The 72,089-nt window shown below is 39.9% G+C and overlaps 1 pseudogene; it reads right to left on the reverse strand.

Moving 5' to 3' along the window:
• Positions 1-29,752: 29,752 nt before the first annotated feature.
• LOC149145564 (phosphatidylinositol-3-phosphatase myotubularin-1 pseudogene) lies at positions 29,753-32,086 on the reverse strand (annotated as a pseudogene).
• Positions 32,087-72,089: the final 40,003 nt, after the last annotated feature.

A 72,089-nucleotide genomic window follows, 5' to 3' on the forward strand; every position in this document is an offset into this window, starting at 1 on the left:
AGGTGGAGGTGGTTTGACCTCTAGATTCCCTTGGTTGTTCTTGGATTGGTTATTCTGTGAGATACCACATTCATGCTTAGAATATGGCACGGTGGTGATTGGGTGAAAGAGAGATTTGGTTTAGCCATGTCTATGGTCGGGTGGTATGTGGAAGTCCTGAACCTGGTCGTATTTCCCTATGATTAATAAAAGCTAAGTTCTTTTACTTTTTCACTTATTTATATGTGGATTTAATGTCTATTGTATCTCTTCTATTATTTAATGCTGATTATAAGCATGGTTATGTGACTAGTTTATGTCATGGTTATTTCATGTATTTACTTGTAACTATTAAATGGATGGATGTAAGACTTAATTGATGATCTAGTAGCTCAATGGATAAGGAGTGATCCTTATAATGATGTTTCATCAGTTGTTTCAGTCATTTATACTTTGTCTTGTATCCTAGACCTATAGGTTGCATTGATGCCAAGTGTTTGATATAATTTCAGTCTCGGTGAGGATGCTCAGGCCTAGTCCTGAGGGTGATTTTGATTTATCAACATTTTTATTTTGTTTTTAATGATTTTTTAAAGTTACAACAAGTTTTGGGTAGAGGTCCGAATTCTGGGCTAGAAAAGTGGCTCAAATCCCAGAGTTGCTGGAATAGAACTAGCAATTCTGGACCACAGTCGCTGGCAGGTAGGCCTGTGAAAGAGACTTTGAGTTACTGGTTGCTCCCTTGTCCATAGCATGAGAGCGATTGACAGCTAAGAGCTGCAGAATAGCAGTGGGACCCAGGGACAGGTTGTCTAAGTGGCTGACTTGTCTCCTGAGGGGTCTGTTGATGATGTAGGATGATTGTATGTGATGTTCCATCGATTCCACTTCCTTAAGGTGACATAGGAGGACGAATATGAATGTAGCGGAATATCTCCTCATGTTCACCTCATTTGGCATGATACATTTGGGTAGACCTAGGAGGGGGTGTTATAGATTCGTATCAGAGCATGATTATGCTCTCTTTGGGTCATATCTGGTACTAGAGATATGGTGAGTGTGTTGTTCATGCATGCATGACAATTGCATGTGTGGCTCTTACTTTATTGCACTACATCATATTGATCATGGTAGTAGTAAGGTTATCACGAGGAACTTGATGTCGATTTTATGGAATGCATCGTCATGAGTATAAGATTGGTTATACAATTATATGTAGCTTGATTACATCCTTGTACGTTGGATTTCATTCTTGATCATTTCATTGTAGGCATTAGTCTTGTAGGTTTATTACAAGAATTGATCGCTTATGCTCGACTAAATGCGGTTATGCATATGTGTAGTTGATTAGGCATTGCTTATGCAGGTTGATAGTTGCATGAGGTAATTTGTATATTGAAGTAATGGTTGTTGTCATGCATGAGGTCATAACATGCATTATTGATATGGCCTTGCATTGATGATTGCACCCTAGTTAGTATGATGGTCATGCATTGATGCACTTATTGATATATGTCTATATGTTATTATGGTTATGTTGTACATGCATCATACTGATTTGATGATCTTGCAGACAAGGTATCCTCCCCGAGTATGCTAAGGTATGTTGATTTATGGTGATTTGGTTTAGCTGAGATAGTATGCCTTACAGGAAAGAGATCAGATGGCCAATAAGGTGGTAGACTACATACAATATCCCTATGAATTAGATGGGAAACATGGTGTGGAGCACTCTTTTGACTTAGTAGACACCTTGAGAAACCTGAAGGAATAAATAAGGAGTTGCAACATAGACAATGAAAAAATCATGCAAGCACAAGAGAAACAAGCAGAGGTTAATGCAATATTACTTCAGAGTTTGTCAGATTTGCAGCAACAAGGACCTCATCGGATCAACGATGGACATGGGGACATAGCTAATGGGGAATATGGCAACAAGTCTCATAGTAGACATAGGTTAGATATACCTAACACTATCAAATATGGAAGGTTGTTGCACACTCTAGATAGGAGAGGTAATGGACACAGGTATTACTCTAATTCTGGTTCTGACCATTAGGGGAATTTTGAGGTCTAAAATGGACCTCCTAAGAAAAATGTAAGAAATAAATAATTTTTTTAAGAACCAATAGGATTCAAGATGATGATGTCAAGTGCAGGTTCTTTCAGACTGAGGTACACTACCTAGGACATGTTGTGTCCAAGGAATGCATAGTAGTATATCCAGAAAAGATAAGGGCCTTCATGGAATGGGAAGCTCCTAATAATGTAGATGAGGTGAGATCGTTTATGGGATTGGAAGGTTACTACAGGAGGTTCATTAGGAACTTCTCATGCATTGCATATCATATCACATCATTGTAGCAGAAAGGTAAGAAGTTTGAATGGAAGGCGGAATGTGAAGATTGTTTTGAGCAACTTAAGCAGTTGTTGACACATTCACCAATGCTACAGATTGCAGATACAGACCAGGAGTTTGTTGTGTGTACAAATGCTTGAAAAAGGGGACTTGGTGAAGTTCTCATGCAAGAAGGACAGGTAGTGTGCTATGAGTCATAGGAACTGCATGAGCATGAGAAGAACTATCCGATGCAAGATCTTGAGCTAGAAGCAATTATACATGCATTGAAGATGTGGAGACATTATATTCTTGGTAGGAGGTTTAAATTTATGAGCAAGCATAGTGCGGTAAGGTATTTGATGGACCAGCCAAATCTAAATGCCAGGCAAGCTAGATGGTTGGCCACCCTTAGTGAGTTTGACTTCGAGATCAGATACATCAAAGGGAAGGAGAACCGAGTTGTAGATTCTCTTAGTAGGAAGGTACAAGTAAATCATATAACAGTGATAAGCTCTTATGGGAAAGAGTTATGGGTTAGGATTTTGCAGCCAAGTCAGCGGGATGACAAATACACAGAGATCATGCATAGGTTACAACAGAGTACAGGTACATGTGATCCGGATGCAGACTATGGTATTACGACAGATGGCTTGGTGAGGTTTTGAGACATGATCTATGTGCCGAATTGTAGTGAGCTCAAAAAGCTTATCTTGAGGGAGTTTCATGTGAAACTATATTCGGGTCATCCAGGATATTAGAAGAAATTGACGGTGGTAAATAAGTTCTATTATTGACCGAATCTGAAGGAAGAAGTGGTCGAGTTCCCGCTAGATGCTTAGATTGTTAGTAGGTAAATGTAGAGTGCAAGCATCCAGGCAATCTACTACAACCTATAGAAATTCTGGAATGGAAATGGGAGGTCGTTTCCATGGATTTCATTATAGTTCTTCTGAGGACACAAAAGAAAAATGATTCTATTATGGTCGTGGTTGACAGGTTGAGCACTTCATTCCAGTGAATACTACATATTCATCTAGTGAGGTAGCACAGGTGTTCATCAGAGAGATAGTGAGACTACATGGTTTCCAAAGAAGATTGTGTCAGACAGGGATGCAAAGTTCGCTTCCAAGTTTTGGAAGGAACTATTTGCAAGCTTGGGTATGGAGTTAGACTTCACCACAAATTATCATCCACAGACAGATGGTTAGACAGAGAGCGTTAATAAGATCTTAGAGGATATGCTGAGGATGTACGTGATGCACCAATAGAGCAAATGGGAGGAGTATCTTCCATTGGTAGATTTTTCATACAACATTGGTTATCTGGAATCATTGAGGATGAGTCCTTTCGAGGCATTGTATGGGAGGAGTTATAACACTCCCATCAGCTGGAGTGATCCAATGAAGAAGGTACTTATTGGACCAGACATATTAACAGACATGAAGCAAGAAATGTAGGTTATAAAGAAGAATCTAAATGCAAGACATGATAGAAAGAAGAGTTATGCAGATCAACACAGGGTGTTCAAAGAGTTTCATGATGGGGAGCATGTGTATTTGTGTATCAAGCCCAAGAAAATCTCTTTGAGGATTGGTTCATGTGAAAGTTGGCACCACGTTATTGTGGGTCTTTTGAGATCCCTGAGAGGATTGGAACAGTGGCATATTGACTTTCACTGTCTCCAACAATGAAATTCCAGGATGTTTTCCATTAAGAAGTATATACAAGATGTTGATCATGTTATTGATTCGTCTTTATTGCAAGTGGAGCAAGAAGGAGTGTTCACGTTGAAGCCTTAGTGCATATTGCAACGGAAACATCTCATGCTCATTAACAGAGCCATTAAGTGTTAAAGTGTAGTGGAAGCACTTTGGGCTTGAAGAAGCTATAGGGGAGATGTTGATCAGATGCGGGCCCTATATCCTTCATTATTTTCCAATTGAGGCAAAGCAATTTTGGTTTGATGTTGGTTTATGTTTGGCATAGGATTTGCTGATGTTTTGATATTTATATATGTATATGTATATGGATGAAATACCATGATGAGATAAGTTATAAAGCTCCAATAAGCGGTATGGTTGTTATATTTTCATGTTGTCATGATGTTTTTCTTTTGAGCAGTTCTTCATTGTAAATATTGTAATGAGCTAAGTTATAAAGCTCCATAGGTAGTATGTTTTCTTTTCAATGGTTTTATTGAGGTCTTGGTGTGGTTTAATATTGAGGATGATGTTCCCGAAGTAGGAGGGTTCTATAACAACCCTGGTGGAAAGTTCATGTAATACAAGTTAATAAAGGCAAAATACGACTGTGGTTACGGGACACTTATTCCAAGCTAAATGTTGGGCAAATATATGCTAGTGGGCATCACTGGATGTGTGTTTTTTGCTAAGGAAATTCGCAAAGGCTAAGGCAAAGGCATTAAAAGGAAAAAAGGCATTTTGGCACATTTATTTATGAAAATAAAGGAAATTAGGATAAAAGGAAGGAAAAAGGTCACAGGTTGCATGTGACGAGGCAATTGAATCAAAATAATGGAAAATGAAGAAATTATAGGCCTTATGCATAAAAAGGCTTTTGAGCATCAGTTCATGGCTTTTTGTTAAGTTCAAGTTTGGAGCTCTCTCAATATTCTCTCTCTTTCTCTCACTCTCTTGGTCACTTAGAGTTTTCTTGGAGCACTCTAGTTTGGATCAAAAGAAATGGAAGGCAAGGAAAGGAAAACATGATCAAGAAACTTCAGCAGGAATACTTGCAGGTAACCTTTTGCATGTGTGATTTCCTGGCTGGTTTGGACATGCATGGCTTTTCATGTTGGTGTATGGTTTCCTTTCTATTGGTGGCATGTTTTTTTCGGGTTATGATAGTGGTTTTCAGCCTAACCTAGCCTTTTTCCGGATGCCATGGTATGTTGAGATGTTTATTTCGGTTTTGGAACTTTGGAATTACTGGCGGGATTTCAAAATATGGGGCGGAAGTGGTCTCAAGGTTCATTCCAAAAGGCTTAGGAATCCCTTGAATGGTTTCGGCGAGATACACGATAAATCCTGAGGGAGAAGTCTCATTTTAGGGCCTAATGATCTAGGTTTGGATTGTGGTAAATCCTGAGAGACAAGGAGACAAAGAATTTCTCAAGAATAGTTATCGATTCCAGATGGCATTCCAAATTCTGTTTGGTTGTGATCAGAGCACCGGTTTTTGTATGATCACGGTTTGGTGAGGGTGGAGATGGTTTAACCTATGGATTCTATTGGTTGTTCTTGGATTGGTTGTTATATGAGATCCCATATTCATGCTTAGAAGATGGCATGGGCATGACTGACTGAAAGAGAGATTTGGTTCAGCCATGTATACGGTTGGATGGTACGTGGAAGTCCCGAACCTGGTCAGATTTTCTTATGATTAATAAAAGATAAGTTCTCTTACTTTTTCACTAATTTATATTTGGATTTAATGGTTGTCCTATTTGTGCTATATACATGGTTTAATGTTGGTTATAAGCATGGTTATGTCACTGGTTTATGTCATGGTTATTTCATGTATTTACTTATAACTATTAAATGGATGGATGCAAGACCTAATTGATGATCTATTAGCTCAATGGAGAAGAAGGTGATCCTTCTGATGATGTTTCATAAGCTGTTTCAGTCATTTATACTCTGTATTGTATCCTAGACCTGTAGGTTGCATTGATGCCAAGTATTTGACAGAATGTCAGTCTCGGTTGGGATGCTCATGCCTAGTCCTAAGGGTGATTTTGATTTATCAACATTTTTATTGTTTTTTTAATGATTTCTAAAAGTTACAACAAGTTTTGGATAGAGGCCAGAATTCAAGGCTAGAAAAGTGGCTCAAATCCCGGAGTCACTGGAACAAAACTAGCAATTCTAGGCCACAGTCATTGGTAGGTAGGTTTGTGAGAGTGATTTTGAGTTGTTGGTCACTCCCTTTCCCATAGCATGAGAGAGGCCGAGGGCTAAGTGCTGTAAAATAAGATTGGACCTAGGGACATGCTGTTTAAGTGGATGACTTGTCTCCTGAGGGGTCTATTGATGATGATGAATGATTGTATGTGATGTTCCATCGATTCCACTTCCTTAAGGTGACATAGGAGGTCGAATATGATTGTAGTGGCATCTCTCCTCATGTTTACCTTGGTTGGCATGCTACCTTTGGGTAGACTTGGGAGGGGTTGTTACAATGGAAGAATACATGGACATCTTCTCCTCACCCATAGGGGTACCCTTTCTTTGTCAAGTAAAGAATTCAATTGATCTGACTCCTGGAGCACCGCTACCCAACCGGCGATATATCGCTACTCCATTATGGAAAATGAAGAGATCAAATGGTAAATCCAAGAGTTTCTACAAAATTGGCACATCCAACCAAGTTCTTCACCTTATGGGAGCCCAATTGTACTTGTACAGAAGAAGGATGGGACCTGGAGCCTCTGCATTGATTATCGAGCATTTAACAAAATCACTGTCAAGAAAAAGTATCCAATCCCATGGATTGATGACCTTTTGGACCAAATCAAGGGGGCCAAGTATTTTACCAAGATCAATTTGAAGTATGGTTATCACCAGGTTTCAATAGAGCCCACGGATGTATGGAAGACCGCCTTTAAATCCAAGGAAGGAATTTTTGAATGGTTGGTTATGCCCTTCAGGTTAATGAATACCCCTACTACTTTTATGAGGCTAATGGATGACATCTTGCAGTCCTTCAACAACTCGTTCATGGTGGTTTATCTGGACGACATCCACATCTTTAGTAAGAGTTTGCAATAACACTTTCAACACATTCGACAGGTCCTTCAAACCCTTCGGCAACACAAATTGTGTGCCAACTTGGAGAAATGCACCTTTGGCATGAGCCAGGTCCAATACTTGGGTTACATCATAGATGAGTGTGGCATGCATGTGGACCCGACTAAGATCCAAGTCATTCAAGATTGGCCAACCCTGACCACTCTAATGGAGCTTTGCAACTTTTTGGGCCTTGCAAATTTTTATCGAAGGTTCATGTTGGGATTCTCCCATATTACTTGGCCTTTGAGTCATATTACTAAGGGTAGGGCCAAAGAAATTTCTTCCTGGTCTGAGTCCCAACAGAAGGTGTTCGTTGATTTAAAGCATCTCCACTGCTCTACACCGGTACTCACCCTGACATAGCTACAACAACCATTTGAAATCTAGATAGATGCCACATACTATGCTATTGGTGCAATCCTCACCCTACACAAGCATCCAGTGGCCTATCACAGTGAGACACTTTTTGATACAATTCGAAAGTACCCCACCTATGATAAAGAGATTTATTCCATTATATATGATTGTTGATAGTGTAAGCACTACATTCTAGGGAAGGAGACGTTATCCACACCGATCAATGACCTATTCATTTTATACAGACATAGGGGAAGTTGTAGAACGATTGCCATCATAAGTGGTATCCATATCTGCAACAATTCCACTTGAACATTAAATACAAAAATGGAAGCACTAATCATGTTGCAGACTGCCTCAGTCGGCCCGCAGTTGCAACACTGACTAGTGTTCTCAACTCTTCTGGTCATGAGACCTTTGGATGGATGAAACTATACAAAAATGATCCATAGTTCGCCTCCACATACCAAATGCTAGTAGATGGAAATCAAGTTCCCAATTTCCATCTCCAAGATGCATTATTATGCTACCTGGGCTACCTTTGTGTTCGTTCAAGCAAGTGTGCCACATTGATTTTGGAGGCACACTACAATCGGATCACATGACACTTTGGCATGGAGAAAACTATGGCTATACTACAAAAGTACTTTTATTGGTCCAAACTCCAACTGGATGTTGGGAAATGTATTAGATCCCGCACCACCTGTGCCATCGCCAAGCCAACCATCAAGAAGCAAGGCCTGTACACTCCTTTGCCTACTCCTAACTAGTCGTGGGAATCCATCTCCATGGACTATATGTCTGGCCTCCCTTCTACCAAGCATGGTAATGACTGTGTATTCATGGTCATGGATAGATTTTCTAAGATGGCTATATTGGCGGCATGCAAGAAGAGTATCACCATAGAGGACACTGCCAAACTCTTCTTTGAATGAGTATGGGTACATTTTTGGATCCTGCAGACCCTTATATCGGGATAGTAGGTTCCTAAGCACATTCTGGTCAAGCCTCTGGACACTATTGGACACCAAGCTCACCAAGTCAACTTCCTTCCATCCCCAGACTGATGGCCAGATAGAGGTCATCATTAGGATGAGAGTGCACATACTCCACATGTACAACTCCAAGAATTCTCAAACCTGGGATGAGAGTCTTCCATATGTGCAGCACAGTTATAATAGATCTCTCCATAACTCGACTGGTGTTAGTCCCTTTCAAGTGGGTCTAGGATTTCAACCATTGTGTCTGATTGATGTCGTCATGCCTCATGCGACTACACAGAAAAATCCACACATGTATTGTCTGAGGCTAATAAAGCGACCATATTTATTGAACGCGTCCAACACATCCACCAACAAGTTCACAACTTCCTAGATAATTTCAATGCCAATTACAAGCAGCGACATGATTAACATCAAGTGACACACAAGTTTCAGGTAGGCAACAAAGTTTGGTTGCATTTGTAGAAAGAATGCCTTATTAGAGCCCATCAGAAGCTCATGCCACTTCGATATGGTCCTTACACCATTAGCAAGGCTATGGGAGACAATTATTTTGAGCTCAACATTCCTCCGCCTGCACCCAGTGTTCAATGTGGACCGACTTCGGCCGTACTTCCCACCATTACTAGACACATCAGACATTGCAAAACAACTCACACCAACAAAGTTAAACCAAGACTACATGGAACAAGCCACAACTGATCGGATTATGGACACATAGGTCAAGAACACTTGCCAACAGAATATCCAACTATATCAGGTTGTCAAAGCTGGCCAACTCCTGCACCAAGGCATGTGACTCACCAGGGACCAGGTTCAGCAGAAATTTCCTCACCTCATGGGAGCTCTGCGCACAATGGGGACCATTTCTTCCTAAGGGGGGAGGAATGATCTAGGTGGATATTGGTGTCGACCCACCTATTTCACCTATACCTCTAGTTGGTTTCATTTGTTTCCTTGTTTATTTCAGCATTGATTATTTTAGCATTTTTTTGGGTCCTGAACTTCAGGATCATTTTTGACCCCTTAAACGATGTTTTTTTGAGCTATGTTGCATGCCCATAGCCATAGGAATGGGCTTGTGGAAAAACCTATATTACTCAGAGAGACCTTTCTAACAAGGTATCGTATGGGTCAAACAGAGATAATATGACCAAGTTATGACCCCGTGAAGTTGGCTGCCCAACTAACCCCAACGGGGCCCACAAACTCTTGGCATTACATATCTTGGGGTTAGGGTTTTGGTTGTTTATGGTTTTCTCATGTCTTTCAATAATAAATAATCCCTTGAGCCTCATTGTAACACAGTTCAGAGGCATGTAGCCGCCACATCTCTTCTTAGAGATAAGCTACCATCGTCTGGGCTAGTCTTATTTCCATTTTGTTTGTAAGCATATTTTAGCATTTGATATTAATGAAATGAAGTTTTATTTCTGATGCATCTTTGTATTTATGGTTATATCTATAATTTTTTGTGTTCCTATTTAAATTTGGATCAAGGCATAGGGATAAACAAGGAGAGGGAAAAAACCCTTCCTGACACACATACAAAACTCCTAGAAAAAATGATGAAAAATGCAGGAATCTATAAAAAATTGGGTAGTGCAAAAAATGACCTATTTCCTGCACTACAATGCATGTTTTGGCCCAAAAGTTGCATTTTCTATCACACATAATCCCCCAAAAAGTGTGTTACCTCTCCTAGATTCTCACTTCACAGATATGAATCAAAAGTTGTAGTCTCCTACACAACCAGTACCTGTAACCTACAAAAAAAAGTGGATAACTCAGAAGTACAAAGATTTTGCTAGCAAAGAGTAAAAACATAAAAATAAAAATAGAAACTCAGAGAAAGAAGAATATTGGAAAATGTTAAAACAACAGCCACCAAGGTTCTAAATTTTTAGACCAGTGGAGTCACCATTTGTTAGTATGAAGTTTTGTAGCAAGTGTACCGAAATCCTTCACTTTAGTTACTGGCGACACATAACCCTAACAACTATGATATGTGGTTGTCATTACTCTTAGGATATAAAAAAGAAATGTTAGAAAACCTCCAACAAATAACATGCAAATAGAACAACAAACAACAACATATGAAACAAAATAGACCTTGTGGAAAAGGAATAATTTCTATTATTATTGAAGTGAAACAAACACCTAGTGAGGACAATATGCAGGCTTGCATCTACAAATCCCCCTTTGTGAGATGGTTCCTTGAATGCCCTATGTTTCAGCTCCAACTCTCTATCTCCTAATTGTTGCAATGGGAAAATGGTGCTAATGGTGGCTTGAACTCAAAATGGGAGCTCAAATGTCATAGGATGATAATGAGGATAATGAGAATGATCATGGTGTAGATTGAAAACAAAACCTCTTTATTTATAACAAAATATTAGAATAGATCTAGATTTAGGATAATAATAAAATAATGTTAGACTAAATCAAGATCTAGCTGTTAGGAATATTTTATTATATTTTAGAGAGGGAAATATTATTTGAAATGATCAAATATATTTATTTAGAAAATGGTTAAAGTAATTAACAAATAAAAAATGATTTATTAATTACTTTATGGGGATAAATTCAAAGATGAATTAGAAATAATTATTAAATAATGATTTAATAATTATCTCATGAGAGAAATAAGGGATAATTATGGAATAATAAATAAATAATGATTTATTTAGTTATTCGTAGGGTTTTTTGGATTTTAATGAGAAATAATTCAGAAAAATTGTTTACTAAATTATTTTCTAAGGTGAGTGGGTTTTAATATGTAAAAACCATCCTACATGGCGTATTTCGATCAACCTAGTAGGAAATGGCTAGGTGACCATTTTTTGGGTGACAACACATAAAATAATCCATGCCTAATAGATCAATCCTTTTGAACAATAACACTGACATATAAATTATAAACCCTATAATTAATAATTTATTGAATTAATGTTGTCACATTGACCTTGTAATCAAGTCTACTATAAATAGGATTTTCATGAATTCTTAGCACACAAAATAATGTTGACATGGTAAATAAGGGAAGTAGAAGAACCCAAATACCTTATATAAGCTTGTGAAAAAAGTAAAATCCATTGCAAGCTTGTTGTTCTGCCCATGCTTAATAACTTGCTCCACTTGTCATCATTGTTATTATCCCTAGTGTGAATATCTTTGATTTAGTAAGGAGACATCTACCTCATTCTTTTCCACCCAATACTATATCCTAATAGAGTTATCCTCATGAATCCCATGGCACAAGTCATCAACTTGTTTTCTTTGGGTATAATGTCCCTTTTGGTTAAGAATGTATATCTTTCCATTGTGAGAAAATTATCATGGCTTGTTGTAATGTATGCATGTATAATGTCCCTTTTGGTTAAGAATGTATATCTTTCCATTGTGAGAAAATTACCATGGCTTGTTGTAATGTGTGCATATAAGCATAATTATTGTGTATCTTAATGGGAGACATACCAACAATAAAGAGGGATCCCCCCAATTCTTAGAATGTTCTAGTAAGTACACACAATGAAGAGGGATCCCCCCAAATTCTTAGAATGTTCTAGTAAGTACACAAAATGAAGCCACCATTGTTGTGAAGTTATAGGAATGATGTTACCATGAAAATAGAAATCATTTTTTCCCACATTCTTACTCCTTTCTTGATAATTTCCTAGGTTGTTATAATACCATTTACTAAAAGTATAAAATATCTTGTTAAGTTTTAGCATTGAAACAACACAAACATACAATGCAAGTTCATATATAGCATATTACAAGGATTAACAAAATATCTAGCTCATATTACTAACATATTATGCATAACATAAAAAAGAAAAGTGTTGATTGGTTTTCAAATAAAAAACAAACCTTGTTGACATGTTTCCCTTAATGTTGAGATGACCACCATGACAAAAAAAAGAGAAACATGTGTGATAATAATTATAGTAACAATATATATATATATAGCATGGGCTCACACGTAATGCTAAGACTAAAAAATAATGCATACATCTAGCTATAAAACCAATATGACATAAACTATATCCATTACATAAAAAAGGGAAAGTATAATGTCAATATCTTATATTTGTGAACCTATCTATCCAAATATCGATCTATCTATATCAATGTAAAAATAATATCTTATATTTTTAAGCCTCTCAACATATATCTCTATAACATTAGTGTAATGACAACGACTTACATACTCAACCTCTAAAAAATTAACCCATTGAATTGAATTAGATAGTATCAATAATTAACAAGGAGAAGGATTACTTGGTAGCAAAATGTTTCTCAATTGAGGGTAATATGGAGAGAGGATTGGTTTTTGTACATGACCTACTTGTAGATATGTTGAGATTACTTGAAATATTGCAATAGATACAGGGATTATGAATTCCCTAGATTCTTTGGATTTATGTTGATATCATACATAACCATTAGTTTTTTATTTAACATAATATATAGATCAATTTTTTTTTCTAAGGATGGCTCAGTTCCATCGTCCTAAAGTCATCATGATGTTCAACATAAATAACAATATATTTAACTTGAATGTGTCTATGCTAAAATAAACCTAATTTCATGTTTATTGAATCAAAGGATCCTAAGAGTCCCTTTAGCATAATGAGTGTTGTTGGAAGCAAAGCATACTACATGATATCAATCAAAGATATCATTTATAATTATATCATAGTAATAATTAGAACATTGAACATTTAACATCGATACTGAGAAAAATGTTTCCTTGTTTTACTTGACCAACCTAGAACCATCTTAACCCTGGATCTATCAAGCACCTAGAGGGATCTAATCTCTTGAGGTGAAAACCTCTTTCTTGAGTGCAAAACTTGAGGAAAGGTTTTCACCTCAAGAGATTTGATCCTTCTCAGTGCTTGATAGATCTGGGGTTAAGATGGATCTAGGCTAGTTATATAATATTATATAATATCTATATTTGTATCTATGTGTCTCTTCCTTATTTCCTATCTCTATATTAGCCCCCAAACATGCATACTCTCTCTCTCTCTCTCTCTCTCTCTCTCTCTCTCTCTCTCTCTATATATATATATATATATATATATATATATATATATATATATATATATATATATCTATATATATATATATATATATATATATATATATATATATATATATATATATATATCTATCTCTCTTTCTCTTCCCCTTCTCTCCCTCTCTCCTTCTCTCTATATTCCCTCATGCTCTCCTCTCTCTCCATCTCTCCCTTGTCACTCCCTCTTTCTCTCCACCTTTTCACCTCTTCTTTTTTCTTCCATCCCTCTCTATCCCTGTTTTGGAGAATTTGGTATCTACAGATAAATACTAATTCCCTAGATAAGTAGCTATATCTAGAACAACAGTTTAAAGTGTTTTATTCTTTTCCTATAAGCAATAGATAAAGTGAGAATATGAGAAGAGCTACTTGTAGTTCCGCTTTCCTCTCATCTCCTTTGTATCGATCTTGTCGCTCCTTCCCATACTTAATACGCTTGAGAAGTACCTGTAAACACAACAGAAAACAAAGAATCGATCAAATCAAATGATCTATTGAATATAAGTGAAAGGAATCAGATACAATTCACACATATAAGCATTATGAAACAATACAAACATATGGGAGAAAATTTCAAACACTTTATTGAATAGGAGAAGGAATTACAACCATTGGTGTCTGATTCAAATCCATTCCTCCAGCTTGGATCCCATCCACATCACATCAAAAGCATGAAAAAATTGTAGCATTACAATACTTGCTTCAACGCCAAATCTCATAGAAACATTATCTTCTTACAATTCAACATAATCCAGCCCTTGATCACTTAGATGAGTGGTCAATTTATAGGAAGATGAAGGAGGCTTTGCCATAAATGGTGGCATTGAATGGCCTTCTATACTTAGAATTAGTTCCATGGAGGAATGAATGAGAGGATAGGATGCACCTTAACTCATTCCTCATCCATTTTCGAGCTCATAAGAGTTGATAAGTGAGGGAACCTTCTAGATTACTCCAAAAGATAAGAATATTCCCCAAACCCTATGTGAATTTCGCTCAATCTCACTCAACACAGCTAAAAGGAAGCCTAAGTGCTCTGTAGAGCACCCTAGCATGGACTTAACTGCTCTACAACACACCCTTACAAGGGCTTACCTACGATGGTCTCTCTAGAGGCTATTTCTAGATGTCTTCAAGTCATGAAACTCTCTGGGAAGGAGGCATTCAAAGGGGTGACTTGTTTAGGGAATGTAGCAATTGAAATTAGGGTTTCATGAGCCTAAAACATTGATATGGATGATGGGATTGATGTGCCCAAATTGATCTGTAATAGCCCCCCTCCAACTCCATCTTGCTCTACTTCTCTCTCTTGGGTCCTCTCTCTGTTTCTTTCTCTGTCTCCCTTTCTCTCCCATCTCCCTCTATCTCCCCCCCACCAATCACTCATTCTTTCTCTCTTCCCTCCAACTATGCCACTATCTCCCTCCCTCTCTTCCCTCCATCTCTATGTCTCCCTCTCTCTCTCTTCCCCTTCCGTCCCTATCTCTCTCCATCTCTCCCTTGTCACTACCTCTCTCTCCACCTCTATATCTCTATGTCTTTGTTATTTACTCACTCTCTCTCCCCTCCAACTCCATCTCTCTCTCTCCCTCTTTCTTCCCCTCTCTCCCCTCCTCTCTCTCTTCCTTCCTCTCTCTCCCTCTCTGACCTGATTAAGAATATTAGTTTTGTTATGCTAAGGCCTCCTCATATTATAAGAAAAATGTTATTCATGTGCTTAAGGATTCATGAGTTTTGCAAGTGAAAATGAGATTTTATGTTGATTTTATAAGCAATTTAACATAAAATAGAAACTGAACAACAACATATAAATGTACAAAACATCACCAAAAACACATCAAAACAAGAACATGATGGAGTTCACCCCTCCTGGGCTACTTCTCCTTGGTCCATCTTCCAATGGTTTGGGTCTCTCTATTATGCTCAAATGTGTAAAACTATGTGTTTACAGTGCTCAAATGCTTCTAAAACCTGCTCTAAAGAGTCTAGAATGTCCAAAAATGGCTACCTATCCTCTTTCTACACCCAATTTGGTTGAAAACTAGAGAAGTTATGACCTCTCCTAGTTTCTCCACTATTCGCTCTACAATTTTCCCAAAATATGGCAACTAACCCTCATTTTTGCCTGGATTTCCGCTAATGGGCCACCTAATATGCCGGAAACCAAGCGGATATTTTGGGCAGATATATTGGTCATAGAGGCCCTAAGTCTGAACATTTAGGTCACGTTTGGGGTCCATGCACCCAAGGGCTGATCCTCGGCACTGGCCCTCCTCCTCCAATGGTTAACACAACTGTCTGTGCACGTTCACATGGAAAGTTTAATGTTGCAGTGAGGTTGGCGATTATTAGGCCAGATAATCACTATCCTAACTGCTTAACCCAAAATGTGTCGATTCATAAACTTTAAGTTTATGTGGGTAGGTATATATGTTAAGAACCACAGTTTGGTATAATAGTAAGGCACTGTGTTATGAGCCTAGAGGTCATGTGTTTGAACCCTACCAGTCCCTCCGGCCCTCACCCATAATTTTAATAGGCCCTCAGGAGGACACGTGGTGGTCTTTGACTGGGCCACGTGTCACCTCCTGATTGGCCGAGCCAATACCCTGCAACCAATCAAAAACTACCAAATTGACCTGTATGGTGATGACACTTGTCATCTCCTCATTCACTGAAGGAGATCTATTGACCAGTCAACCTGCAAACTCATCTTGCATATTCGGTGCCATGTTAGCAATACAGACTCCTGACTGGCTATCCAATTTTGCAAAATTTACCTGTTTGAGAAAACATATAGAACGCGTTTATGGGAGCATACAATGTTCGTTTCGTGTGAAATGAGGTGTGCTAGATTTAGGATGATGAGAACTACATGGTCATTCAGGTTCCACACCATTCTGACGACTTTGATTTTTGAGCATAATTTTAAGCACCTGATCATTCCTCCCGATTGGAAGTCTTTTGGACCCCAAAATATCACTTTTAGTTGTCCAGCAAGTGAGGGTACAATTCCCTCACCTTTCCAATCTCGATCCATTTATCACTAACTTTGAACTTGTGATCTACACAATGCTTTTCGTGCCTTGCTTTGTACTTGCCTTACTCTTTTCGAGTTGATCTTGCATTGTTGGCTGTATGTTAGCTTGTTGGGGCCTGATGCGGGTTCAGAAGTGATTTAGCCAAACAAATCCCGAAACTACTGGCCCTTTTGACAACAGTCCGTGGAGCGCGCACTGAGGTCTCACCCGAGGTAGTATGGGAGGGTGATGGAACTAGGTTTCTGCACCCTAGGGATGTCTTGATGAAGTCTGGAAAGTTCGCGAACCAATCCTGCGTGCTTGTGCCGCTTTGCGCAACCATATGACCTTCATGCAGCTCTGTAAAGAGTGCGAAGAGGCACTATCTAGATCCTTTATCGTTATGGTGTTATGTTTATAGATATTAATTTAATTATGTGGGCCCAATATTCTCATCAAACATTCAATATTCATAATAAGTGTGCGCAATCATAAAATGTAAAGAGATGCTAAGATATAACAGAAGCATAAATATGCGGATCTACGAGCAGATGCATAATATTTCAAAATCAACTTATCTTTTATTAATCTTTTGTTCATGTACAATCCCAACTCTGCCCTGTGCACTCAGCTGCAGGGGCCTACGCACACAGCTGCGAACTCTATCAGACCTCTGCGCACTCAGCTGCAGAGCCTCTTCCTACTACTACAATCCAAGGCTCGGACTTACAGACTCAGAGCTAATTCAGTATTCCAAACCCATATCACTTCTCAAAGCTTTCACTAAAAACTGACTTCTACACTTAGAGCCTCGCTCTATTTATACATTCCCATGGTTCGCGGACCATGGGTAGGCTGACACATTCTATATTAATTTACAATATTTTAGGGTGGACAACCCTATACTCTCATGGTCCGCACCGGGATTTTGTGGGGTATTTACATTACATTGACCAAAACACGGCTTTAAGCCCCAAAAGCCTGCTATGGGGGGATCTGCTACCCAACAGGCCCCCAACACAATCATTGTGACTCGTCCCGAGTCACTCGGCTGGTGCGGTGATCTTCGCGTGAAGTCCATCCAGCAACTTCTGCGCTTCGCTAACATCTACCACACATTCCTCCACTGTCTGTTGTATCAGTTGTGTGTGAATTTATAATGCATCATTGTTAGAGGCACCTTCTTGCCTTAGCGCATATGTATCCTGCATCTGGGCCAGCTTTCCCTCAATCGTGGCAGTGACCGTGAATGCTTCCTCAAGCCAAGGCTGGATGCGTGCTTTAAGCCCTACTTCTTTCTGTCACGCAGCATCCACCTATTCCTTTAGAGCCTAGGCTTCCCTCATTTTGGCTAGTCGCTGAGTAAGGGCGACCATCTGCATGGTCCCCCGGACATTGTCATAGGCTTGCTGCAACTCCCACGTTTCTGTCTCTAACTGTTGTAGCATTGGGTCTTCTTGTAGTGAAGTGAGCGTGAAGAGGGACTGATCCAACAATCCTGTGCAGTCCTATACAACGTGTTGTATCACTTCCAAACCCGATTGAATGGCATGGTGGCGCTGCTCTCTGACTTCCGGGGGTGTAGAGGGCCAGGCCTTCAGTTGTAGCTTCGTGATTTGCAAGTTCAGCTCCAACTGAAACTTTGTGGCCTCCTCCTATGCCTTGCGGAATCCATCTACAAGTTGGTGAATCTTTTCTGCTGTTGGGAGTGCCGCCGACACGGCCAACTTCAGTATGCTGCTACAGGCCTCCTCCACAACCTACTCCGATCCTTGAGTTTGTGAGACCAAGTTGTTGCACTGCAGAGTGAGTTGTTCTAAATTTACCTTCTGTTCGCTAAAGACTTGGAGGGTGCAGCCCTCCCTGGCATGAAGCTCAGTAGTTACCCCATCATGTAGTTTGTATAGGGTTTCCCTGGGGAGGGTGACCAAATTCAACCCCAAGCCCATCATGTCGCCCTTGGCTGCTGCTAAGACTGTGCCTTCTAGTAACACAAAGGTGTTCGTTGTGCAAGCACACAACATCTGCTCGGCTTCAAATGCACCTTCCACAAGGTGTGGTGTCATCATTCCTAGGGGTCACACCTGTAATGCCTGCAACTGCGCTCTAAGCGCCCCCAACACAGTTGTCTGCTTTGTCATCAAGTCTTCCAAAGCATCCTTGGCAGCATCGTGAACTGGTTTGTCAATGTCAACAAGGTCTCCCTCGGAGGTCTTTGTTGCCTTTGTCATTTTCCGCATGGTTGGCTTCTCATGGATGCGCGGCCTCTTGAGTTGGTTCGCTTTTGGTGCAGGGTCCATGCGTTCCCCTGTCTCAACCTCCCTCAGTATGTCCTGCTCTGTGGACATTTCCTGGACTTCCTCGATCTCATTGGTGGGAACGGTTATGGTTTATGCCATCTGTACTACCATTGCCTCAGCCGCTTTCCACTGTGTGCCCGATTCCTCTTCCTGGCACTTTCTCTCTGCCAGCTTCGCGATGTGCAGCTTGGTTTCCCTCTTCCGTTGCTGTGCTGCGATATTTTCCAGTTCTACTAGGTCCAGAGTGTGCCACTCCAGGGACCATGCCACCATCACATCAAATATTGCGTCATCCATTGCAATGAATGGAAGCTTCACTCACGTTCAGGCTGGATCCTTACGCACCTAGATATACAGGTTATGCATATCCGCCTTGAACTCTGTCACACTTTGCAAGTTGTTATATATTGTAGGGGACAAGAGCAGCCTATGATTGATCCATATTCGTATGTTAATCTTGACGAATGCCCAAAACATCTTTATCTCACGAATCTTCGTTGCGTCTTTCATTTCCCAAAGGGAGGTGTACCTCGCGGCTTCGGGTAGGGCACCCTAAACTGTAGGAAACTAGCTATCTTCTGGCAGCTCTCCTGCAACCAACAGGATGGATAACAACAACCACGTGTAGTGGAAGTTCTTACCCTACTCCTAGGCCTCTATACAGTTTGTCAAAAACTTGTCACAGAGGAACTGCACCCAGTTGAACTGGACCCCTTCTGTGCATTTCTCTGCCAACACAATTACAGACGCTGGCACTTCATCTACCCGACATTTCCTCATGATATTTCTGGCCAGCAGCTGGGTGGCTACGTGCACCCCTTGGTCTTTGATGCTTGTTATTACATACCCTCGCTTCCTCTTCTCAAGCTTATATTTGGCCTTCATAGCCTCAGTGAGGGCCAAGTCGCCACTCTTTCCTGCTATGGCTACGGGGTTGTTTCCTTTGATGGGCAGCTGAGAAATCCAGTGAATTAAATCAACCATGATGGGAACCAGCTCCTCCAGCCAGAGATACCCATCATGTACTAGGCATAATAGCTACTGGATGACAAAAATTATGATAGGTACGTGGTGGTAGTTGGGTATTGACCGCATATGGAGTAACCCAGCCTTCTCCACGCCGCGTAACCATTTATGTTGTCGTAATTTCTCTGAGGCAAACTGTGGGAACTTCTTGCTGTCTGTGAGGTCCCAATCTTCGAACTTCATATTAGGTACCCGTCCCAACGATGGACCTTCAAACCTTATTTCATCAGGAAGGAGCGGAGTCTGGAGCACACTCTTCATGGCCTCCAAGTCCTTCGGTATCTTGGATTTCCCCTTCCACGGGGGGATGTAGGGGGGTAACTTTATCGCTAAGGGCACTTGGGAGACATTCTCTGCCTCGTCTTCCTGCACCTCAATTTGGGAAATCAGAGCTTGCAAATCTTCCTCCTCCTCCTCTATTTCAAGGGTGATGGCTTTTCCCTTCTTTGCCATTGATAATTTACTAAACCGTGGGTTCCGTGGTGATACCCGGACTGGCCCCATTGTCTGCTTGTCTTTCTATGGTCATGGTGTGCGGGGTGAATTTGGAACCTCTGGTGCTACTGCCGCCTCTCCCGACTCCTCTTGGATTATACAAGGCTCTGGGGTAACTTCCATGAATCGCACTCTAGTTCTTGCAGCCGTCATTTTGTTTATACTAGATCCGTTCATTTATGTGCACAGGAGTGGCAAGAACGCTTGGTACCCAATGCTCTATACTGGCTCAAATCTTAAACAACCAAGTGTTGTCTCGAGGCTACCCTAAGGGATTTTATAGTAGCGCTTGAATTTGAATTCGATCATTCCCTCCACTTCTGAGTCATTAATATCTTCTTGGCAGCAAATTGTCCCAAATCTAGCTCTTGATTTTTGTCTTAATTTCCTGCCACTTGCTCTTTTCTGCCTTAAATTGGACCTATTGTCATGAACAATGACATCAACATCATCTTCCAGCCTACCCATGTAGCAACGCAGCCCCTTACGCGTGACTGCGACCCCTATGACATACTGACTGTGCGCGTAACCTTCGTCCCGTGCAGCTCTCCTACAGAGTTGTTTATAGTCTTGTGCTTTCTTTCAACTGCTGGGAGCATTGAGACTGTGCTTCCTACAGATAGTCAAGTGGTCGCACCCGTGGTGCAAGGCTTCAAGTCACCTTTCAACCCGGTCCATGGGCCTTCCTTAGTTACCCTTGTACTAGTCAGCACCTCGTGTTCTTCCTTATACGGTGTGCTCCGCTGGTTACTTTGTGTGATAAGGTGCAGTTGCAGCCATGGTAGCAGAGCTAGAAGTTCTTGGCGACAATCTTTTAATGCGGTGGTATGGCTACCCATATCTTGTCCTGCCCTTCCGTCGATGTGACATGGTTGCACGATTCCAGTTTCTAGTTTTCTGATTTCTGCATCTATTACCATGCTTCTTCTCTTCAGTCATACCTGAGCTTCTTCGAGTTCACAAAGTTTCAAGTTCCCTCGCCAAATGTCTTCCTGTAACTGTATAATTCCTTTACCTGGATCCTCACGTACTATCCTAACTGCGAGAGTTGTGGTATGAGGATTCTCCTTTGCTCTTATGGTCTCATCTCCTCTCCTCAATGTTGGAATTGCTTCCTGCTCCAGTTTTTTCTTATGGCCCTATAGGCCCATCGAATCGCTGGTACGCGCAGGTCCCAGTCAGTTCATCTCACCTGGTGAACTTTGTTCATGATTTCGCAGAGCTTTTTGAATTCCCCCACGTGGAATTGTGGTCACTTTTCCTGTTGCCGCATCTGGTTTTGATTTTTGTTCCTTAGTTTGGGACGTGCTTGTATAGCACACTTCTGCACCCATTGACACAGGTGGGTGTGCAAGTTGCTTCATCCTAGCTACCCGACTTTCATTTGGGGACTTCCAAACCATAAGCGCATCCATCTTCTACATTCACACCAGTTTCCAATATTCTTTTGATGTGTACTCCACCATTTTGCAGGTGTCACGTGCAACACCCATTCCAGTCCACCGTACTGCTGCTATTACGGTACTGCTCTTTCAAATTGGTCTAAGAATTCATCCACCTTTGTTACCCCATCATATGTTGGCAATTTCCTTGCTTCTGTTGTCACGCCCCACAGTGATCTAATCATCATGTTACAATTCAACGTTGTCACTTTGTGCAACCGGCTCTGCCAGCATTCTATTTCGTCATCTGAATCTGAAGTACAGGAACTATTGCGTTCCCACGAAATTCTCCCATTCGCCTTCGGGTTCACCCGATCTTGGTCTTGCACCATTATCTAGTAGATGCAATCTAGCTCATCCTTGCTATCATCGTCATGCACAGATTCAATGTAACTCACTCCTTCTGCTGGATCTAGCAGAACTACTACACATAGGGACTTGGCCCTGCCTATGCCTCCAATCTCAACGACATTGGCCCCCATCCTACTAAGTAGTTCGCGAATACTGGACAGTGGTCTTTATCATGGCCTTGGCCCTTGCATTTTATACGACGCCACACTTCTTCGTGTGCCTCTGGTCGTGGCGCCCTATGCTGCTTCAAGCTCTACATCTCCAAGCATAGATTTTGTAGTTTCACGTGGATTTGTTTGACTCCCAACCCTGGATCCTGTATCAAGTTTTTCATGCAACCTCATTGCCATTTCCAACGCTTCTGCCTGGGTTGAAAGATTTTGTTGTGACAACATCGTCCTCAGGTGTGGTGTCAAAGACACCATAAACCATGCACGGTGCTATGCATCTGTTAGCATCATATTAGCCTCGCAGATCATACTCTTCAGCCTCTGATCCAGATCCTACGGGGTCTCACCTAGAAGCATCACAATCTCTTTAAATCTGATTATTAACTGCATCTCTGATTTCGGCCAGCTAAATTCTCTATTTAGCGCATTCTGGATGTACCATGTCAACGCGCGATCCTGCAGCATGCTCACCAATGTGGCCTTGTTAATGTTGTCATCTGTGACCCCATGTGCTTCCCACACTGCTCTTACCATGAACCAGAACTTATCTGGATCCTCATTTCCTACTCCTCTGAATACGGGTAGCTTGATCTTGCTCACCATGTCGAACTACGAGTTTGGTGGAGGTGGGGTGGTTAAAGATGGAGGTGAAGAAGGTGAAGCGGGTGATGGCGTAACTAGAGGTGATAGTTGTGGAATGCGTTGCCTTATCAAACTGATTGCACTTCTCAAAGAAACCTGAGTGAGCTCTTCCTCATTCTCACACGAAGGTGAAATTAAGGGATTGTTTCCTAATGCCTCTATACCTTTGTAGATCTTTCCGCTCCATGTCGTTCCAACCATTAATGTATTTGCATAACTCGCTTCTCACATAACAACATCTTAATCCAAGTATATAGGGATTTAATGTACCTACCTCACGGTCCCTTGAGAAAACGTCATTCTTCTTCATTGTAGCTCACTATCGGGTCTACCACGAACTCAATGATAAACCCTCCTATGATCCGGTCGATCCAATGTTCCATAGCTCGCGTGATCTTATCTTCTGATGCCTCTAGTCTACGCACTAACTCTGGAGTCCACACTATCGATTGATTGAGTTTGTACCTTCCCTGGCTGTCAGCTAACCTCGCGATCCAATTGTACAACTCTGATGGAAAGGATGCAAAAAATATCTCCTGGATTTCCATATACACGTAGCAATCCAACCACCTTTTCTTAGATAGTTTTGAAGTTTTGTTTTCCTGTATCACAAACTCGTGAATATTTTGATCCAAGAACTCTTCAATTTTCTTCTTCATGGGATTCCAGTGTTCCGACATCAAACATCCCTTAGTCAGATCCCAGTCTCGGAAACAGAACCATTTGTTGGCTTGTTGGGGCTTGACCCAGGTTCAGAAGTGATTTAGCCAAACAAATCCCGAAACTACCAGCCCTTTCAGCAATAGTCCACAGAGCACGGACTGAGGTCTCACCCGAGGTAGTATGGGAGGGTGTTGGTACCAGGTTTCAGCACCCTAGGGATGTCTTGATGAAGTCTGGGAAGTTCGTGAACCAATCCTGTGCGCTTTCACCGCTCTGTGCAGCCATCTGACCTTCGTGCAACTTTGTAAAGAGCGCGAAGAGGCACTATCTAGGTCCTTTATCCTTACAGCATTATGTTTATAGATCTTAATTTAATTATGTGGTCCCAATATTCTCATCAATCATTCAATATTGATAATAAGTGCGCGCAATCATAAACTATAAAGAGATGCTAAGATATAACAAAAGTATAAATGCACGGATCTACGAGCAGATGCATAATATTTCATAATCAACTTATCTTTTATTAATCTTCTATTCCAGTACAATCCCAACTTCGCCCTGCGCACTCAGCTGTAGGGGTGTGCACACACAGCTGCGAACTCTACTAGGCCTCTACGCACTCAGTTGTAGAGCCTCTTCCTACTACTACAACCCAAGACTCAAACTTGTAGACTCAGAGCTAATTCAATATTCCAAACCCATATCACTTCTCAAAGCTTTCACTAAAAACTGACTTCTACACTTAGAGCCTCGCTCTATTTATACATTTCCATGGTCCGCGGAAAATGGGTAGGCCGACACATTCTATATTAATTTACAATATTTTAGGGCAGACAACCCTAGACTCTTGCGCTCATCGCCCACATTTTGCGGGGTCTTTACATTACAATGACCAAAACTCGGCTTTAAGCCCCAAAAACCTGCTATGGGGCTGTCCAACAATGTAACATTTGGATTCATTCAATGAACTCTTTGGCTTTGTCCATGTTACTATCAGTAGCAACATCCTTCTTACCAAGATGATACAACACATTATGATGCAAATGGTAAACAAATTCCTCTACTTGATTCCCTTGACTCAAGCTTGAATGTACATCTTGAAAGTATGTATTTTTCTGAACATAACTTTCATGTAAAACAAAATGATGCTTGAGGAAAGTAGTTATACAAACTATAGGCCTAGAAAGTACATCAACAAACTTGTCACTTATACCTTTCTTATACCTTTTGACCAAGTGGAATAGTAGAAGAAAACCCATCCAATGAAAGTGCCTTTGTCGTTGCAACTTAAACACTACACCATTGTAAATTTTTGAATGAAATGAAATGGGCTTACCACATTGCATAAAGATTGTGCCCATGGCATATTCACATACATCAACCTAAAACTCAAATGACTTTTTCAAGTATAGAAGAGAAAGAACAAAGGTTGAACTGATCTTTTGTTTCAAATCATCAAATGCCTCTTGTTGTTTGCCTCCCCACTGGAAGACCTTTTGCACAACTGTCAAAGTATATGTTGGATAAAATTTCTTTGATGGAGGAAAGATTGTGTTAAATTTTCTTCTATTGTAGCTCAAAAATGTCATCCAAGTAGGCTATCTTGTCTAGAAATATATTTAATACATCTTTCTTCATATGCATGAAAGTAGTAGGAGCATGGCAAAGACCAAAAGGCATAACATGCTTTTCAAAAAAACCTTGCCTGGTTTTGAATGTCGCCTTCCATATGTCTCCTTCAACAACTCTACTTTGATGAAAACCACTTCTTGAATCCCATTCAATGAAATGCTTACCATTCTTCTTGGGCACAAAAGCAAGAGGTGCACCACATGGCAAAGGAGATGGTCGGATTATTCTTTCATTCAACAATCCTTGGATTTTCTTTGTTATTTCTACACTATCTCTTCTTGATTCGATGCATGTCAATGTTAGAAAGAAGAAACTTTTGCTTCAATGGTATTTCATGTTGTATTCTCCTCTTGAAATGAAACACCTTTGCTTTCTAAAATACCTCATCATCATGGTTAAAACATCAATCAAATCAGTTTTCATATTTGAATTAGAACCATTGAACACTTCATAATCAACATCAACATAGGGTTTGATCATAAGAAGCACTAAATTCTTGCTTGAATTCACTAGTCTTTTCATTTGCCCTGCATTTACTAATGAAAGATTTAGTTTCTTACGATGAGCTCTCACAATATACTCCACACAATCCTTGAACAAGTGGTACTTGTTTTCATGAAGATAAAAGATTTCTTTTCTATCATAGTCGTAAGGACTATCCAAAACAATTCCTGATATATCAAGCAGTACAACTTCTAATTCAACTTCGTCAATGAAGTTTGTTGTGATTGCAAACCAAAGAATACACTTTCTTGTAACCTGTAAGTTTGTGTCCTTGCATATCCAACCTAATGGATATGGCTTGGGAAGTAAAAATGTTTCAAGATTAAGTTTCTTGACTAAATCATCAGATATCTAGTTGGCTCAAGACCCACTATTAAAAAGTGTGTCGATTTTTGTATGTTTTGAGATTACCCTCACATGAAATAATTCAATCCTAGCTTCTTCATTTGGAGTGCTAGTGTGACAATTTGATATACTAGTGCTAGCAATGGATTCTAGTAGCACTAGTGGAGAAACTAGCACTAGTATATCAAAGACAACTGCCATCATTGGGCCTAGAAATGTCCAAAAATGGCTACCTGGCCTCTTTCTACACCCAATTTGGTCGAAAACTGGAGAAGTGATCACCTCTCCTAGTTTCTCCACTATTTGCTCTACAATTTTCCCAAAATCTGGCAACTAACCCTCATTTTCACATGAATTTCTGCTAACGAGCCACCAAATCCACCAGAAACCGGATAGATTTGTCGGGCAGAAATATTAGTCATCGAGGCCCTAAGTCTAAACATTTAGGTCACATGGCGGGGCACACGCCCAAGGGCTGATCCCCAGTGCTGGTCCTCCCCATTTGGCGTTAACATAATTGTCTGCGCATGTTCACATGGAAAGTTTAATGTTGCGTTAGTCTGGCAGTTAGCTGGCCTAATCGCTTAACCCAAAATGTGCCAATTCATAAACTTTAAGTTTATGTGGGTAGGTATGTATGTTAAGAACCATGGTTTGGTATAATGATAAGACACTGTGTTATGACCCCGGAGGTTGCGTGTTCAAACCTTGTCGGTCCCTTTAGCCCTCACCCATAATTTTAATAGGCCCTTAGAAGGACACATGGCGGTGTCTGACTAGGCCACATGTCACCTCCTGATTAGTTGAGTCAATAAATTGCAACTAATCAAAAACTACCAAATCGGCTTGTACAGTGATGACACTTGTCTTCTCCTCATTCGTCGAAGGAGATCCGTTGACTAGTCAACCTACCAACTTAGGCTACACACTCAGCATTACATCAGCGGTACGGACTGCTCACTAGGCTGCCCAATTTTGCAAAATTTACCTATTTAAGAAACAAACAGAACACGTTTTTAGGAGCATACGGTGTCTGTTTCACGCGAAACGAGTTACAATGAATGCAAAACGATGAGCACTATGCGGTTGTTCAGGTCCCACCTCCTTCTCTCTCTCCCCCCATCGCTCTCTCTCTTCCCTCTAGATTTCTCACTATCTCGCGCCCCCATCTTAAATTGATCCCATTGTATTGTGTTTGAGAAAGTATCTAAATTAAAAAAACTCAATTGGTTGTAAAATATTAAACCTATATTTTGGATCAATCATGTCAAAGAAGATAAAATCATGCACTATCTTTCCTATATTATTGTTAGTCACTTTGCTTACTTTCATCACTTCGATCCTTAGTTAAGATAGATCTATGTTGGTTCTTAATAATATTATTTATATTATAGAAATTTCACATCTTTATCTATAAAAATATTCTCTTTTTTAATTTTATTAAAACCTTGATTTTATTTCTAGGGAATATTTTTAGTAGGGATAAAGGGTTTAAATATATCTCAAAAGTAATAATGTTTTTCTTTTAGATTCAATTAAAAAACTGTTGTAAAATTAAATTAAAATAAAATATGTTATAAAATATTTTGATTGTGAAATAAGTTATGTTTTTTGGGCATGTGGTATTGATAAGCCATGGTATTGGCCCATGGTATTGTAGCCAACTCTATTTACAATTTAATAATATCCATGCTAAAGTAAGGGTGAATATCAATGGATAAGAATCTTGTAATATTGTTATAAAATAATTGGATTGTGAAATAAGTTATGATTTTTGGCTATGTGGTATTGATAAACCATGGTGTTGGCATATGGTATTGCAACAAAGCCTATTCACAAGTTCATAATATCAATGGCAAAGTGGGGGTGAATATCCATGGTTAAGAATCTTGTCATATTGTTATAAAATATTATAAAATAATTTGATTGTGAATAAGTAATGATTTTTGGGTACGTGGTATTGATAAACCATGGTATTGCAACAATGCCTATTCACAAGTTCATAATATCAATGGAAAAGTGAGGGTGAATATCTATGGTTAAGAATCTTGTCATATTGTTATAAAATATTTTGATTGTGAAATAAGTTATGTTTTTTTGGGCATTGTAACAAAGCCTATTTACAAGTTAATAATATCCATAGTTATGTTTTTGTATTAAGCTACCTTTTAATATTCACCTCTTATCTTTCTATTTCAGTTGAGCATCAATTACAATTATACAATTTTCCTAAAAAGTTAAGCTAAGAATCAACTTCCTTTAATTCTCCCAACAAAAATTATGATAAATAAATTGTTTCTATTATCCTATGCATCTATTGATTGTCCCTGATTTCATGTGACTAAATTGTGCCTTGTTATTTAACCATTAGAATTTTATTTTAATATAATTTCTAAAATAACAAATATCAAACATATTGCTACTCAAATAATTTTATTAAGTATTAAGGTGCATACATCATTTCCTAAATTAAAATCCCAATCAAATTTGCAAAGCTAACTTGCAAAAAAAAAGCATCATGAAGTTTGCTAACCTAAAGCAAACAAAAAAACTCACCTATAAAAAGTCATTACAAAATAGTTTATTTCAATAATATGAAAGCTGACATTTTAATTATCATCTAACATGTGAGCCTGATCTTGGTTTCAATTCCTTGATTATGGAAACATCATCAACACCATTGTCATCTCCAATTTGCAAAGCAATGTTCTTCAACCCCTTGATTATGGAAACATCATCAACACCATTGTCATCTCCAATGATAAATGTAATATGGCATGGTGTCTCTACAAACAAGTTTGCAAAGCAATGTTCTTCAACACCTATTGAATTCTTTCAGTTCATTTTTTTTCTTAAATATGAAAGATTTCAATATGAAAGAATTCAATACTTTCATAAGGTCAAATCGTTCAAGTTGTGTAATTCATTCTTTCAGTTCATTTTTTCTTAAATATGAAAGAGTTAAATACTTTCATTAGGTCAAATCGGTCAAGTTCTGTAATTCATTCAATGTTATAGCTTACCATTTGAATGTGATTTCTGGTCTATTCATTTTCATACCCAATTCAAAGCAATTCACATTGTTTTCTCAGACCTAAATCAACTTCTAATTGGTCAACTCCAGTCTTTTCTATGTAAAGAGATATTTAAGAGCTCAAAACCCAATTCAAAGCCATTCACATTGTTTTCTCGGACCTAAATCAACTTCTAATTGGTCAACACCTAGTCTTTCTCTATGTAAAGAAATATTTAATAGCTCAAAACCCAAAAACAAAATATTTAATGGCACAAGACCAAGGAAGAAGACATTTCCAAAAAAAACAACCCAACTTTAATTAAGTAAAGCTGTTACATCTAGCAATGATCCTCTGCACCCAATCATACAGCTATAGAGATCCAGCGTGGAAATCAACCAGTAAGGACCATACCAGGAGACTCTTTACACTTCAGTAAGCCTAGATCCTTGATTATTTAACATACGATTAGGATGATTGTGTTACCGAAAACATTCACAGGCAGACCCTAAGTTTCCGAGCAGACTATGTAGAGGCTTTCTACAAAATGAGCAATAACTCGGCTTTTCATTGTTTCTTCCTGTTTGATTTGAAGTATGAATCGTCTATAGAAAGATTCTCAAGTTCATCATAGTTTGCTCTTACTCCACTGAATTCACTGTTTATCTGTTCATCCACTACATCTGTCGACTTAAGTCTTCTGCTGTTACTACCTTTCCGTATTAAACTTTCATGAAGATCACTGTCCACAGAAATGGAAAGCGATATAGACATATCATCTTCTTGGTTTTTCTGCTCTTGAACTTCATTTATATCTTCAATTCGTGATAGTTCATTTTGCCACATGCTCATTATTTTCTCTTTTATATCTTCTGATCTTGCAATATCTGTAAAAGAACTGTCAGGGGACCCAGAAATTTTAGCATTGCACCCCGCTGATTCCATTGCTCGCTTAAGCCACATCATCTCCTGCCCAGCACTTTCAGCCACAGCGACCGCCAAACGACGGGCACTCTTCTCAGATACCAGCTGCACAGTCAGTGTTTCTAGCTGCTCAGTCAGGGATTCCAGGTTTGTTTCCATATCCTTCGTTTTATTTTCTGCAATCTCTTTTGCCCTAAACTGCTTGAAACATTGTGCTTCAACTTCTGACCTAGCGCGCGCCTCTAGCGGAGAATTCCACCGTAAATGGAAGCGAGACCAGAGAGTCGGTGCTAAGGCTGCTGGTGGAGGCAAGATAGGTCCAGGATACTCATCAGGACTATAGAAAATGTTGCAATGCTCGTGAATATTGTTTTTCCCAGAAGACTTCCGAAGGTCTGTCAAGTAAACCCACATACACCCACAGGAATCTGCAACCCCAGCTTGTTTTCTCTCATTTTCAGTGTTGCACAAGAAGTTTCCGAATCGCCCAGAAAAGATGCAATCCACAATTTCAACTAAATAAGCCGAAGAGAATTCAAAAGCACGAGGGTACATTCCCAGTATTTGTGCCACACAATCTACCCATTGAAGAAAAATGGGGCAGAATTCTTCATTATCATTGGTATTCAATCTTGGCATCCCTAGACGATCTGCAAATGGATGCCCAAATGCAAGCCAGTCCTTTTCAATAAGTGCCTGGAAACCCTCAAAGGTCCGATAATAAGGATCAAGAAAAAGCCCTGCCAATGAAACCAATTGCGTAGTTCTATCCCACCCATCACTGCAATGAACCAGCACCGAGGCACCTTGCAGAGCAATTCGTGCAGCAATCCAAGCAGAACCAGCCAAGACATTGTGAATATGCATTAACCAACCGGTTTCTCCAAGTGCTGAAACAGAAACATTGCCTCCTCCCCAATTCCATCCGCCATTTCTATGATGCGATGATAACCCATCTGAAGAAACAGAGCCGTGCGTGTCCAAGTACTCTCTGAGCCGAGAAAAGCTCTCTCTCACGGCATGGACATTTTCAATCCCCAAAAACACAAGCTCGGCCTGTGAATAGTTAGAAGAAGATTCAGTTCCTCCCAATCCCATGGCACCATTGGCGTAGGCATTTTTTCTGGGCCTCGCATCGACAATATATAAGAACTTCGTGTTCGTGCCTGAAGGCTTTCGAGAGGCGCTCAGTGCTGCAACGAGCTTTTCATCAGAGATGCTTCTCTTGGTATTAATCATTCCAACCAAAGGTTGTGAGGAGCGTGCCAGAACAGCTCCGTTTTCAGGGTGGCACCATGTGATAACAGGCAATCTTCCTCGCGCACGAAAATTTGCAGCCTGAAAAACCTCCTTGTCGCTGATACTCGAAGGCACTATAAAACGAGTTGGGTATGTTGGGCATACAGTATAATTCGAATTCACATCACTAATTCTCCACCAATTATTTGATTTCCCCGAGCCCTTCAGAATCTCCTCCCCAAAAAGCCTGAGATACTCTTGAAGCAATCGCGTATTTGGATTCGAATTTCTCATCATGAAAGGCCCGCAGACGAAGGCATAGAGATCCCACAGGCAGGCCCGCAAACGCTTCGTCAGTTCATCGAAAACGAGTTTCCTTCTTCTAGTTCGTGGAGGAAAGGCATAAACAAGAGTCCGCGTGTCCTTGCCTACAATTTGCAGGAGACGGGGTGCAGGGGTTGCCCTCTTCTCTTGTTTGTTGAACTTGTCGATGGTTGCCAGGGGGATTGTGCCCAGAGGAATCAACTGCCTCGGTTCTTCGCTCACGAAAAGTAGCCGGAAGTTCGTTACCAGCAACGTTCCCTGAACATGGGTGTTCACCAAATCAACGTCAGGAACTTGTACAGCAACGTGTTCGGTCGGTAGTAGAAATTCTTCCGTGACGTGGGCTAATAATGCGTTCGTAACTGCCTCCACTGAACTCCACTCCTGGGAATCGATGCTGGAATCGCTGTCCATACTGTGATTTCAGTTGTACTACACGGAATCGCAACCGGCGGAGGAATCTCAGTAGAATTCGATCCGCAGTTTGCCTTACTCTCAACTAAGTATTTGAATGGATGAACTTAAAAACACCAAATATATAGACGATGTTGACCGTTGCGGGTGTATATATTTGCCGCAATGGCAATAATTTTTTAAATAATAATAATAATAATAATAATAATAATAATATTTATTATTATTATTATTATTATTATTATTATTATTATTATTATGTAATTTTAATGTTACGTTTAAGTAAGAGGTCACGAGTGAGATATTAAATTGGTGTATAACATTTTTTTGTTTGTAAGATAAGGTATCTATCTTTTTGTTTAGCGATTTAATTATTAAGTATATAAAAACATATATATTCTAACCCTTCAATAATATATAACTTTCTTAAAAAACACATACTTTTAACCAAAAAAATTAATAATAAAAATAAAATTATAATGATAAAATAATTTAAAAACCATCACTAATAAAAAATTTTATCTTTATGTAAACTAAGTTCCTCGCTATGAAAATAATTTTATGTCTACGATAATTGGTATTGATAAGAATAAGTTTGGTTAACTTTTTTGGATTTATATGTTTGGAAATATTTTATTTTACTTGACGATTAATTAGTTTATAATATAATATGAAAACATGTTATAAGTGGGTTTAAATACGAGGATAATTGATATTGATAATAATAAGTTGGGGTTAACTGTTTGGATTTATATATTTGTAAAATATTTTATTTTATTTTTATTATTTGAATGATAATTAATTTATAATAAGAAACCTGCGATGAGTGGGTTGAATGTGAGGAGAATGCTCCTTTTAATTATTATTATTTATTTATTCCTTTTAATTATTATTTATTTATTTTTATTAGTTTATTGTGTAATAATTTGTTCTTACGTGTTATGATCCAATAAGATACAAGTAAGCACTCACAACTAACCTAGGAGATTAACGCAACAAACCCTTAGAGTGTAATTATGTTAATTTTTATCCTTCATTTCGACATGGATTTAAATGAATACCAAATCCCAACCAATAGCAATGAATTTAGTGGGTTATGGGGCTGTAGACCTAGAAATAATTTCGCGATTCAAATCCAAAAAAACGGTTGATACTTAAAAAAAAAATATTAATATAATATCAATGAATTTTTTTTTAGGTTTAGCTAACAATGATAAGCACAATTTAATTTATTTATTTATTTTTAAGAATTTCCAGACCGACACAAAAATAATTCGCAACTCAAACTCAAAAACGGTTGTTTTTTAAAAAAACAAAATATTAATACAATATCAATGAAACCATGTTAATTAAGTTTACCTAACCATGATAAGCATAATTTAGATTGTATTTTTATTTTTTTTTAAATTTTCATATCGATATAAGTGGAGCCTAGATGCTTTTTGAGAAGTTTATTTCCCCAAAGTGACTTCCATTCTCAAACCTTCATCATGAGGTTTGAACCTATGATTTGGTAGGGACTAGGAATCCCTTGGCGGTATATAGGGTAAAGTTTGGTTGTATAGGTTCTTTCTTCGGGCCTAGAGATCCTTAACCGGTTTTGGCGGGATATGTGGTAAAGCTTGAGAAGCATGGTTGGTTTTGTTGTGAGTCCCACATTCATGCTTGGAATATGGCACGGGGATGATTGGCTGAAAAAAAATATTTGGTTCAGCGCAATCTATGGTCAAGTGGTAAGTGGAAGTCCCTGAATTGGTTGGCTTTTTCATATGTTGATAAGAGTTATTTTCCTCTTGTATTTTATGAGTAAATGTGCTTGTTATTATGTGATTTTAATGGTTGTTCTATCATTGCTATTCTTCTAGTTATAAGCATGGTTTTATGACATACTTTAGTTATGACTCTCATCATGTTTTGATTAGTAAATAAATGGTTAATGAATGCATGACCTAATAGATGATATTGCAACTATTATGAGAGGGCATCATAAATTCTTGATGATTATCAGATAAGTATGAGATCCCTATGTTCAAATGTGGATTTATGACCAGTACATTACATGTTCTTGATGTGTTTGACAAAATGTTTGTCATTGTTAAGCCTAGTTAGGTCAAATTCTTGTCTAAGATTCGTATGGAAGGCTTTGTCCTTATGTCATTCATGGTTATGGAAAGTTTCATTAATTTATGGGCAAAATTCTGGATCCTAGCTTGAAAAGTGGCTTAAATCCTGTGGTCGCAAGCACAAAACTGGGTGAAAAATACTACAGTCTCTCCCTTGCAGGCATCATGCATGTGAATGGAGGGTTTCAGTCGAATTCCAACAATGTTGTGCCAATGTCTGGGAGATCAGGGCACTAAAACATAGTTTTATCTCAGGGCTTTGGCACTGGAAGGGTGGTTTAACCTTTGGGGGTCCTATAGCAATTGAGGGAAGTCATTAAGGGTTTTGTCTTGTCGATTCCACTTCCTTAAGGTGATCTAGGAGGTTGAATCATATCATAGTAAATCTTCATCACATATTTACCCTGGTGGACCAATAAACTTGGGCGAGTGTGAGAGGAGGGTGTTATAGGGTGGTATCAAAGCATGGTTCAACTCTTGGACTGGATGGGCAGGATGTGTTTGTCTTGCATTCATGAAAGTTTTATACGTTCTTGTAATGTATGTTTGGTGACGGTCATTGTTATAGTTGTGTTGACATGAAGAAGTTGATGATGTTGTTATTGGATGTGTTTGTCTTGAATGCATGTCGGATGTATATGCATTTGTTATGCATGCCAGTGTCTATATGTTGTTATGAATGCATTGTCATGTTTATGGTTATGCATGCATGGTAGGTTAGACATGCATCGTGGTGGTCATTATGTAGTTTGTGTCATCATGATGTTGTTGGTATGTTATGATGATGATATGTTGGCCGATGTAGAGTAGGAGAAGAAGATTATTAGAGCGAGGTTGTAGCACTAGACCTCGGGGGAAGATTAGATCGACATACACATTTTTATGTTGGGAATGTAAGTATGTTGGTTATTGGTTGTTATGTGCATTATGGTTATGTATAGGCTTGTCATTCTATTGTTTTTGTGGTTATATGCATGACAGATGCTAGTTGATTAGTGTGTTCATATGCACATGTGTTAGATAGTCATGAATGATAGTACTTGTTGTTATATGAAATGCGGACATATACATGATGATTATGGTTGTTTCATTTAAGATCTTGATGTTATATATATCATGCTAATCTAGATTGACTTGTGTAGATTTGACAGCGTCCCCTCAGATACATTGAGGTATGAGTTTGATTATTTCATCTATTTGGTTTACCAGCGTGGTATGCCTATAGGTTATTTGAATGTTTGACTAATTGCATGATAGGAGTATGTGTCTACAAGATTGCATGAAGAAACGATCTTGTTTTAAGATGATCATGCTAACACAATATGTGTTGAGATAGTTGATATGTACTTAAGTGTAAATAGGTGATAGTTGTAGCATTATGTCTTATGAATGTTAGTTGATTATGACATGGTTGTTAGACTCATTAAAGGTTGATTTAAAATTAATAAATATAATGCCTTGATCTTTGGAATGTGTGACTTACATGTGTGAACAACTGCAGGGAAACATGCTTGGTATTAACATGACAAGGTAATAGTTGATTTGTTTGTATAACTAACAACTAGGTGATGTGATAGTAGATAATAAGACTCAATTGCAGCAAGGTAAAAGGTAAAAGAATGGAATTGGGTGAGAATTTCTTTTTCTTTGATTATGTTTGGAAACCACAGTTCCGAACTAATGAGTGCTTTACAATAACAATTGGTTTTTAGTTTTGGCTGGATTCATCAAGGAATTGTAATCCCTTGAGAGATGATATATGTACGTGTTTAGTTACAAGGCATTGTGATCGGTACAACAAGGTAAGATAACCAGTAAATTATGTTTATTTATGCACTGACAATTATGTGTTTATGACGATATGATGCAAGGGATTGCATGGCAAAAGAAACTGCCATAAAATCTTTAAGAAGGTTCGGGTTGATCTTTCCTTAGGAACCATGGAAATTGAGTCATAGTGTTTGTTGCTAGTCTTTTGTGATCTGTTTGCACTTGATTTGCAGTCTTGATTGCATCTAGTGCATGATCATGCCACTTTATTTGTGGTGTTGTATTGTTATTGGTTTTCATTGTTTTCTTCTAGTTGTTGCTTGTTCTTTCCTTTTATGTTTTAAGGGTTTTGGGAATTGGTTTGGGAAAGAGGATTTAATGGATCTTAGGGAGCATTGTGTGGTACCCCAATAGATAATGTGAGACTTGCATGAAGCCCGATGCATGGGTAAAGGGTATTTGAAGGTAAGAATATGACAACTGGTTGAGTTGGTTGGGTCCATTAAGATAAATGCATAGTGGCATGAAAATCATGAGAAAGGTAAAAATAAAGGTAAAGTAAATGGATTTGAGGCATCATATGCCTTGGCTATGTTGGGGACTACTGTTCTCAATGTTGTGCATGAATAAAGGGAGTTTTCTTAACCTTGACCTTACGATGTCTAGTAATTATGATGTGATCATGATTATACTGATGTTTATATATGTGTGTGTGTGTGTGTGTGTGTGTCTATGCTGTTGTCTGACAGGGATGTGAGGGATCATGCTTGCTTTACGCTAATGTTTATATGTTCATATGTATATGTATGTATGTATTTCATTGTATGATAGGGTTGTCAGGGATCATGATTGATTTGTGCTAATGTTTATATGTTCATATGTATATATGTATCTATGTATGTCATTGTCTGATAGGGTCATCATAGATCATTCTTGTGGAGGAATGATTGCTTATGCAGGTGAATGGCATGAAGAGGTTCATGGTTTATGAGGAATCAAGTTGGAAGAGTAGCCCTGACATATCTATGAGGTTAGTATCATGTGGATGTGAATTGATATTATGTGATTATATTATGTCTGTGTATGTGTTATGTGCATGTAATGTTTGGGGATACATCAGCAGAGTGAAAGCAGTACGATATGTGACATGTTGGAGAAAGCATGAATAGTGGAAAGACACTAGAAGTAAGGTTGCTTGGTAGAGTTAGTGTGTGGTTTCTAGATGTGCAGTACTACTATTGGGTATATGTTGTACATGTTGCACTTTTGATGTTGTGTGCATGCGTTGTTGTGTATATATGGTGTTGTGTACATGTTGTTTATGCAGTTCTATGTACAGATGGTGTTATGTAAGCTATGTACAGATGATGTTGTGCACATGTTGGATATGCCGTGCTATGTACTTATGGTGTTGTGTGCATGTTGGATATGTGGTGTTGTGTAAATATGATGCTTTGTGCATGTTACATATGTGGTGTTGTGTACATATGGCGTGGTGTGCATATTGTACATATGGTGCTATGTACATGTGGTGTTCTGTACACGTCGTGTATGTGGTGTTGTGTACATGTGGTGTTGTGCACACATTGGTGGTGCTGTGTAGATGTGTTGTTGTGTACACGTTGTGTAGGTGGTGCGGTGTACAAGTGGTACTGTGTACATGTTGTAAATGTGGTATTGTGTACATGTCGTACATGTTCTAATGCGTACATGTCATACTACATTACTTGTAATGTGTAGTTTGTGTATCATGACATGTGTATTCGTTGTGTTTTACTATGTGTACGTAAATGTGTTGTGTTGTACACCGAGTGTAGGTGTATGTGTCGTGTTATACGCTGGGTGTAGGTGTATGTGTGTTGTTGTACACTAGGTGTAGGTATATGTATTGTGTTGTACACTGGGTGTAGATCTATGTATTTTGTTGTACACCATGTGTAGGTGTATGTGTTGTGTTGTAAATTATGTGTAGGTGTATGTATTGTGTTGTGGTGTACACAGGGTGTATGTGTATGTGTTGTGTTGTACACCGAGTGCAGGTGTATGTGTTGTGTTGTACGCCGGATGTAGGTGTATGTCTTGTGTGGTGTTGTATGCTGTGTGTGGGTGTATGTGTTGTGATGTATAATGTGTACGTGGTGTGGAAACTGATCCAGTGTGCATACAGAAAGGACAAAGGATAAAGGTAGAAGATAAGGGTCGATTAAAGGATAAGTATCAATATTTTATTTCAGTTTTAATTATGCATGTGGTCTATGATTCTGGTTTATGCTGATTACATGTTATCTATGATTCTGGTTTATGATAGTTACATGTGATCTGTTAGAGTCGGTCTTGTCAGTGCTCCGTCAGAGATCAAAACTCTTTTTGAATTTCATTTTTAGGTGTCTCGCTCCATTCACTCAGCTGCATTCCGCTAGGGGCATGCCATAATCTGTCAGAAAGTTCATGTCAGTCATTTCCCCTCATGTCTGGCACCTGCTGGCTTAGGTCTTTTCATTAATGTTCACTTAAAAGTCCATGACAGTCAATGTTTGATCTTTTAATGGACGAGAGTCATTTTCACTCATTAGGTCTAGGGATCAGATAAATTGGTCTTCAAACATGTCCAATAAATCCATGCAGGCTAGAGGGTGGCCCTTACAAAGTTATGATTTAAAGAATTTCATCGTTATGTTGACAGATTACGACTGTTCTTCAAAACTCTGTTTTGAAGAAAAGTCAAACAGTGTGTCATTTGTGATAATTTTCAAAAAAGTTTCTGGTTGATATCTTCAGGTGCAGTCATGGTTTCCTTGGCCAAATGCCATGTCAACAACCCCTACAAAAAGAGCCAAAAAATTGCATCATTTTAGCTAAAAATTCAAAGGGAAAAGTGAAATACAGAGTTGAATTAAATCAGGAAAAAATGCCAAAATAAAACATTATCAAAGGGGGTTTTGAAGAAACAAAAATTAAAGCCATGACTCCAAAGTCTTTATATAAGATTCCCACAAGAAACAAAGTCATTATGCATACCAAGGTTATAGAGAAAGCATTGCAAAGTCATTGTGAAGAGTTAGCACGCGTTTTAGCAGAGGTCGGAGGTTTTTTCCAGAGCGCGGTGCACACACAGAGGGGCGCGACACACAGGGTGCGACCACACAGTGGTGAAACTGCATGGCGCGGTGCACACACAAAGCGCGATGCACACCCACAAAGGCCCGAAATTGTGCCAAACTTGCAACAAATCACTTTGAAACCCTTCAAATTGACAGGTAGGGTCTACATCTTGCTTGCTCATCAAATTTTGTGGATATGATGATGGTTTATGGCCGTGTATAGTTGCAATAAAAACGCCTAAACCATACCTCTTAAAATCATCAAAGCCATTGCTCTTAGGGTTGCAAATTTGTTGTGTTGAGGCCAAGGTTCCTCCTCCCTTTCATTTTCCCCTTCTTTCCATTTTTCCCTTTCCCCCTATTCCATTTTTCCCATCTTTCCCTACCCTAAAACAGTACTAAATCTCTATTCCCTATCCCCTCCACTCATTTGTCAATATAAAACCCCAAAACCATTCCTTATAAAATCCCCAAACCCTCCTACATGTCCCTAAAAAAAAACTTCTCCCCATAATCCCTAATCCCATCATATTAATCCCCTTCCTAACATTCCCTTTTTGCATTGTTCCCCTTGGTGGCAAAGTTCATAACAACACATAGTTTCACTACCATCATCAAAGGGCAGTCCAAGCACAATCCATATACAATAGTCATGGCATCTGAGCATTCATCGGAGTACGAGGTGGAAACTCAAAGTGATTCATCCTCAGAAGAACAGACTCCCCGGAGACATCATAAAAGTGGAAAAAATGTTAGGGATGAGCCAACCACCCTCACATAATTGCAGGCATGCCCTCTTGCTATGTCATGTTTCCAAAATCTATCATGTTTTGAGTTTTTTCAAAGAGTGGCTAATGTTCGAGTTCATCATCGGTTGGCCCGTGTTTTTGTGCTTCACCTACATGGATATCACTCTATCTTGGTCGGTGTCACCTTGACACTGACACCTAAAACTGTCTCATTAGCAATCGGCATACCGAATGTTGGAGAACCATGGCACAAGAAACAAAATGTTGATTGGTAGCATTATGAGCCTTACATTAAGGCCACTTTCTTGAGGCAGCTCACAAGAGTCTTTCCATTCCAATATTTGAAAGATGAATATGCTCCACTCATGAAGTTGATCATGAAGTACTTCAGCTGTGAGGGGAGGTTCTCTCGTCTATATGCCTATCACATCAGGTTGCTCATGCACTTTACCAGGGTGTGGATGATGAACATCCCATATTTCATTTGCATGGAACATAGAGAGGATGAACACCTTCATGCAGCACAAGACCCCTCAGCAGCAACTTAACAATGTTTATCATTTTTCTCTTATTAATATTTTGGTGGTTCATCAGCTGGGATTGCAGGGCATTACTTGGGATGATTTCATCTCCCGTGACCTATTCAACACTTACAGGTATTATTAGAGGTTAAGCATGAGGGTAAACCTTCTCATCGGTATGAGCGCCATGAGACTACTAGTGTGCCAGTTTTCATCACATATCAGAGGGGTGCTAGAAATTTGTTTGCAGCAGCAAAGCGAGTGTTATCTCCACCCGGGGTGGAAGGGTCCTCACTTCCGACATCAGCACTACAGGTACAGGACAGAGGTAAGGAGCCAATGCATGATGAGGGGCATTTAGGTGAGCCATAAGGTGAACGAGAGACCGAATTCGTTCTCCTTCATGATGATGATACAAATACAGAACCGACAAGTGCACAACTTAAAGAGATCATCCAGGAGCAACAAGCAGAGATTCAAGCCTTGTCCCTTGATTTGGAAAGATCCAAAGGAACATGAAATATATAGAGAAGAGGAACAAACAGCTAGAGGATCAGCAAGCGATCATGGAGCTACAAAACATTCGTGAGCATCGCCAAGCTACACAAAGGAGAAGAGTTGAGCTCACGTCATTGGAGCAAGAGATTAATGAGGATCAGGAGGCCAATCTTGAGAGAGTTAACATGCACTTAGAGAGGCTGCTGGAAAAATCCGAAAAGGACCATGCATTGCTGAGACACATGGCTTTCCACTACATGGCACGAAACAAAGTGTGCAAGGCCTGAATCAGGAATTTGAAGTCGAAATTGAGGAAGGCAATCAAGAAGCAAAAGAGGCAAAGGGAGCTCGATCAACTTCAGATATTGGCCGAAGCCTCTTTGGACCAAAATAACACTTGATAAGGAAGCTCCAGCCCAAATTTCAAGAAATTTGTGGCATTTTTGGTGTTTTTGGAAATTTTTGTGCACAAAACAGGGTTTTTCTCCCAGTGGCATGGCGCTTAGGATTTGGAGCTCCAAATCACAAATGGTTTGCATTTTTGGATTCGGCATGAAAAATCATGACTGTTGGTGCATGGAAAAGAATTTTGGGTAAGTTTCGAGTCCCCAGGAGGTCAAAAACACTCAAAAAATGACCTCTCTGCCCCTATTTTGACACACAGGAAGCAGTCTTGGGAGAATGAAGTTTTGGAGGGGAAAATGAGCACCAAATTCAAAAATTCCACTTGAAAGTAGACAGGTAGAGCTTTCCAACAAGCACACTTGGGCACAATTTGGACTCCAGAAGGTACCTCAAAATCGCCTCCAAAGTGGCGTGGCGCATATAGCTTTTGGTGCAGCGCACAGGGACCCAAAGGCCAAAATCACTTCCACTCCGCGACATTTCGATTCGCGACTTTCTCCAAGTGGGCCCGCTCATTTACACTATATTTTTCTTGGCAACTAAGGCAATTTTTAAAAATTATTTTCACTAAAGGTGGGCTCCTATCCAAGTGGCGAAGGAAGGCGAGCAGTCACCCAAGCCATTTGTCATTTCTGTAACACTGCACCTGTAACTAATGGTCGGCTTTTCATTTCTAGTTTGTAATCATTTGAAAAACTCCCCAACTATGGGTCGTTCTATTTCCCAATGGCATAGTCTATTTATTGTATGCAACACTATTTGTAAAGCGTTGGAATTTCTAGGAAATGTGGGAGAGAAACTCAGTCACTCAATGTACATTTTGACAGAGAATTAATGAAAGATTGCAGCTCTGGTTCATGAGATTCCTGTGGCGTGGATTTAGCAAATGTATCTTCTTTATGTTTCATATTTTCATTCACATTCATTTCCAATGAAATCTTTCTAAGTAAAAAAGGTAGAATTCAGTGCACTGCTCTGCCTTGGGATAATTTTCATGTTCTATGTTTTCTTCTGTTGAAAAGGATTCATGTATTTATGCCCTTTTCACACTCTCAAATAACCTCTCCACCTCACATTTTTTCAACTCTAATTGCTATACTTTCCACCTGTCTTGCCTCATGAAATAACCTGTGTCTTTGATTAAATTCTTTGCTCATGTTGTTCCTTGGCCCCACACATCCCAGAAAACTCAGTTATTCTTCAAACATATCCATCATATTTATTTACATAGCCTAAAATCAGTATCCCTTTTTTAGTCATCTCAGACCCTATTGTTTATTTTCCTGAGTGTGACCCGGAGAGAGCCCTCTCCTGTTCTGGTAGGGCTAGATACCAGACTGAGCGTGGTTTGTGGTTACCCTGAATTTTTCCTTCCTTCAGCCTAAGGCAAATTTAGGTGCTAGCATAGTGGAGACTCCACTGGGGAAGAAAATGGTTTGCTTGAATATTGTTTTGCCCCAGTACATATCTCAAGTTCAGAGCTGATTGTTGATGGTGAACAACGATCAGACATAAGAAGGCTGAAATCATTCACCTGGCGACTCCATTCACTGAAGAATCCAACAATCGATGCTTCATGGTGACTCCACTACAGAGAGATCAGTAGCTTCGAGATTTTCAAGATGGAACGCGTTGCAAGAAGGTATGCTCCTATGAGCCGAGATCACATTCCAGGCTTTCCAAATAAAATTCTGAAGGTAGATTGGTCAAGGAATTTGCCTATGTTTAAAGATGATGGTAGGGAGGATGCGGCTTTACATCTTGTTAGATTTCACATGCATATTCACAAGTTGAAGGTTGATATTCCTAAAGATTGCTTGATGAAGATATTCCTGGCCACTCTGGAAGGTGAAGCCCAATCTTGGTATGAAAATTTTCCCGCTGCTTGTATTTACTGTCTAAAGGACTTTCATGCCATGTTCATTGAGAGATATAAAGGATCTTATCCATCATTAAATTTAGTTCAGGATTGTTGCAAGCATGCTTATGGTTTTATTGAAAGCCTCGAGAAATATTATGAGGATGATAATTTCATGGATGAAGAGATCATGGAAGCCCTGTATGAAAATCTATTTCAACAGCATAAAGACGATCATGAAAATTTGCAGCAGGATCAAGATCTTAGTACGGTGGAAGATGAACGAATTTTGCATCTTAACAGTCAACAGGAATTACATGAAATGGATGAGCTATATGAGGAAAATGTGTATACTCCTTCACTTGAAATTAATGAAGACAATCACTGTCTGAGCAAGATAAAACAAAAAGTATTATCTCCTCTGTCTAAAAATGAGATAGATCAACTCTTGAATGGTCAGGTTACAGCTCAAGTTAACGCAAATCTGCAGTGTGCACATGGTCAAGAAGATGACAGTAGAACTTCTTCCTTTGGTGAAAATGATGATAGTCTTGTAAGCAGCTTTATAGATCAGTAGGTTGAAGATTTCCATATGGTTGAAAGTGATGAACGAGAAAGTGTCGTTTCAGATCTGTCCATAAAGGAAGACAGCATGCAGAGAAGTCAAGTTTCAAATTTAGAATGTGATAATGTTAAGATGGCCATTTCATATGTAGATTCAGATTGTGATGACCAAGAAAACCTTGTACTAAATCCCATGAAAGAGAACTCTGCTGCTGAAATCATATGGGATGAAGAAGACAGAGTTTTGGATCCAAATGTTCTCATGTCATCAGAACACAGTCTTCATGAAGAGGTAATCCAGTCTGCTCATGAACAACAAGGTGAGAGCTTTGTTCAAGTAATTGAAAAATTTTCTCTGGATGATTCGTTGGTAGATGATAGAAATGTCATGCTTGAGTTTCACGAAACATCTGAAGTTTCTTTTCTCATGATTGATGAATGTAATGAGAATCTAGCTGTCATATCGTATGAAGATGACCTACCATATATTCAGACTTCAGAAGATCAGATCATTCGGGATTCTCTTTCAGATTCTTCCTCATATGTCTCATGTTTTGAAGTGTTCTTTGAAGAGGAAATCTGCTCATCTACTTGTTTAGAATTTTTTGAGGACCAGGACCATACTTTTTCTGAAGTACATTATGAAGGAAAATCAGAATCAAAAGAAAAAGACATCTTGTTTTCTCAGCAGGAGGTGGCAATAGTAAATCTTCATGTTTTTCATGATCCAATGGCAAATATGTTGCAGTCAGCAGTGAAGGTGATTATGGCAATATTCAGTGATGAAGGAGATCATGGTCAATTAGCTTTCTGGAGACCTAATTACAAGTATCTACTGTTGACCAGAAGATTTGATTGGAAGAATCAGTCAAGAAGCCATCTTCTTGATTGGTTACATTGGCATTTTGATATAGTTTGAGGATATATTGTCTTGTAAGAAACACAGGTGGTCAAGTACTGCCACCAAGCTTTAAGTTTTAAGTTAAGGTCTTAGTATTTTGAGTTAGTTTGTTAGAGTCAAGTTTTTTAGTCATTTCAGTATTGCATCGAGTTAGTTTGAGTCAGGTTTCAGTCAATAAATGAGTCAAAGTCTTGTGTTTTTTGTTGAGATAATGACTCCATAGCCCAATGGATGAAGGCACTGTCTGCTCTCCCAAAGATCTGCCGTTCTTGGCACCTCCAAAGAGCTACCATCCCCATTGGAGCCAATATTAGAGTTGGTCTTGTTAGTCCTCCGTCAGAGATCAAAAATCTTTCTGCATTTCATTTTTATGTGTCTCGCTCCATTCACTTAGCTGCATTCCTCTAGGGGCATGCCATAATCTTTCAGAAAGGTCATGTCAGTCATTTCCCCTCATGTCTGGCACCTGCTGGCTTAGGTCTTTTCATCAATGTTCACTAAATTCCATAACAATCAATGTTTGATCTTTTAATGGACAAGAGTCATTTTCACTCATTAGGTCTAGGGATGAGATAAATTGGTCTTCAAACATGTCCAATAAAGCCATGCAGGCCAGAGGGAGGCCCTTACAAAGTTATGATTTAAATAATTTCATCGTCATGTTGACAGATTACGACTGTTCTTCAAAACTCTGTTTTGAAGAAAAGTCAAACAGTGTGTCATTTGTGATAATTTTAAAAAAAGTTTCAAGTTGATCTCTTCAGGCGCAGTCATGGTTTCCTTGGCCAAATTCCATGTCAACAACCCCTGCAAAAAGTGCCAAAAATTGCATCATTTTAGCTAAAAATTCAAAGGGAAAAGTGAAATATAGAGTTGAATTAAATCAGGAAAAAGTGCCAAAATAAAACATTATCAAAGGGGGTTTTGAAGAAACAAAAATTAAAGCCATGACTCCAAAGTCTTTATATAAGATTCCCACAAGAAACAAAGTCATTATGCATACCAAGGTTATAGAGAAAGCATTGCAAAGTCATTGTGAAGAGTTAGCACGCGTTTTAGGAGAGGTTGGAGGTGTTTTCCAGAGCGCGGCACACACACAGAGGGGCGCGATGCACATAGAGAGCGCGGCGCACAGGGCGCGACCCCACAGTGGTGAAACTACATGGGCGCAGTGCACACACAGAGCGCGGCACACTGGGTTTGCTGCGCGGCGCACACCCACAAAGGCCCGAAATTGTGCCAAACTTGCAACAAATCACTTTGAAACCCTTCAAATTGACAGGTAGGGTCTACATCTTGCTTGCTCATCAAATTTTGTGGATATGATGATGGTTTATGGCCGTGTATAGTTGCAATAAAAATGCCTAAACCCTACCTCTTGAAATCATCAAAGCCATTGCTCTTAGGGTTGCAAATTTGTTGTGTTGAGGCCAAGGTTCCTCCTCCCTTTCATTTTTCCCCTTCTTTCCATTTTTCCCTTTCCCCCTATTCTCTTTTTCCCATATTTCCCTACCCTAAAATAGTACTAAACCTCTATTCCATATCCCCTCCACTCATTTGTCAATATAAAACCCCAAAACCCTTCCTTATAAAATCCCCAAACCCTCCTACATGTCCCTAAAACAAAACTTCTCCCCATAATCCCTAATCCCATCACGTTAATCCCCTTCCTCACATTCCCTTTTTGCATTGTTCCCCTTGGTGGCAAAGTTCATAACAACACATAGTTTCACTACCATCATCAAAGGGCAGTCCAAGCACAGTCCATATACAGAAATCATGGCATCTGAGCATTCATCGGAGTACGAGGTGGAAACTCAAAGTGATTCATCCTCAAAAGAACAGGCTCCCCGGAGACATCATAAAAGTGGAAAACATGTTAGGGATGAGCCAACCACCCTCACAGAATTGCAGGCATGCCCTCTTGCTGTGTCATGTTTCCAGCATCTATCATGTTTTGAGTTTTGTTAAAGAGTGGCTAATGTTCGAGTTCATCATGAGTTGGCCCGTATTTTTGTGCTTCACCTACATGGAGATCACTCTATCTTGGCCGGTGTCACCTTCACACTGACACCTGAAACTGTCTCATTAGCAACCAGCATACCGAATGTTGGAGAACCATTGCACAAGAAACAAAAGGTTAATCGGCAGTATTATGAGCCTTACATTAAGGCCACTTTCTTGAGGCAGGTCACAAGATTCTTTCCATTCTGATATTTGAAAGATCAATATGCTCCACTCATGAAGTTGATCATGAAGTACTTTAGCTGTGAGGGGAGGTTCTCTCGTCTATATGCCTATCACATTAGGTTGCTCATGCACTTTACCAAGGTACGGATGATGAACATCCCATATTTCATTTGCAGGAACATAGAGAGGATGAACACCTTCATGCAACACAAGACCCCTCAGCAGCAACTTAACAGTGTTTATCACTTTGCTCTTATTAATATTTTGGTGGTTCATCAGCTGGGATTGCAGGGCATTACTTGGGATGATTTCATCTCCCGTGACCTCTCCAACACTTCACAGGTATTATCAAAGGTTAAGCATGAGGGTGAACCTTCTCATTGGTATGAGCACCATGAGAGTGCTAGTGTGCCGGTTTTCATCACATATCAAAGGGGTGATAGACATTTGTTTGCAGCAGCAAAGCGAGTGTTATCTCCACCCGGGGTGGAAGGGGCCTCACTTCCGACATCAGCACTACAGGTACATGACAGAGGTAAGGAGCCAATGCATGATGAGGGGCCTTCAGGTGAGCCATAAGGTGAATGAGAGACCGAATTCGTTCTCCTTCATGATGATGATACAGATACAGAATCGACAAGTGCACAACTTAAAGAGATCATCCAGGAGTAGCAAGCAGAGATTCAAGCCTTGTCCCTTGATTTGGAAAGAGCCAAATGGAACATGTAATATCTGGAGTAGAGGAAAAAATAGCTGGAGGATCAGCAAGTGATCATGGAGCTACAAAACATTCGTGAGCATCGCCAAGATGCACAAAGGAGAAGAGTTGAGCTCACGTCATTGGAGCAAGAGATTAATGAGGATCGGGAGGCCAATCTCAAGAGAGTTAACATGCACTTAGAGAGGCTTCTGGACAAGGCCAACAAGGACCATGCATTGTTGAGACACATGGCTTTCCACTACATGGCACGAAACAAAGTGTGCAAGGCCCGAATTAGGAATTTGAAGGCGAAATTGAGGAAGGCAATCAAGAAGCAAAAGAGGCAAAGGGAGCTCAATCGACTTCAGATATTGGCCAAAGCCTCTTTTTCCCAACATAACACTTGATAAGGAAGCTCCAGCCCAAATTTCAAGTAATTTGGGGTATTTTTGGTGTTTTTGGAAATTTTTGTGCAAAAAACAGGGTTTTTCTCCCTGTGCACCGCGCCACTGGCGCAACGCTTAGGATTGGGAGCTCCAAATCAGAAATAGTTTGCATTTTTGGATTCAAAATGAAAAATCATGACTTATGGTGCATGGACAAGAAGTTTGGGCAAGCTTTGAGTCCCCATGAGGTCAAAAACACTCAAAAAATGACCTCTCTGCACCTATTTTGACACACAGGAATAAGTATTGGGAGAATGAAGTTTTGGATGGGAAAATGAGCACCAAATTCATAAATTCTACTTGGGTTGGAAAGTAGACAGATAGGGCTTTCGAAAAAGCATACTTGGGCACAATTTGGACTCCAGAAGGTACCCCAAAATCGCCTCCAAAGTGGCGCAACGCATCTAGCTTTTGGCGCGGCGCACAGGGACCCAAAGGCCAAAATCATTTCCGCTTTGCGACATTTCGATTCGCGACTTTATCCAAGTGGGCCTGCTCATTTACACTATATTTTTCTCATAAACTAAGGCAATTTTTAAAAAGTATTTTCACTAAAGGTGGGCTCCTATCCAAGTGGCAAAGGAAGGCGAGCAGTCACCCAAGCCATTTGTCATTTCTGTAACACTACACTTGTAACTAATGGTCGGCTTTTCATTTCCAATTTGTAATCATTTGAAAAAATCCCCAGCTGTGGGTCGTTCTATTTCCCAATGGCATAGTCTATTTATTGTATGCAACACTATTTGCAAAGGGTTGGCATTTCTGGGAACTATGGGAAGGAAACTCATTCACTCACTGTACATTTTGACAGAGAATTAATGAAAGATTGCAGCTCTGGTTCATGAGATTCCTGTGGCGTGAGTTTAGCAAATGTATATTCTTTATGTTTCATATGTATTTCGTTATGTTTCATATTTTCATTCACATTCATTTCCAGTGAAAGCTTTCTAAGTAAAAAATGTAGAATTCAGTGCACTGCTCTACCTTGGGATAGTTTTCATGTTCTATGTTTTCTTTTGTTGAAAAGGATTCATGTATTTATGCCCTTTTCACACTCTAAAAAAATCTCTCCACCTCACATTTTTTCAACTCTAATTGCTAGACTTTCTGCCTGTCTTTCCTGACGAAATAACCTACGTCTTTGAGTTAAATTCTTTGCTCATGTTGTTCCTTGGCCCCACACATCCCAGAAAACTCAGTTATTCTTCAAACATCTCCATCATATTTATTTACCTAGCCTAAAATCAGTATCCATTTTCTAGTCATCTCAGACCATATTGTTTATTTTCCTGAGTGTGCCCCGGAGAGAGCCCTCTCCTGTTCTGGTAGGGCTAGCTACTAGACTGAGCGTGGTTTGTGGTTACCCTGAATTTTGCCTTCCTTCAGCCTAAGGAAAATTTAGGTGCTAACATGATCTATGATTTTGATTATGATAGCTGCGTTTTGAGCTAACTGTATGTGATATATTTATACATGATTTGATCAAACAACTAGTTTGACTTGTTGTGATAGGAAGTGAAGAGAATTTCAAGCGTACTTTATTGATGGGACACCAATGAGATATGGTGTGAAATAATTTCAATTTATTTTGAATCTAATGACAGTTATGTGCTTGGTATAGGAGAGCATTAAAATGCTTGGTTGAGTGGTTGGAACTGACTGTAAGAATGTTAGCAGCAAAAACAAAAAGGAATTGGAATAAGCAACAATATGTTAGTAAAGCACTTTAGGAGTAGGACCATTGTGGGACACTTGTACCCAATAGTGTCCCTTGATTACCATGAGCATGCTATGACTAGAATGATGGTTTTGAGGCAAGTATATGCCTTGGTTTTTGGAAATTTTGATGCAAGGAACCTTTCCAAGGGATTGATTGTCGGGGAAGGGGATGTTGGGGAACTTGGAAGGCCACGAGTGACTGCACAAAAGGGGTGACCGGATTTCCCGAGGGACTGTGTAGAAGAGACAGGAAGGTTGTGGATGGACTTTTTTGTCATTAGCATTACCAGATGGAATCATATGCACATTGGGAGTGTGCCCTGGAACAATGAGTCGATAAATGTTCACTGAGAGGATAAGTGGAGCAAGATTGTAGCATTGGGAATTGGATGTAGGTTTGAATTTAACAGTGGATTCTGAACTTCCTGGGAAGGAGGTGAATCCTGCTAATACTTTTGAGGGTGGAAGTGTGAGCCTTTGGATTCCGTCATTGCTGATAAAAGAACCATATCCTTTTATTCATTGGTTTAGAAAATGTGCATATGTATATGTGTATATTATTGTAAATATTGTATCGGGTTATGTTTATAAATCTCCATGGACAATATGATTATTTGACTACAGTCCCTAAGTCAAAATTAGTCGTTGATCAAGATAGCCGTTGGAGGCTCTGCTCAAACTATTTAGCATGCAAAGTTGGATCTGTTTCTTCAACTTGTCCTGACGATGAGCCACACTGGTTGGTTCAAAATGCGTCGACAAATGTCTCTCTTTATGCGATTTACACCGAAGTTCTACTTATAACTATTATGGATCACAGAAGCCTCAATTCAATAATATGATTATTTGTTGGTTGAAGTAAATGTATATGATAGTATATGTGGTTATTGTAAATATCGTAATGAGTTATGTTATAAAGCTCCAGTAAGTGGCATGTTGTCATGTTTCAACAGGATGTCATTATAAATACTACAAAGAGTTGTGTTATAAAGCTCCATACGAAGTATGTTTTGTTTTCAACAGTTGTTGGTTTATAGGTGTCATTGAACATCGAGGACAGTGTTCCCCTAACGGGGAAGGGTCTGTAACAACCTTGGGTTAAAACTCCATGTAATGAAGTTAATAAAGGCAAAATAAGGCCAAGGTCATGGGATGCGTATTCCAAGCTCAACGTTAGGAAAAACATCCTAGCGGGTGTTCATTTGGTTTATTATGGCTCAGGGAAATTGACAAAGGAAATTGTTGACTTGTTGGGGCCTGACCTAGGTTCAGAAGCGATTTAGCCAAACAAATACCGAAACTACCAGCCCTTTCGGCAACAGTCTGTGGTGCGTGGAATGAGATCTCACCCGAGGTAGTATGGGAGGGTGCTGGAACCAGGTTTCCATACCCTAAGGATGTCTTGATGAAGTCTAGGAAGTTTACGAACCAATCCTACATGCTTGAACTACTTCGCGCAGCCGTCTATCCTTTGCAACTTGTGCAACTACTTCTACGTAGCTTTGTAATGAGCACGGAGAGGTGCTATCTAGATCTGTAATCTTGACTGTGCATTTACTATAGATCTTAACTTAATTATGTGGGCCCAATATTCTCATTAATCATTCAACATTCATAACAAGTGCGCACAATCATAAACAGTAAAGAGATGCATAAAGATATTAGAAGCATAGACATAGAATATTCCACAATTAACTTATCTTTTATTAATCCTCTGTTCAGATGTAATCCCAACTCTGCCCTATGCACTCAGATGCAGGGGTACGTGCACACAACTGCGGAATCTACCAGGCCTCTGTGCACTCAGTTCCAGAGCCTCTTACTACTACTACAACCCAAGACTCGAACTTACAGACTCAGAAAAAATTCCTCATTCAAAAACCCATATCACTTCTTAAATTTAACACTAAGACTGCCTTTTACACTTAGAGCCTCACTCTATTTATACAATCCCATGGTCCACAAACCATGGGTAGGCCGACACATTCTAATTTAAATAATATTATTTTAGGACGGACAACCCTAGACTCTCGCGCTCCGCACCTGCATTTTGTGGGGTCTGTACATTACATTGACCAAAACTCGGGCTTTAAGCCCCAAAACCTATTATGGGGGGATCTGCTGCCCAACAGGCTCCCAACACAATCATCATGACTCGTCCCGAGTCACTCAGCTGGTGTGGTGATCTTTGCACGGAGTCCATCCAGCAACTTCTGCGCTTCGCTTACGTCTCCCACACATTCTTCCATTTTCCACTATATCAGTTGTGCGCGAATCTCTGATGCATCGTTGTCAGGTGCAATTCCTTTCCTGAGTGCATATATGCCCTACATCTGTGCCAACTTTCCGTTGATCTTGGCGGTGACCGTGAATGCTTCCTCGAGCCAAGGTTGGATGCTTGCTTTAAGCACTGCTTCTTTCTGACACACGGCGTCCACCTGTTCCTTTAAAGCCTGGCCCTCCCTTATCTTTTCTAGTCGCTGAGTAAGGGCGACCATCTCTGTGGTCCCCCAGACATTGTCATAGGTCTGCTACAACTCCCATGCTTCTGTCTCTAAACACCGTAGCATTGGGTCTTCCTGTAGTGAAGTGAGGGTGAAGAGTGATTGATCTAACAAGCCCGTGCAATCGTGTATGGCGCGCTCTCTCACTTCCAACCCTGATTGAATGGTGTAGTGGTGCCGCTGCTTGACTTCCACGGGTGTAGAGGGTTGTGCCTTCAGTCGCAGTTCCATGATCTGTAGGTTGAGGTCCAGCTGGATCCTCATTGCTTCCTCCTTTGCCTCACGGAATCCATTGGCAAATTTGTGGATCTGTATACCTACTGGTAAGTCTGTGGCAATCTCAAGCTCGGGGATGCGGTGACATGCTTCCTTGACGATTTTCTCCAATTACTGAGTCTGCACTACTGCTTCATCGCATTGGAGGCTTAGTTGCTCAATGTTGATTCTTTGTTCACTGAGAATCTATACTGCGAATCCTTCCCTAGTGCGGAGCTCTGTCGTCACTCCATCCTGTAGTTGGTATAATATCTCTCGTGGAAATGCAACCAAGTTTAGGCCAAGTCCCTTGAGCCGGCCTACCGCGGCTCTATCCTCCATGTTGTCCGTTATCAGTTCTCCTTCTAGCAGTGCGATGGTATTATACATTTTGGCCCGCAGTAACTGTTCAGTTGCTGATGTACCCATAACCCCGTAGACGGCTATCATTCCCTGCTGTGGGGGCTGCACCTAAAGTTCTTGGAGTTGCGCCCTAAGCACCCCCAACACATTTTGCTGCTTCGTCATTGCTTCCTGGAGTGCCTCCCTGGTGACTTCACAAATTGTGTCGTCAATGTCATATAGATCACCCTCTCTCAATGTAATAGGCTCCCCATCCAATTTGGAAGCCTTGGTTTTCTTCTGTGGCCCCGTTCGTTCCATCTTGCGTGGCCATTTTAATTGTGTAGAGATGGTGCTTGGCTCCACACCTTCCTTCATATCAGCTACCCCATCTCCTGTGGTCAGGTCCAGGCCTCTTTCCTCCTCCGTTGTGGTGGCCCCTGCTGCTGTTTTTTTTTCGGCGACCTTGGTCTGCTCTGCGGCGGCCTTTGTTGCCTCGCGGGAAGCCCTGATCTCCTCGATGAGCTGCTCATTTCATTTTTGTTGTGCCAGCAGCTTGGTGGCATCCTTTTGTCTTTGTATTGCTACCTCATCACACACTGCCAGATCTGGGCCATGAGTCGAGCACCCTGAACACTGCGTCATCGATTGCAATGAATGGGAGTTTGATCCAGTTCTGCTCTAGGTCCTTCCATGCCTTGATATACACATTGTGCATATCCACATTAAAGTCTGCAACACTTTATAGACTGTCGTATACCATGGGGGATAGGAGCGGTCGTTTGTGGATCCACATCCATACGCTTTCCTCCATGAGTATCCACAAGATCTTAATCTCATAGATACGCGTGGTGTGCCTTGTCACCCAGAGCGACGTGTATTTCGCTGCCTTTGGCAAGTCCTGGTCCAGGGGAGGAAACTGACTGTCCTTCGATGATTCCCCTGCAACTAACAAGATGGATAAGAGAAACCACGCGTAGTGGAAGGCCTTACCTTACTCCTGAGCCTCCTTGCAATTCGTCAAGAACTCCCCACAAAGGAACTGTGCCCAGTTGAATTGTACCCCCTCGGTGCATTATTTGGCCAGCTCGATGACCGTTGCTGGGACATCATTGCCACGACATTTTCTCATCACTTTTCTTGCCAGCAGCTGAGTGGCTATGCGCACCCTTTTGTCTTGAATACTAGTAATCACATAACCCCCTGCTTCTTCTCTAACTTGTATTTCTTCTTCATGGCTTCTGCGAGCACCAAGTCTCGGCTTTGGCCAACTATTTCCGCAGGGTCCCTTCCCATGTAAGGAAAGTTTGAAATCCTATGAATCAGCTCTGCCGTAATGGGAATTGGCTCCTCCAGCCACAAGTACCCCTCATGCACTAGGCAAAGCAGTTTCCTGATGACAAATATTGTGATTGGTTCTCGGTGAAAGTGTGGAATCCATAGTAGGTGGAGTAGCCCAACGTCCTCCACCCCGTGTAGCGATTTCTGTGGTTGTAGGGCTGTAAATACCCCCTCCTTGCTTTGTTCCATAATTTGGCTAGTCTCCAGATGTGGGAAACGTTTTGCCATCCGCAAGGTCCCAATGTTCCAATTTCATCATGGGTATGCGGCCCAGGGCTAAACCCTCAAACAGAATTCCATCTGGGAGGTGTGGGGTGTCCGATGCGCTCTTAATGGTGTCCACGTCCTTGGGTACTTTTGTGTTCCCTTTCCATGAGGGGACATATTTGGGCAGTTTTGCTGTAGCGCACACTGGCTAAATGTCTTCCGCCACTTCTTCATCTGGTTCAATCTCTTGTACAAAGGCCTAAAGGTCCTCCTCCTCATTGTCTGTCTCAATATTAACTGTCTTGCCCTTTTCTTCCATAGATAGTTTACCAAACCACGGATTTTGCAGAGACATATGGACTGGTCCTACTGCCTGTGGGTCCTTTTTGGGCCTCGGCGTCTGGGGCGATTTAGGGATTTCTGGTGCATCCCCTACTAGTGGCGTAGAACTCTACATAGATTCCTTGGTTGTTGACATTATTTTGATCGGGGAATCCTGTGTCTCCTTCAGCAATGCTTCAAACCATGGACTTGCTCTTACAACCTCCAAATTTGTCAAGTTCAAACCCACTTGATAACGCAACAACAGAATTCTCAAAACACCAAGGGTTGTTCGGTGGAGAGCCACCTATGATTTATAGGCCCTTTTGAATTCAAATTTGACCGTTCACCACATATTCGGTTCATTAATGTGAGAATGGCAGTAGATAGTCCCAAATCTATTTCTGACTTTGTGTCTTAATTGCCCATCGTCCACTCCTCATTGCCTTAAATTAGACTTCTTGTCATAAACAGTGACACCAATGGTCACTTTCCAGCCCGTCCGTGTGGCAGCGCAACCCCTTATGCATGAACATGACCCGAGCATCATACTGATCCTGCACACAGCTTCTGTGTCGCGCAACTCCCATACAGACTCTTTTATAGTCTCATGCTCTCTTTCAACTGCTTGGAGCGCTGAGACTGTGCTTCCTCTGGCTAGTTAGGTGGTCCCACTACTGGGGCGAGGCTTCAAGTCACCTTCCAACCCGGTCCGCGGTCATCCTTAGTTACCCTCATTCCAGTCAGTGCCTCACGTTCTTCCTTATGTGGCACGCTTCCCTGGTTACTTTTTTCGATAAGGTGCAGTCACAGCCATGGTAATATAGTCAGAAATTCCTGACGACAATCTTCTGGTGTGGTGATAGGGCTGCCCATATGTTTCCCTATCCTTTTGTTGATGCTAGTTCTTGCACGATTTTGGTTTCTAGTTTTCTGATATCTACATCCATTAATATGCATTTCTGCTTCAATCATGCCCGATCTTCTTCGAGTTCGCGAAGCTCAAAGCTCCCTCACTGAATGGCTTCTTGAATCTGCATATGTTTGTCCTCGCGCGGCTGCATAATCTCTTCGCTCTGGTCCTCGCGTGTTGTTGCAATTATGAGATTTATTGTGTGAGGATTCTTTCACAAAGCTACGGCCTCGACTCTGCTCGTTGTCTTTAGAATCATTTCCGCACTTAGGTTCTTACACATGGCCCTATAGGCCCATCGGACCGCTAGCACGTGCAGGTCCCAATTAGTTTGTCCCACCTGGTAAACTCTGTTCATGATTCTTTATAGCTTTGTGAATGCTCCGACGTGGAATATTTGTGGTGTGTGTCGCTTTCCCTGTTGCCGCGTCAGATTCTGATTCTCCATACTTAGTCTGGGATGTGCTTGCACAGCACACGTCTTCACCCATCGACACAAGTAGGTGTGCAAACTGCTTCGTCTTGGGTGCCCGGCTCTCGTTTGACGCTGGGGACTTCCAAACTATAAGTGCATCCATCTTCTACATTCGCTCCAGTTTCCAATAGTCTTTTGATGTGTACTCCACCATCGTACATGTGTTGCGCGCAGCGCCCATTCCAGCGCACCATACCGCTGCTGTTCCAGTACTGTGCTTTCAAATTTGTCTAGGAATTCCTCCACCGCTGTTACTCCACCATACGTTGGCAGTTACCTTGCCTCTGTTGTCACACAACACAGGGATCTAATCATCATGTTGCAATTCAACGTTGTCACTTCGTGCAACTGGTTTTGCCAGCTTTCTACTTCTTCGTCTAAATCCGAAGTACAAGAACTATCACGCTCCCATGATATTCTCCCATCTGTAGTCGGGTTCACTCGATCCTGGTCTTACAATGTTATCTAGTAAATGCAATCTAGCTCATTGTCACTGTCATCGTCGCGCACAGGTTCAGTGTTGCATGCTCCTTCGGCTGGATCTAGCGGAACTACTACGCGTAGGGACTTTTTCTTGAATATCATCTTCCACTTCTTTAGGTTGATGACTCCATTCATATCAGTGACCCAATATATTCCTAGAAACGCAGGATAAGGATTGCTGTCATCAATAATCTCTATCACTTCAAAGTTCGTCTGCGTGCTTGCACCTTCAATATCAACTGTTACCCCTTGCAACGTCCCCATGGGAAAAATCTTCTGTTGGTTCACCATTCGTAATTGAATAGGGGACCACTACAATGCGGGCCTGCCCATGGGTTCCCATGTCTGATTTGGTAACACATTTGCACTCGAACCCAGGTCTAGGATTACCTGATCCATTTCATACTCGCCAATCTGCACTGTTAATCTCATTTCCCTCCCGGTGCGCTATGTATTCTTTCCTAGTTTCTGGACTAAGAATGGTTCACCCGACCTTGCACACCTAGTGATCAGCTCTTGTAGTCCTTTAACTGCCCTATTGTTGCGCAATAGCTTCATGCATGTCTCTAAAAAGGTAGTAAGCATAGAAGGATCCATTCCTCGCTCCAGTTGATCCTTACTACCTGAAGTAGAGGCCTCTGCGAAGCTCTTCTTAGCTTCCATAAATGTCTCCTTTGCGCGTTCCAAGTCAAACTTAGGCTCCTTTGTAGGAGCCTTGCAAACCCATGTATCTTCCTTGGGCTGTGTCCCCTTATCTTCCCCTATGATTGCGCCACTTCTGAGCATCATGTTCATGTTGGAGTCTTCTTCACGCAGTTCAAACCTCATCATTTGGATATTCTGAGTCGGAGTAGGTTGTAGTACCCCTTTCTCACACATCTGTGCGATCAACGTAGGACAATCTACCATTTCATGATCAAACTGAGCATAGTATGAACAAGATATTCTCATTGGGTTGTTACAATCATGAGCGTAGTGCCCTGGTCCTCCGCAATTGTAACATATTAACTGTCCGTGGCCCCTTCTTGGTCCCATGGCTCCTTGTCCTCAACCTCGGCCCTGGAATCCAACGCGCGCCATCTTTCTGTCTGCATTCTATATGTTAGGGTCCACTCCATCATTAACCCGTAACTACGACAAGTACGCTCATCGTGGCCCACCGATCTATAAAAATTAGAAAACAGTTGTTGGGGAGTCTGTGTATACTTCTGCAACAAGTGAAAGTTATTTATCGTGTGCTTTCCTCCTATCTAATAGATTGCACACCATAGCGCAGGTGCTGCACTTGGCCCTGCATGTGCCTCTGGTCTCAACGGCATTGGTCCCCCTCCTATCAAGTAGTTCGCGAATACTGGACAGTGGTCTTTGTCATCGTCCTGGCCTTTTCATTTTATGCACCACACTTCTTCGCGTGCCTCTGGCCATGGTGCCCTATCCTGCTTCAAACTCTACATCTCTAAGCATATATTCTGTAGTTGTTTGTGGATTTTTTGGACTCCCAACCTCAGATCCTGTATCAGTGTTTCATGCAACCTCATCGCCATTTCCAATGCTTCGGCCTAGGTTGAAAGCTTCTGCTGTGACAGCATCGTCCTTAGGTGTGGTGTCAAAGACACCACAAACCATGCGTGGAGTTGTACATCCGTTAGCGTCATATTAGCCTCGTGGATCGTACTCTTTAGCGTTTGATCCAGATCTCAAGGGTATCGCCTAGAAGCATTGTGATTTATTTAAATCTGATGATTGACTGTGTCTCTGACTTCGGCCGGTTAAATTCTCTATTCAGTGCATTCTGGATCTCTGCTATTCCTACATTTAGGTGATTATTAGAGTTCTTGATATACCATGTCAGCGCACGATCTTGCAGCTCGCTCACCAATGTGGCCTTCTTAATGTTGTCATCTGTGACCCCTTGTGCTTCCCACACTACTCTTACCATGAACAAGAATTGGTCTGGATCCTCATTCCCTACTCCTCTGAATATGGGTAGCTTGATTGCGCTTGCCATGCTGAACTCTGGGGGTGGTGGAGGTGGGGTGGGTGAAGATGGAGGTGAAGTAGGTGAAGCAGGTGATGTCATAAGTGGAGGTGATAACTGCATAATGCGCTGCCTTATCAAACTCGCCGCACTTCTCAGAGAAACCCGAGCGATCTCTTCCTCACTCTCTCGCGAAGGTGAAATTAAGGGACTGTTTCCTAATCCCCTGGTACCTTTGTAGATCTTTCCACTCCACATCATTCCAAACATTAATGTATTTGCATAACCTGTTTTTCACAAAAAGCATCTTAATCAAGGTATTCAGGGATTTAATGTACCTATCTCGCGGTCCCTTGAGAAAATGTCGTTCTGATTTGCTATAGCTTACGGTCATGTCTACTGCAAAATCAATGTTAAATCCCCCTATTATCCAATCGAGCCAATGGTCCACAGCTCGTGCGATCTTATCTTCTGATGCCTCTAGTCTGCGCACTAACTCTGGAGTACACACTATAGGTTGATCGAGCTTGTACCTTTCCTGGTTGTCGGCTAACCTTGCAATCCACTCATACAGTTCAGAAGGAAAGGATGCGAAGATCTCGTGTATTTTCATATACACGTAGTAATCCAACCACCTTGTCTCAGATATCTGTGGAGTTCTCTTTTCCTATGTCACAAACTCGTGAAGCTTCTTGTCCAACCACTCTTCAATTTCCTTCTTTGTTGGGTTCTACTGGCATGACATCAGACATCCCTTAGGCAGGTCTTGGTCCCGGCAACAGAACCATTTGTTGGCTTGTGGGGTCTGACCCAGGTTCAGAAGTGATTTAGCCAAACAAATCCTGAAACTACCGGCCCTTTCGGCAATAGTCTGCGGTGCGCAGACTGAGGTCTCACCCGAGGTAGTATGGGAGGGTGTTAGAACGAGGTTTCCGCACCCTAGAGATGTCTTGATGAAGTCTAGGAAGGTCGTGAACCAATCCTGCATGCTTGCACTTCTTTGCGTAGCCATCTATCCTTCAAAACTTGTGCAACTGCTTCTACATAGCTCTATAACGAGCACGAAGAGGTGTTGTCTACATCCTTAATCATGACTGTGCATTTACTATAGATCTTAACTTAATTATGTGGGCCGAATATTCTCATTAATCATTCAACATTCATAACAAGTGCGCGAAATCATAAACAGTAAAGAGATGCATAAATATATCAGAGGCATAGACACATAATATTCCACAGTTAACTTATCTTTTATTAATCCTTTATTCAGATACAATCCCAACTCTGCCCTGCGCACTCAGCTGCAGGGGTCCGCTTACACAGCTGCGGACTCTACCATGCCTCTGCGCACTTAGTTGTAGAGCCTCTTACTACTACTATGACCCAAGACTCGGACTTATAGACTCAGAGCGAATTCTTCATTCAAAAACCCATATCACTTCTTAAAGCTAAGACTAAGACTGCCTTTTACACTTAGAGCCTCGCTCTATTTATACAATCTCATGGTCCACGGACCATGGGTAGGCCGACACATTCTAATTTAAATTATATTATTTTAAGGCAGACAACCCTAGACTCTCACGCTCCGTGCCCGCATTTTGCGGGGTCTTTACATTACATTGACCAAAACTCGAGCTTTAAGCCCCAAAACCTGCTATGGGGGGATTCACTGCCCAACAAAAATGTAAAAGGAATTAAAAGGCAAGAGGCATCATTTGGAACTTATTTATGAAAATAATGGAAATTAGGAGAAAATAAAGGTGAAAGGTGACAAATTTGCATGAGAGGGAAATTGAAGGAAAAATAAGGGGAAATGAAGAAATTAGAGGCCTCATTGATAAAAAGACTTTTTAGAATCAGTTCAAAACCTTTTGTCAGTTTTAGCTTGGAGCTCTCTCTATTCTCTCTCTCACATAATCTTGCACACTTAGAGAATTCTTGGATCACTCTAGCATTAGAGAAAGGAAGGACAAGAAAGAAAAGGGAAGCAAATATCAAGCAGGGAAGAGCTAGATCAAGCGACTACAACAGATTGCTTGTAGATATCGAGTTGCATGTATGGTTTCCTTGCTAGTTTTGGCATTTATGGTATATGCATGTGTGTAGTTGGTTCTCTTGTTGTCATTGGCATGGGTTTTTCCAAGTGTGACAATGGTTTTTAGCCTTGCCTTGCCATTTCCGGATAACCATGGTGTGATGGGTTTTCTCTTAATTTGTTGAGTTGGATTTCTGAATGGTTTCAAAATTGAGTGGGGTGGTCTCAGGAAAAATCACAAGGTTTAGGAGTACCTAGACCGGTGAAGGTGGGATTGTGGTAAATCCTAGTTGTGTATACCCTCGTTGGGCCTAGGAATCCTTGATCGATAAATGGCAGGATATACGATAAAACCTAGATGGTGGAGACAGAAAAATTCTTCATGGTTTAGGTGGAGAAATCTAGAGGCATCCATGCTTGTATAGGCCTAGTGATCCCTGGACCGTTGATGGTGGGATTTTGGTAAAGCTTGGTAGTGTATGTTTCTTGTTTGGGCCTAGGAATCCCTTGGCAGGATATATGGTAAAGGATGGTTGCATAGGTGCTTGCTTCAGGCATAAAAATCCTCGACTGGTTTTGGTGGTGTTATAAGCCATTTTGTTACATCTGGTCAATAGGCCGTCAATTGGAGCAATCAATATCCTTTAACCTCATTTTCGTCATCCTTGGATAAAGCCATAAGAATGAATCATTCTAATCCTTGAGTTTCTTCCTGAAAGCACCTTGTTTCAGTCATTTTAAGGACTAATGCACCCTGGTCTCTTACTAGACAACATTGAATACCAGGTTTCCCTACTCTGCACCTGCGTTGATCACCAGTAAGTTGCTCAGAGTTGGGGGTGCATTGATTCTAGAAATTCGGGAAAAAGAGAGAGAATCCTAAAGCCTATTCTTCCAAAATTTTCCAAGATATTCTATAACCATTTACCTCAGATAAAAGTATCGAATCCTATCCATTATCCCTTATCCCTTGATCTCATCCTCCCATCAAGAGTGGATGTCAAGCCCAGATTGGGAAAGGGATAAGAATTCATGAACTACCTTCTTCACCTATATATTTACTGCCATCCATAGGTAAGGAGTTTGCTTTTGAAGAATGATTCTACCCTTATGTTGTTGATGTGAGAGATATTTTTCCATACATTAGGGTGATTAGAGGTGCACTTTGTGACAAAGAAAGGACAAATCAACTAAGAGGAGCTCTTCTACAAGATTAACACCAATTTTTGGTTGTAACTCACTCCATTTCTATTAATGCAAAGAGTTCTTTATTTTCCTATATATGGTGTTATGGTTTCATATAGTTCAATACCATGTTTATCTATTGAATAGAGTGATTAGATGATGCTACACAGATTTCATGGATCCTTGGCTTGTGTTAACTGACTGTGTAGGTTCTGATAATAGCGATCATAGCTAGGATTAGAGCATTCAAGCCAAGGAAGGAGTGAATCATATGATCGATTCCAGGTAGGCTTCATCCCATTATCTATTTACTTTAAGGAAAATGTTAGTCCCTTTGTCACTTATGTTGTTCTAGGTCAATCCACTAGGCCTAAGGAAGATACTTATGCCTGGAGTCGTAGATTCTGCATAACAAATTTTCAACTCCACTAGGGAACATTGTATTCCCTTGGTGATTTCTTCATCCATTGTGCTTTTATTACCTATTCTTCAGACCTTTATTGTCTTATTCATTCAAGAAAATACCTAGGAAAGACCTTTCATTGAGTCTTAATTGCAATCCTTATGTCAAAACTTTGCATCCCTAGACCAACACATCCTCTACTCTTGTGACAAAGTGTTGCACCACAATTGAGGCTTCTTTGTGCCTGCGTTGCATAGAATTAGTGCCTCCTTTTCCCCTGCGTTGGCCCCTATTGATACACAAGTTTGATCTTGTCTTGATTTTCTCTCTGATTAACCTTGTTCTAGCCACTCATTCTTGAGTCTTTGAGTGCCTTGTAGTCTCTTTGAAGTCTCCATTTGGTTTTCTTTCATTTTTAGTGCCATTGGTAAGTATTTGTTTAGATTTTCCTTTGTTCTTATCATTAATTGTTTGAAAATTGATTTTTTTTATCATTGAGTGCTTAGATGAATTAGTGTTCTAGTCATCATTTTGAAAAGCTTATTTGAATTAGTGATTCAACTTTGCATATTTTTCTTCATCATTTTCGAAAATTAAGTAGTTTGAAAAGAAAAATATTTGCATTTCATCTAGGATTTTGTGTGTGAAATTGGAATTCCCTAGTGTTAAATTGCGTGTTTTTTCTTTCATTTTTGCAAAAAATTCCCCCCGTCAATCACCGAGGGGGGTTGAATTGCGTATGAGCGTTAATCGCCTTTGAGTGTCATCTCTTTTGATTTTTGTATTTTTCACCCAAAGTCAGTTTGAGTCTTCTATTAATGAAATATTAGGTTACGTTTGATTTCATTGGAATCCTCATGTGTTTGTTTTGAATAATTCTCTTGCATAGATCACATTTCATAGTTAGTATTCTCATTTTCATAATAGGAAAGGAAATTGTGCATAGATTACATTTGCACAATTTTTAGGGCAATCATGCATAGATTACATTGCATCGTTTAGAATATTTTAATGCTTTGAACTGAATTAAAATAGTGAAATTGAAATAACTAGTTAGGAAGATTGTGTTTGATGCATATTTGATTGTTGCACTATTGTTTGCACCTCTTCCCTACACTTGATAGCTTTCATCGAAAGAAAATATTTATTTTTGTCATATTAGTTGCATCATAGGTGTGTTCAGGTGACATCGAGTTTTGAGCCTTGAAATCGAAACATAATTCAAGATAAACTTAAAAATTTGTCTCAATTAACCTAAGGAGCATTTGAAACTTAATGACACACATAAATGTCTAGGCTAAAGACATGTTCCAACGTCTTTAAATGTAGGAGCTATCATTTTTAACAACGTTTCATTCCTGGGGTGATACCCATTCCATGTATGCAAGTGTATAGGATTGTTCTCCATGTACCTTCGGGTATATTGGACAGTTCTCCAGTTACGCATTAGACAACACTACTACAGATTGCACTTCCACGTACCGTTGAGTATATTTTGGAAGTCCACAATAGGTTTCTATCCTCACCATAGGTAACCGAGTCAACCACCTTGTATACCATGATACACTAAACACAAAATTCAGGGATATTTCCTACATGTATGTTAAGTCCTTGGTTCGCCAAGGTGTATATTTTCGTTCACAATTGCTTGGTAAACCCTTTTTCCTAGTTACCCCTCTTTGTTTTTGTTTGTCTTTAATTTATAAAATCAGTTAATTGACCACGAAACGACATCCTTACTGTGGAACAAATCCTTAATAGATCTTAGGCTGAGACTAATGGCAACAGTTCCCGAGTCCACCAGCCAAGGAAACCCCCTTATTGGAATCCTGTTCCTTTTCGTTCTTTTGGAAATATTGGTGCTACTTATATGGCAATGTCGTCCCTTCCCGGATTTACCATTGGTTTTCCAGTTTAGTTGTTTTCGACCATTATGGTTCTGAATGTCCAAACTACTTATCAACCAAGTTCTCCTCCACTTGAACCATATCAACCCCAAGTTGATCCTAAAGTTCACCCTTTTCCTTCTTCACACGTTGTTTCTTCATCCCTTTGTTCCTCCTCACTTGGTGAAAGTCTCGATTATAGTAACCAGAAAGATAAAAAGAAGAAGAAGAGGATGAAGAAGAAGAAAAATAAGCAAGGGGTCAACCAAGAAACCATTGCTACCAATGCAATAAATTAGAGAAACCTTCCAATCTGCCCCGCAAAGTTAAATTCCCCTGAAATTTATGAGGGTCACCGCCTTCTTAGAGATTGTCATAGTATTCCCATGATATTAGACATGTGGTCCCGATTTGAATATTGTGGGGAGGCCCTCAAGATATAAAAAAATTGAAAAGGATCTTGGGGGGGAAGGTCCCTAAGATCTGAAAAATTGAAATGCTAGAAGAAAAAGTGGAGAACACATAATAAAGAAAACCACAAAGTTTCTTTTTTTATTGAAACAAATAATAATTGTAAATCTACATTGTGGTGGACAATCTATCCTTTTACATAATGCGACTTGTTACTTATAACATTTTTTGGTTACAATACCATAGAAAAATTCCATGGGTGGGTAAATACCATGGGTGGATGTCACTTACAATACCATGGGTAAATTCCATGAGTGGATAAATACCATGGGAGGATGAATACCAAGGGTGGATGCCACTTATAATACCATGGGTGAATGAATACCAAGGGTGGATGCCACTTACAATACCATGGGTAAATTCCATTGGTGGATAAATACCGTGGGTGGATGAATAACATGGGTGGATGAATACCATGGGTGGATGCCACTTACAATACAATGGGTAAATTCCATGGGTGAATGAATAGCATGAGTGGATGAATACCATGGGTGGATGAAATTTTCCATTTGGATCATTCCTCCCTCATTAAGAAGCAATGGTCCCCATTGTGTGAATTTCCCTCCAGAGAAGCCTTTGTTGAATGTGAATATCCATTGAAGAGAAGGGTTTTGTGTGGTTAACCCATAACTGTGATGAATGAAGATCCGAGGATAGATATACCCTATAAAGCTTGTGACCAATTATGATACTGACAGTCTGCAATCTAGCAAATGGAATTCGATGAAGTGTAGGTTTGTGGATGAACCATAACCATACCAAACGAAGATCCGAGGATAGCGATACCCTGTAATGCTTGTGACCAACTATGACACTAATAGTTTGTGGCCTAGAAAATGGACTTCATTGACAAGGATTTTGTGCGGTTGACCCATAACTGTGATGTTGATTTTTGATGAAGTAGCAGGTACCTACATAGCCTGGGGTGGGAGAGAACGTCTCAATAGAACCCAAGGTGGATGTTTCTATGCTGAAACTGATGAATGTGAAGCAGATGCCTACTAAAGCGGGGTGGGAGGGCACGTCTTGAAAGGGAACCCTCTTTGAATGCTTCTCTAGATATAAAAACTAATTTAAAATGGGCATAGCCCAATCAATATAACTTAGAATATTTATTATAACCTATTTTTGGAAAGAGAATGACCATTCTTCATCTTCCCATGTGATTGAAATCCCTATTTGGACACTCTGGAAACTCAGATTCATGTTGCAATTGTTCTGCCATCATAAAAGTTCTAAAAAAATATTTGGTTTTAAATCAACGATATATTCCTCATCCGAACTCCGATTCAATCAATTTTTTTTATTTTTATTTATTTTAAGTTGGGTGATTTTTCAAGAGGATATTAGATATGAAATAATGTTTTTGAAATTATACACAAAAACTACAAAAAATGATAGGAGAGATTCCTTCCATGAATTTCTGTCAAAAATATTTCTGCAACACAACTGATTTTAAATCAGTGATATCTCCCTCATTCGGGCTCTAGCTTGGCCAATTTTTTTTTGAATTTGGGTATTTTTTTGCAAGGAATCCATATATGTTATTTTATTTTGTAAATTTTGCACCAAAAGTTTCATATCTGATCTACAAACTAGCGGCCCAAAATTTTTTTCCAAACAATTCTTCCCGCTTTGCCCAAGAAAGTGCTATGTGGAGGTCATAGCACATGCATGAAGTTTGATGAAGATTGCTAGAAAAAATTGAAACTGAAATATGCGTCAAATCCTCATTCCCATGGAGTCATAACCTGTATATGATACCACTGATTCGGATATTGGGGGGAGGCCCCCAAGATCTAAAAAAATTGAAATGGATCTTGGGGGGAGGCCCCCAAGATTTGAAAAATTAAAATGCTATAAGAAAGAAAACATAATAAAAAAACACAGTTTTTTTATTTTATTAAAATAGATAATAACTATAAAGCTACATTGTGGTGGACAATCTGTCCCTTTACAAAATGCAACTTGTTACTTATAGCATTTTTTGGTTACAATACCATAGGTAAATTCCATGGGTAGGTAAATACCATTGGTGAATGAATACCATAGGTGGATGTCACTTACAATACCATGGGTAAATTCCATGAGTGGATAAATACCATGGGAGGATGAATATAAAGGGTGGATGCCACTTACAATACCATGGGCAAATACCATGGGTGAATGAATACCAAGGGTGGATGCCACTTACGATACCATGGGTAAATTCCATTGATGGATGAAAACCATGGGTGGATTCAACTTACAATACCATGATTAAATTTCATGGGTGGATGAATACCATGGGTGGATGCCATTTTCCATTTGGATCAGGTCCATAGGCTCACATCAACCTTTGTCATCAGCCTCTGGAGATCATGCTAGTGATAAACCATCGACTAGTGATAGTAAGGTCCATGGGAAAAAGGGTAAAGTCAAGTTTCCATGTAGGTTATGTGAAGGGAATCATCCTATTTACGTGTTGGAAAACCTTACATCTTCTCAGCCTCGTATTCTAGCTGGTTACCAAAAGCTTTATCCTAGTCGTCCTCTAGCTGATGAAGTGATTGATTAGAATCCACCTCTAGTCAATCCCTCTCTCTCTGAATGTGAATCCCATGAGTCCAATCCTGAAAAACCATTGGTTGAGAAAATAGTTGACCTAATTCCACCTTTATTTGATCGTACATTTTCTGTAGAGAGTGAAGTTCATATCACTCAGGTTCTTCTAGTTTATTTAGGTTCCAATGAACTGGGGGATAGTTCTCCCGTTCCCGCAGCACAGGGGGGAAATCCTCCCATTCCCACAACAATGGAGAGTATTTCTCCCATTCCCATAGCACAAGGGGGAAGTTATCTCATTCCTATGGCACCCCCTCCAAGTAGCATGATCACTTCTTTTGATTGGAGTCGACAAACATGATATCTTCTTCCACCTTACGTGCCCTTCTAGATCATAGTGCAGGCTTATAATGTGGTCATACTTAGCACAATCATAGATGAAGGCACATATGTTAGTATTATGTCCTAAACTACTTGGAAATATTTAGGTTCTTCGCATCTTTTTCCTGTTACCCAAAATCTATTGGCTTTTAAGAGAGGAACCAGTCAACCATTCGAGATCCTTCCTAAGTTGCCCATTACTTTTGGAGGAAAATTTATATATATAGATGTTATGGAGTCCAAGGCCCTTTGGATTTTAATTTACACCTTGGGGGTGACTATGTTTATTTCATGGGAGCTCTTTTCTCTTATCTCTTTTGTGTGATGTGTTTCCTGCATGAAGGAAGAATTGTGACCATTGAACAAATTTCATTTGTTAGTCCTAATTTGACTCCCAATCAACCAACTTCCCTAAATGTTTGTTATGTGCAAGTGGTGTCTCCCCCACCATAGATTAATTATGTGGAAACTTGTTCCTGCCCCTATCTACTATTGAATATGGGCATTTCATTGTCTGCTCAACTTCTTTTGACCTAGATCTAGTAGGTGACGTGGCGAATCATTTACTGGGGGCATTGGAATATGATATTTCCATTGAATCCTTTGATGCCTTCCAGAGTTTTATTCTCCAATTTGATGAGAACCTCTTAGAAGCCATGGCTTCTTGGTGGTCATGATAAAGGTTCTTAGACCAGAGTTCTTTTTCTTGTGTCAAGTTCCTTAAAAAATGAAACAAGGTTACCCGGAGCGAAGTTCCTTTTCTTGTGTCAAAATCCTTAAAAAATGAATCAAGGTTCCAGAGCAGACTTCCTTTTCTTGTGTCAATCTCGTTAAAAAATGAAACAAGGTAGCATGAGAATATTTCCTTTTACTTTGTCGAGCTCGTTAAAATATGAGACGAATCCCCTTCCAATTCGAGTCTTTGATTAGATCTCGTAAAGTCCCAGACGAGTCTTTCACTTGATCTTGTAAATGAACCTTCATTCCATCTACCTGTTAGTAATAGATAGTTTACTTAGGTTAATGAAATGAAACTTGGGGGGCATGTACCTCAAATTGAGTCATTATGCTAGGGACATGCAAACTTATTTCAAGCATATTTTTTCTCTTTTCCAAGCTTGTGTAAAAATGAAACCAATCTCAAGCATATTTTTTCTCATGTTTCAAGCATGTGTAAAAATGAAACCATTCTCATCCTATCCTTTGTGATTTCCATTTTTATCAGCCTATTTCTACCAAATGATCCTTCATTTTCTCATTCCATTGTCACCATCTGCTTGGCCGATCATACACTTTCACTTGGTTTTTAACCCTTTCCTGAGGAATCACCATGATGAGTGGTCTTATTAGCCAACCTCTTGACCTTCATGTGTTTTGAGTAGTTCCATCATGATCGAAACCATTTGTCATCCTTTTATACCACTTGTTCCTCTAGGAGGAGTCCTATTTCAACTCTTTTCAGACCCAAAATATGAAAATATTGTCGAGCACTTGTTTTTTCGAATTTGTTAAAGTAAATGAAAAGAGTCTACTCAGTATAAGTTTAACCATTTTTTGGACTGAGATAGAATAACTACGAAAAAGGAATACCTTAGTCGAAAATGGCTAAGAGGTTATCTTGGGTATTATTTTTAGCCTTTTCGGACCTAAGGGACTATCTACGAAAAGGAACATCTAGAGTTTTATTTTTTGCCTCTTTTTAAAACTATCTAAACATGAAAAAGATGACAAGCTATACCTTCAATGGACTTATTAAAACATCAAACAATGATGGACTTATTGTTCATGATAGGACCGAAACATTCCTTCTCTGTGTTTGTTAAATATTTTAAGAGGGATTCATCTGAAGGATGAACTTACAGATCAAGAATATTTTATCTTCCTCACGCTTGTTAAAAAATAAAGAGGTACTGACCAATATGGTTGGGCAAATTGGGAAAACATGGTACTCCATTTGTTAATGGCACCGAATCACTCTTGAAAATGACACTCTTCCACTTCATCTCTGTGGTTGTTGGGTTGGGAAATATGCTTGTCTTTTGGTTTATCATTCTATTCAAAGCCTCCATTTTTGGTTTTGGTTCAATGATACCAAACTCCATGTCAGTGTCGTCGTTGTGTTCAAGAGAAGTCATCCAGTCAATAATTTCTACAATACTCTTAAGTATTCATTCCATGTATGCATTTACTAATCTAGTTCTCTATCAACATCATTATGATCATTCTGTCTAAATCATCATGCCTGTTTCGTGTCATTGATGTGGGATACATAAAGGCTCTCTTGCGAAGGGTTGCTTCCTATCGACATTATCTCATTATCCGGGAAGTTGACTTAGAAACACCCCTTGGTACCTTGGTGCTTGCATGTATCAATGGCAATTTTCCTCACTCTCGATGATAGGTTTACATCATTGGCCTCTGACCGAAAGATTTCGTGTGGTGTTCGACATCAACTCATTTATTCACACTATATAGATTGTACTATAGTACATTAAGATCCATTAACATCATCAATGGTTTCTCTCGCATTTGTTAACGACTTACATCATTGGTCGGCAATCAGATGGTGTCTACCATCTTCGAATCCAACTCGTTGATTCACATGGTTAGACTCGTACATTGATTGGTCATGTGAATGAGATAGAAGACCCCAAATCTATTTTTATCCATCTGAGCTATGATTACAGGAGTAGTTAAAAATCATAATGTATGATGGTTATGATCATACATGAATTCATCCAGTCACGTGTCCACCATCAATCATCTATGGACATGTATTTTGGTCATTGTACATGTAATGATTATCTTATGCGTTGACTATGGGTATGCCTCCCTCAACAAAGATATCATTATCTAAATGTATTGTAACATACGATGATCTCACTGTCACAAGGTAAAACACTTCAGTCATCAGTTATCATTTTTGACTTTGTGCTTTAGGGGGAAATATGTTATAATCCATTTTGTCACATCTAGTCAACAGGCCTTCAACTGGATCAATCAACTTCCTTTGACCTATTTTCATCATCCTTTCACAAAGCCCTAAGCATGACTCATTATAATCCATGAGTTTCTACTTGAAATCACCTTGTTTCAGTCATTTTAAGGACCAATGCACCCTGGTCTCTTACTGGCCAACGTTGATGACCAAGTTGCCATACTCTGTAACTACACTAATCACCAAGATGTTTCTCAGTGTTGGGGTGCATTGATTCTAGAAATTTGGGAAAAAAGAGAGAGAATCCTGAAGCCTCTTCTTCCAGAAGCTTCCAGGATCTGTTGTAACCATTTACCTCACATAAAAGTATTGAATCCTATCCCTTTTCCCTTATCGCTTATCACTTATCCCTTGAGCTCATCCTCCCATCAAGAGTGGATCTCAAGCCCATATTGGTAAAAGGATAAGAATTATTGAACTACCTCCTTCACCTATGTATTTACTGCCATCCATAGGCAAGGGGTTATATTTTGGAGAGTGATTCTACCCTTATGTTGTGATGTGAGAGATATATTTCCATGCATTAGGGTGATTAGAGGTACACTTTGTGATAAGTAAAGGAAAAGCAAACTTGGAGGAGCTCTTATACAAATTCAACACCTATTTTTGGTTGTAACTCACTCCATTTCTATTAATGAAAAGAGTTCTTTGTTTTCCTAAGTATGGTGTTATGGTTTCAAATATTTCAATACCTTTTTGATCTATTGAGTAAAGTGGTAGATGATGCTACATATACTTTTTGGATCATTAGCTAGTGTTAACTGACTGTGCAGGTTATAATAATAACGACCAGAGCTAGGATTAGAGCATTCAAGTGAAGGAAGGAGTGAAGCATATGACAGATTCTAGGTATGATTCATCCCATTATCTATTTACTTTAAGGAAAAAATTAGTCACCTTGTATTTTTGTTGTTCTAGGTCATTCCACTAGGCTCGGGGAAGGTACTTCTATTTGCAGTCGTAGATTCTGCATAACAGGTGGGATATGCAATAAAGCCTGAGAAGCATGGTCAGTTTTGTTGTGAGTCCCACATTCATGCTTGGAATATGGAACACAGTGATTGGCTGAAAGAAATATTTGGTTCAACCCAATCTATGGTCAAGTGGTATGTGGAAGTCCCTGACTTGGTTGGCTTTTGCATACGTTAATAATAGTTTTTTTCCTCTTGTATTTTATGAGTAAATGTGATTGTTATTATTTGAGTTTAATGGTTGTTATATCGTTGCTATTTTGCTTGTGATATGATGGTTATAATCATGGTTTTATGACAAACTTTAGTTATGGCTCTCATCATGTTTTGTTTATTAAACAAATGGTTAATAAATATATGACCTAATAGATGATATTACAGCTATTATGAGAGGGCATTAGACCTTCTTGACAATTCTTAGATCCATATGTTCAAATGTGTATTTATGACCTGTACATTACTTGTTCATGATGTGTTTGACATAATTTATGTCATGGTTAGGCCTAGTTAGGTCAAGTTATTGTCTAAAATTTGTATGGAAGGATTTTTCCTTGTTTCATTCATAGTTTTGGAAAGTTAATTAAGTTTTGGGTAGAGTTCTAGATCCTAGCTTGAAAAGTGGCTTAAATATCACGGCCACAGTCACAAAACTAGGTGAGAAAGACCGCAATCGCTCCCTTGTAGGCCTCATGGATGTGACTGGAGGGTTCTAATAAAATTCCAACAGTGTTGTGCAAAAGTTTGGGAGATTAGGGCACTAAAAAA

This window comes from Pinus tabuliformis, chromosome X (genome assembly GCF_031772625.1).
Source record: "Pinus tabuliformis cultivar Carrire ecotype Pingquan chromosome X, CPIR1, whole genome shotgun sequence".
NCBI classification, from domain to species: domain Eukaryota; kingdom Viridiplantae; phylum Streptophyta; class Pinopsida; order Pinales; family Pinaceae; genus Pinus; species Pinus tabuliformis.